This window comes from Cebidichthys violaceus, unplaced genomic scaffold, assembly GCF_023349555.1.
Source record: "Cebidichthys violaceus isolate CVI_PGR_0920_01 unplaced genomic scaffold, fCebVio1.0.p SCAF_46, whole genome shotgun sequence".
Lineage (NCBI taxonomy): Eukaryota > Metazoa > Chordata > Actinopteri > Perciformes > Stichaeidae > Cebidichthys > Cebidichthys violaceus.
In genome coordinates, this window is record NW_027176661.1 from 1,557,225 (window position 1) to 1,628,990 (window position 71,766).

The 71,766-nt window shown below is 40.0% G+C and overlaps 6 protein-coding genes across 7 annotated transcripts; 2 read left to right on the plus strand and 4 right to left on the minus strand.

Annotated features, from left to right (window-relative positions):
- Positions 1-2,863: 2,863 nt before the first annotated feature.
- tmem88a (transmembrane protein 88 a) lies at positions 2,864-6,082 on the plus strand. 2 transcript variants are annotated; one of them, XM_068729539.1, is made up of 4 exons: positions 2,864-3,104; positions 3,258-3,327; positions 4,681-5,007; positions 5,545-6,082. In XM_068729539.1, exons 3-4 carry the CDS (start codon positions 4,699-4,701, stop codon positions 5,830-5,832), a joined length of 597 nt encoding a protein of 198 aa, XP_068585640.1. In that variant the 5' UTR covers positions 2,864-3,104; positions 3,258-3,327; positions 4,681-4,698; the 3' UTR covers positions 5,833-6,082. The 2 variants fall into 2 exon arrangements, with proteins under 2 accessions (XP_068585640.1, XP_068585639.1); XM_068729538.1 differs by having other exon boundaries at positions 2,864-3,327.
- A 9,071-nt stretch (positions 6,083-15,153) lies between these two features.
- LOC137886865 (procollagen C-endopeptidase enhancer 2-like) lies at positions 15,154-20,157 on the minus strand. The gene is given in 10 exon segments (XM_068729528.1): positions 15,154-15,739; positions 15,845-15,947; positions 15,949-16,016; positions 16,095-16,172; positions 16,266-16,594; positions 16,698-16,834; positions 16,961-17,085; positions 17,506-17,764; positions 17,859-17,967; positions 19,952-20,157. Coding segments are annotated over 10 exon segments (1,428 nt in total). The 5' UTR covers positions 20,041-20,157; the 3' UTR covers positions 15,154-15,608.
- Positions 20,158-24,501: 4,344 nt separating this feature from the next.
- On the minus strand, positions 24,502-35,474 carry vamp2 (vesicle-associated membrane protein 2). Its single transcript, XM_068729446.1, has 5 exons — positions 35,119-35,474; positions 30,420-30,519; positions 29,974-30,132; positions 29,688-29,739; positions 24,502-29,500 (listed from the first exon to the last, which is right to left on the minus strand). Coding segments are annotated over exons 1-5 (330 nt in total). The 5' UTR covers positions 35,121-35,474; the 3' UTR covers positions 24,502-29,483.
- A 2,296-nt stretch (positions 35,475-37,770) lies between these two features.
- On the minus strand, positions 37,771-47,230 carry mpp1 (MAGUK p55 scaffold protein 1). Its single transcript, XM_068729459.1, has 12 exons — positions 46,882-47,230; positions 43,187-43,315; positions 43,019-43,097; positions 42,354-42,439; positions 42,173-42,241; positions 40,030-40,226; positions 39,791-39,894; positions 39,603-39,683; positions 39,312-39,392; positions 39,026-39,228; positions 38,656-38,730; positions 37,771-38,562 (listed from the first exon to the last, which is right to left on the minus strand). Exons 1-12 carry the CDS (start codon positions 47,002-47,004, stop codon positions 38,386-38,388), a joined length of 1,404 nt encoding a protein of 467 aa, XP_068585560.1. The 5' UTR covers positions 47,005-47,230; the 3' UTR covers positions 37,771-38,385.
- Positions 47,231-49,841: 2,611 nt separating this feature from the next.
- tmlhe (trimethyllysine hydroxylase, epsilon) lies at positions 49,842-57,542 on the plus strand. Its single transcript, XM_068729493.1, has 7 exons — positions 49,842-50,464; positions 50,553-50,729; positions 51,816-52,095; positions 52,268-52,387; positions 52,513-52,749; positions 53,086-53,224; positions 53,407-57,542. Exons 1-7 carry the CDS (start codon positions 50,302-50,304, stop codon positions 53,536-53,538), a joined length of 1,248 nt encoding a protein of 415 aa, XP_068585594.1. The 5' UTR covers positions 49,842-50,301; the 3' UTR covers positions 53,539-57,542.
- Positions 57,543-60,474: 2,932 nt separating this feature from the next.
- Positions 60,475-65,484, minus strand: LOC137886827 (V-set and immunoglobulin domain-containing protein 1-like). Its single transcript, XM_068729476.1, has 7 exons — positions 65,378-65,484; positions 65,101-65,261; positions 63,937-64,144; positions 61,286-61,441; positions 61,075-61,191; positions 60,837-60,981; positions 60,475-60,753 (listed from the first exon to the last, which is right to left on the minus strand). The coding sequence occupies exons 1-7, from the start codon at positions 65,418-65,420 to the stop codon at positions 60,657-60,659; spliced, it is 927 nt and encodes a 308-aa protein (XP_068585577.1). The 5' UTR covers positions 65,421-65,484; the 3' UTR covers positions 60,475-60,656.
- Positions 65,485-71,766: the final 6,282 nt, after the last annotated feature.

Here is a 71,766-nt window from a genome sequence, read left to right on the forward strand (position 1 = left end):
TGCAAAGGTCCGGAACATTACATACAATAATATCTAACTTGTGCTATTTAGTGCCATATATATATATATATATATATATATATATATATATATATATATATATATATATATATATAAATATATTCAAGACGTCTAGCAGTAGTAACGTCTCTGCGTAGTCAACAACTGTTAAATCAAATAAAGTAAGTACACATCAATTATATTTTAACAATTTTCAAATTAAACTGGATGGATTATAAATAATACATAGAAATACATGAATAAATGTTCTTCTCATTTCAAGTAAGATAAGGGCTGGATTAAAGAATAACTGGCATAACTGAAAACTTTAAAAAAATGTGCATGAGCTAACGTCAAATCACATTCATGAGACAATTTGTCTAATTTCAGATTATATTTTAGAGGAAATGGTGCATAGTTACAAAATCATTTAACCTCAGGTCAATAGCAGACCACCTCAAGGTGTCACTCAGAGAGAACCAGGACATTCTAAAATCGCATGCATGAGCTAACTTCAAATCACATTCATGAGACAAGTTGTGAGTCGACGTTTGCTCATGCATGCGATGCATGAGATTTTTAAGGGCTTTAATTTTGAAATGCTACATCAGAATGTCCTTGATGTGGTCTGCTATTAACCTGAGGTGAAATGATTTCGTAACTATAAAGCATTTCCTCTTAATAATCGTCACGGTCTCTGAACATATGAGACACTGGTTTTAAACTGTCCGTGGGAAGAATTAACCTATAAGAGTCTGTTCATTGTTGGTTAAGGACTCTGGTCTCTCTGGTCTCTCTGACCACTTTTCTCTCTTTGGAGAACATCATGTGAAACAACTTCTCTGACTCACGTAATTATTCACCTGCCCTTCGGTCTCTTTCCTCGTCTCCCCTGTTTGTGTACATCTCACTCGAGTCAGGAAACTTGTCAGAATACCCATATTTGATTGACTGAGCTGCATCACGTGATGTGATTTACAACGCATGTAATTGGTCGGTTTGTTTTCTGGACCACTGACCGAGTGCCGTAAAGGCTAGAAAAGCTGCGCTAGTTAAAATATAGGCGCTCCTTCAAAATGTAATAATTCTCAATTATCCATCGGTTTTAGGTCTAGTGTCCGGATACAACGGCGTCTGGGTCCGGATCCGGACCGCGGTCCGCCTATTAGTGACCCCTGCTTTATACTATACTATTGCAGCTGCCCTGTAATCACAGTCTGCAGCTGATGGCCACTGGGGGGGTTCTGCTGGACCAGTTTGCACATGAAAGGACAAAAGAATGATACTTTTTCATGTTTCCCTCTAATATGTCAGTGACACCATTTAGTCAAAGCTGCAGGCTACAGCTGATCCATTTAGTTAAGAAGCATTGTAAAAAAGTAAGAAAAAGTAATGTGAATAATACTAATATGAAAAAATTAATATAATTTCTTACTAAAACTAATGACTCTTGTTTTTCTTTTTAGGTAATAGTGGTCTAGAGGATATGACCAAGCTGTACCTACAGTTTTTATACTGTCAATGATACACGCCAGTTTGTAAACTAAAATAACATAGCAAGGGACACCCCATTCAACTGTTCGCTTTATATCATTCTCTCTCATCAAATATCATAACAGATGTAGACACAAACACATTCAGCCATTATCAAAACAGCATTACAACAGTATTCAGGGCAGCACATGCAATCAGTCTTACTACCTTTTATACGTGTTAACTGGAGCTTTTTCTTTTTGGTTGCTATTTTTTGCCATTTGTTTCTATCTCAATCTCTCGGGTCATGGGATGGGAAGGACATGAGATTGCCAAAACTGCAAATGCGGAGACATCTCAACCTAGAACATGGACACAGCAGCGGATATCCTGGTCCCAAGGACAGGAAGACTGCTCTTCCTCTACCAACCCCCTCAGACATTGACATACGCACATAAACACTCTGTGGCATTGTTAATGACAAAACCACCCTTTGGATATTTTTACCCACTAATGCCACAAACTCTTTGATCGTTTTTTCTTGTACTAACTGTTAAAATGCCCGTATTCTCTCCAGGGAGTACATATCTACCCCTGTGAAGAAATAGTAAATAAACAAAGTGTGATGAAAAAATGAATCTTCATATCAAAATACTAATGTCACCCTTTGAACTGAGCCTCTCTGGTTTCTTATCAGTCCCATGATAGACTCTTTTCCCCCACCAAATTAGCCAGAGACCCCCCCCCCCCCCCCCCCCCTCCACACACACACACACACACACACACACACACACACACACACACACACACACTCCCCACCCCCCACAATCCTCATTTCCTTATGTTTTCTGAAAGCAGAGCTCTGTTTTTCATCAAAAGTTCAGGGCCAATTTTTACCAACTCTGTCTTGCCCTTTACCTTCTTATTTCAGAGCTCTGTGCTTTTGTAGTAGTTGAGTGGTGCTGTCTCATTGTCCACACCCTCACAATAGTAGCGCAGTATAGTATGATGCAGTGTAGCATGGACTCCATATTATGTAACATGCCAGTCTAAAATCCTAAAAAATTAGGTTACTAACAGTTTGTGAGTTTCTATTTGTGCTTGAACTGCAACATAAAACCATCAGTTGTAAATCAGTTGTTTAGAATTTTGAAACCCACCTTATCAGTATTTGACAGTGGAGTAGAGAAAGTGCTCAGTGAGGGTGTAAAGTGTTGAGGATTGGGCAGCATACCCTGGCTCCTCTAATCTATCCAAATAAACACTCTTCCTCCCTCCCCGTGGTTCCAGGGGTTATCACAGAAACCCCTCCACTGCTCCCCTGCCCAGACACTAACAGCAGCCTATAACACAGCCCAGCCTTCTTTCTGTGCGTTCACATTAGAGGCAACACAGGATATACACACACACACACACACACACACACACACACACACACACACACACACACACACACATGCGTATACTCGTAACCACTCACGCATTCAATCATATCTCAAACTGGAGTCGGAGTGAGGAAGCAGAATGCCAGGGAAGGAAGCGCTGAAGCCAGTGGGAAAGCAGAATTTGCCTCAAGTCTGCAGAGCTCTTTTTTCACAGGAGGTCTCAAGGAGAAGTTTGGATTCATAAAAGTGAGCAAATATCTGTGGATTTTTTTGGAAATAGGCCAGCACAGAAACTAATTTTAGATTTAGTTAAGTAGTAGAAACTTCACTCGGGTCCCACTCTCAAGATCTGGAAATTCTTGAAATTCTCTTTGTCTCTGACCACTCACCGCTATTAAGGTCTTTCAAAGTCTCATCATCTTCTGCCACCATAGAGCTGCAGGAGGACACATCCTCAGGTTACAACAAAGTGAGTACAACAAACAATGTCACCATTTCTTTTTTTAATAATCACATGTTGAAAAAAAACAAAAAAATGCTAATCCTGCACCTAACAAATGGGCTTAGTTTACTTTAATGTTCACAGTACATCATTGTAAAGAAATATCCTGAGTATGTTTCCTCAGTAATTGTATTCCTGTGATTCTGGAGAGTTAGTTTTGATATCTGAAGTTGATCAATCTAAAAATAAGGCCAGTGTTGGAGCTGAAAGGAAGGTAGACTTTGCTATACTCACAAACAGAACGTCTTAAAAATAGAAAGCACTTCAAAAATGTTTTTCATGTTCTTCAGGCTTGTTGGAAAATCATATAAAATTATCTTAAAAGAGCAGGAAACCCTTGAAATAAGATCAAATTATTGTTATTGCTATTTATACAAAAAAACATGACATACATTCTAAAAACAAAAGAGGTTCTAAAATCATACAATGTGCATGAATCCTGTTTTATTGTAGATTTTCCCTTTATGCAGCATGACAAACAAATGAGCTGACAATGGTAGGATCTTATGAATTTAGTGAACTGTAAATATTGCTGAATACTTGAATTTACTTAAATGATGCTGACAGATGATGAAATGAAATATTGCTTGTTAAACCCATGTGTTCCATGGTACTTGTCATAATAACAGTAGCTGCTAACACACTCAAGAACAGAGGGAAATGGAACATGCCCCTGTCATTTTTTCATCACTGAGTTTACAAAATAAAAGTAAAACGAGACGTGGAAATAAAAGCTTACACTTATTGATGTGTTAAAAAAAAAGAAAAAAGAGTTGTACCACATTATTTGTTCTTTGAAAATTAAAGTTATAATGGGTTTTTTTCTGACTCTACCATGAGTGATTAGTGGGATTTTTCAGTTTTCCAGCTGTTCCTGTCTCATTGTTCTGGGTCGTGGTTATCCTGGAGTTTGGAGGTGGGGTCAGTGGAGCCCCATTTCCTCGCACTTAAAGCTGTGCAGTTATGTGTTGACTTTCCACACCTTTCACCACATTATTTAAGGAACCCATTACTACATGGATTGACATTCTTTTGACTCCATGATTTTAGTGGATATACTGAAGAATTTAGGACATACAGGGAAGAGAAGAAACAGAAAAATAGACAATTTTCTAGATATCCTTTTTCAACAAAGTGCTGATGCATAAAAGACTTCACACATCATCCCAATATTGTGATATTGTAATTTTCCCCAATTGTAAACTTTCAGACCTAGCAGCAGGGTTACATTAAAGCCACCAGAATTAAGAACAATAGTAGATTAATAGATTCAATAATTACATCAAGTTACTGACCTAAAACTGTTTTTATTTCCTGCAGCAGAGACCACAAGGAAAGATGAGTCTGTCACGGAACGGAACGCTGGAGAAGAACGTATCTGAGCAGGCCCACTCTGAGCTGGGCTCCCCCTCCAGAGTGGGGTCCGGAAACGTGGTGCCGCCTCCATACTCTCTCGGTGGTAACGAAGCCGCTGACACCCCTCTGGAGTTAAGGGGCTCTTTGGACTGCTGGGCATGCTCTGTGCTGGTCACTGCACAGAATATGATCATAGCACTGATCAATGGCGGGCTGGCCAGCATCATTTTTGGCACCATCCTCACCCCTGCTCTTGCCATGATCATATTTGGCTTCCTCTGCCACTCCTCGGTGACAATCTTTTATGGAAATCTTTATTTTTTTGACTGACAGAAGTGTGAGAGGCTACAGATTGAATGGGTCACACTGTTGCTGTGTCCAAGTCCATACAACATACTATTAGTAAATTAAATGTGTCATAATGGATGGTTTCTAAAGTTATATACAAGAAAATATTTGCACAATAGGAAATTATGTAAAATCAAACGAATCAAACTGCAAAAAGAGAGTTTTTCCAAGCATTTGAACTGTTTTCCATGATCTTACCGGATCTTCCTGAAACTCAACTAAATTGTTTTTGCAGCTCTAATTCCTTAGTGCATTATAGAACAGTAGTGTACCCCAACAGCACACTCAAAAATCCTGCATATGTTGTGCATATTGATTTCTTTTGAGTATACTTAATTACTCACTTTTCGACTTTGAACATATTGAAAAACTAGAGGTAGTTTTGTTTGCATGTTTGTGTTTGTGTGTGTGCCTCCCCCATACTTCTTCATTTTTGCATCCATACCCCATTACTCATCCGTTTCCTCCTCCTCTGTCCAGGTGCAGCCTCATGGCACATCTCTGTATTGCTCAGACATCCTGGATGACCCCGGCTGCGTGGCTCTGCTGGTTGTGGGATTTCTGCTGCTCACTCCTCTGCTGGTCCTGGCACTTGCTGCCTACTGTCGCCTGGCCCGCCACCTCCAGCTAGGAATGTGTTTCATTCCCTACAGTCGTGCTGTCTACAAGAACCTTCCTGCCTCTCGCCACCGGAGGGCTGATGCAGGAGGCTGCTGTGGCCAGCAGGGCACTTCAGAGAGGGAGGGGAAGGGTAGTGTATGGGTGTAGGAGAGGAGAGGAGGATTGTGTATGGTTGTAATTTGTATCTCTTTTTAATGATGAGGGTGGGGTTGTTTGAGTCTGGGTATGTTTTATGCAAATTGCCACATGTTTTCTATTTCTAAAGCCATTGCAAACAGCCAACATATTTCATGATTCATAGTGATTGTTTGGAAGTCAATATTGGTTTTTATATGCAAATTCAATGTTTTGATTGTATTTTATACCTTCTTTTTTACAATAAAGTGTCTCGACCTGCTGCTTTGTGTTTTACGGAGACAACTGCAAACACAGAATGGACTGTAAACTTAATTTAAGGAAAGAAGATGAAGTTTAAAGATGTGCACTGAATAGGGTAAAGAGATCAACACGATTTGTGTCCCACACAAACTTTAATTAGCATGCCGTTTAAATGTAATAGTATAGTATGTCATAAAAAAAGTTAGGTTAATTTATGTCTCTAAATTGTCCATACGTAGGTGAATGTGTGAATTGGGTGTCAGCTCTGTGAGAGACTAGTGACCTGCCTTTGCCTTATGTCAGCTGTCCCCCTGTGACCCTGTTTAAATGTTTACAGATAATGGATGGATAGATGGACAGTAAAATACATCATTAAAAAAAATCATAAAAACTCATAGTATACTTATGAATGACCACAACCATAATAATTGTGGTCATTCAAAGTTGGTCATTAAAATGTCATAGTATAGTCATGTATGTTATAAAAAGTAAATTCAATTAATTTGTATTTGTAAAGCCCAGTCATGGTATAACATGCCATCATGTCATGGCATAGTATGATGAAAAAAGGTTATAGTTATGTCATGAAAAGTTCACACAAAAAGTCATAGTAGAGTATGTCATGAAATGGCATTAAAGAGGTAATAGTATGCTATGTTACCTCTTCGAGCATGTCGAATAAAGTCTTTAAAAAGTCATAGAATAGTATGTAGAACAAAGTTATAAAAAAGTCATAGTTTAGTATGTCCAAAAAAAGTCATAATACAGCAAGTAAAAAAAAAGTCATACTATAGTAAAGCCTTAAACACTTTTTTTTTGGAAGAAGTTTTTGAAATAGGTCAAGCCAGAAAAGTCCACAGTGAAAGAGATATCTGAGATTTTGATTCTTGATTCTTTAATGACATGGTTATTCAGTACATCCGTGCATTTCAGTTCCAGTAAGAAGTCCTTCTCGATACATGGACGCCAGTGATGACAGTCGAGCCTCCCCAGTTGTATTTCATGAATATGTTTTTATCAGTGACGTGCGGTGAGGTTCGTGGCTGGTGAGGCAGTGACACTACATAAGTCAGATTTATAAATATATGAACCCAATAGAGTAGCTTAAATCACCATTCAATTGGCAGCTTGCACATTGACTACAGGTTGTTTTTCACATTTCATATCAGCATTCCTTACACACACATAGGTAAGGTACATATTTGATTCCACGTGTGCGCCGCGATCTGCCCCACCGGGAGCGTTTCAGAAGCGGAGCGCTCGCGGGCGCCACCCGCGAAAATCGACTGCGGTCAAGTGAGCCGGCATCTGCGGAAAGTCGGTCACGTCAGCCGGCGTTTGAAATGTAATGCTCGTCTATTAGTGGTACTACGGTACGGGTGCTTTGATAGCCCCAAAAGACCGGAAATAGACCTATGTTTGATCAATCATTTGCCCAATTTGTTAAAAAACAACCTAATTTTGTACCTTATATGAAATCCAACAATAATAAAATCTGAAGTTACACTACTGTACTGTCTTTAATTGAAAAAGGGTTCGAAAATTATATTACATTGTTGTTATATTGCTATTCATGAGGTCTCCTACTATGTCCATGTCTAATTTCATGAGATTTTACTGTACAGTCTTTGAGAAAATTAAAGGCAAAGTCAGCTGAAATGACATTTTGATAATAATTTCCCCATATTTGACAGGTTATAACATCAAATCCATAAGAGGTTATATTACACTTTCACTGCATTGTTGTTCATGAGGTCCTCTACTATGTCCATGTCTAATTTCATGACATTTTACTGTACAGTCTTTGAGATAATTAAAGGCAAAGTCAGCTGAAATGACATTTTGATATTAATAATGTCCTCATATTTGAACTGTTAAATAAACAGTTCCTAAAGAGGTTATATTACAGTTTCAATAGATTCTTGCTCATGATCACTCCGATTATGTCCATTAATGTAATTTTACTGTAATGTTTTGATTGTCTATATTGAAAATCTAGACATTAAGCTTAGTAAAAGCCTTGGTCTTTTGTATCATTTTGGACATATATAGCTCTACCTCCCTCCTTAGTGTAGTGGTGTTTAAAGGCATTGTTCTAAAACTAATGGATTTGGATTTGGATTCAGTTGGAACACATGCACATTAATTGCTTTCTAATTGTCAAGTTTCAAAGAAAAACTTTTAAAGATAAAAACACAACATGAAATGCAAAACATATCTCACCACCCGCTTCACACAGACAGATATAGCAAGAGGGCATATACAAAGAAAGGACATATAATAAGTGTCTACAGATATTACAGTGGTGACAAACAATGAGAAAGCAAAAGGCACGACAATCAACATTATCTTCCCCATTTACTTAAACTGCAAAAGGGATTCACTTATAAATCTGAAGGCCTGCAGGCAGATTTTTTTTTACTTTTTACGAGGTGAAATCTGATTGGATAAGAGCTCTACTTAAAACATGCTGCACTGGAAACAGAGCTGCAGGCTGGAAGCAGAGCAACTGATGAAGACAGTAGTTGTGCAATGAGAAAATAAGCTAATGGGAAAAATAATTAGAATACATGTAGTGTATTTGTGAAAAATGATTAAATTCTAAAATAGCTATAACTTTGTGATTCTGTCTAGGCCAGCAGAGAAGGCTTTGTTGGCCCTAACGGCCCACGGTCCACTGCTGTGGATTAATACAGAGAGAGGAACAACATTAGCATCATGCTCAGGCCAGAGCTAGTTTTATTCTGAGCTGCGCATGAGCGGAGCCTTTAGCTACGTTCTCTCTAATGGATCCACAGCAGCACCAAAGCGCCATCTACTGACGTGATCGTGTATTACTTCAATATAAAGTCTGAAGAGTGTTAGAATAGTTCAATTATTAACAGAAAAAAAGGGGGGGGGGGGGGGGGGGGGGTCTGTTTTAATCAAAACTAAACATGTAGCATTTCCAACCTACTACATTGGCACAGAATAATTTGCATAAAGTCTGGATGACACACAAGTGCGTTGGCACAGAGAGATTTGGATAAACTCTAGAACACTCGTTTGGAGCCTTTAAACAATAATAAAATACTAACAACTAATCAATACCTCCTACACAGAAACGAGTCTACCTTTCCGTGTCCTTGGTAACAGAAGTGAAGCTCCTCCCTGTTATGTATCCATGGAGATGTAATGTTTGGCTTCAATCAAAGAGCCATTTCTTTACAGCTATCAGTTGAGGATAGTCACGAAAAAGACGTGACAGAAATGTGGACAGGGCTCAATAGCAACATCTTCCTCCCCGCTTCACCCCCCCAATCGCACCGTCGAGCTGCCTTACCTCCGGTGTCGGACCTCGGGTACCACACCGTCGAACTGCCTTACCTCCGGTGTCGGACCTCAAGTACCACACCGTCGAACTGCCTTGCCTCCGGTGTCGGACCTCAAGTACCACACCGTCAAACTGCCTCACCTCCGGTGTCGGACCTCAGGTTCCACACGGTCGAGGTGCCTTACTTCTGGTGTCGGACCTCGGGTACCACACTGTCGAGCTGCCTGACCTCCGGGTCGGACCTCGGGTACCACACCGTCGAGCTGCCTGACCTCCGGTGTCATCCACGGGAATCACACCGTCGAGCTGCCTTACCAGCATCCTGTTCCCTCGATCTGCCTTACCAGCATCCTGTTCCCTCGATCTGCCTGCCCTCCAGTGTCGATCCACGGGACATCTCACCGTCGATCTGCCTGCCCTCCGGTGTCGAGCTGCCGCTTCCGAGCCGCAGCGACCTCCAGTTCCCGCCGCCGGGCCAGCATCCTGTTCCCCGGAGCCCCGACTCCGAGAGTCCGGTCCGTCTGAGCACCTGTGTCCGGAGCAAGTTTGGTCGTCCAGCCATCCTTCTGGCTGACACAGGTGCTCAGAAGGACAGCTGGACGACGTGATGTCCCATGAATCGACACCGGAGGGTAGGCAGATTGACAGGTACTCGAGGCAGAAGACGGTACTCGGGTTAAAGCTGGTTCAGGAATCAAGACGGAACTTCCAGTTCCAGCTGCCTCCGAGTCGCAGCGACTTCCAGTTCCCGCCGCCGGGCCAGCATCCTGTTCTCCTGAGCCCCGACTCTGAGAGTCAGAGTCCGGTCCGCCTGAGCACCTGTGTTCGAAAGCAGGTTCGGTAGACCGGCCATCCGCCGGAGCACCTGTGTCCGGAGCCCTTCTATGTCCCCTGGATCAACACCGGAGGGCAGGCAGATCGACGGTGAGATGTCCCGTGGATCGGCACCAGGGGGCAGAAGGGCTCCGGACACCGGTGCTCCGGCGGACAACTGAACTGCCGAACCTGCTCCGGACACAGGTGCTCCGGCGGACAACTGAACTGCCGAACCTGCTCCGGACATAGGTGCTCAGGCGGACCGGACTCGGGGCTCCGGGGAACAGGATGCTGGCCCGGCGGCGGGAAATGGAGGTCTCTGCGACTCGGAGGCGGCTGGAACTGAAGGTTCTGTCTTGATTCCCGAACCAGCTTTAACCCGAGTACCGTCTTCCGCCTTGAGTACCTGTCAATCTGCCTGCCTCTGGTGTCGATCCACGGGACATCTCACCGTCAAACAAAATCAAATACAAAATCAAATCAATGTTCTATGTTTCTAGATCTCTAATTAAATATGCATAGTATTAATACAATTGTATGACATGATGGTGACTATAAAGAAGTACTGGAATCTGTTCAACCCTCCTGTTAGGTTCGTTTCTCATGTACAGCAATTTTGTTCCCGGGTGAATTTGACCCCGATCCATGTTTAATCATCCAAAAGTGGTCAGAAACCAAAAAATCCTAATAAATATAGTTTGTACCTCATCACCAACACCATTACTAACAATTCAATCAGTATTTAGTGTAATGAAGTTATTCACCCTTCCATAGATCATATTTCAATTTGGATAACTCACTCGTTTTCATGAAAAATACATGTTCAAAAAATGTTTTAGGTACTTTGGAAAAAACCTAGATATAAATTGCATTAGTCTACCAAAACGTATTTTTTTCTACATTTTAAATTTTTTTTCATCGGGTGATGTAGATAGAGATGAGACCCCTCTGCTGTTCAGAGTCATATTGACCCGCTCACTCAAAATCAAGTGAGTCATAAGGATTTGTATTGAAAGTAAACTTGATTTATGTTTATTTATAGTGTTAAGAAACAGACATTTACAAAAATTAACAAGAGATGAGCACAATGAACGAGGTGTGTTTGTGTGCGTTTGTCTGAATAAAAGAGAAATACTCAAGTAAAGTACCTTGAATTTGTACATAAGTACAGTACTTAAACAAATATACTTAGTTACATTCCACCACTGATCATAATATTTACTCTTACCACTCGCAGCTTATCAAAACCAGCGGCGGGGCCGTGCATTGTATACCTGGGCCATCACTCGTAAAAATGAAGCTCAACACCTACAAATACACTAACTGCAGACTGCAGATACTGCACATGAATACCCGCATGACGGGATGCGGCGTCATTAACGAACAATGCATATAGTCAAAATCAATTCAGCTAAAACACACATTCCGCCACACACTCAAGAGCACGGGCCATTCAAATATTATTCATATCAGAGGGAACAATATTACCCATATCATGAAAACTACACGATAGACAAATTAACAGAGTAGTAACGCTATCACTCCCTGCAGGAAATACACGACACCTTAGTTGTTGTTACTGACGGATTTATTCGTCTGTCAACATCGAGAGGGAAAATGAGTCCACTTGAAAACACATGAATCTTCAAAGTAGATCACTTAAAAACTTAAATTTAACTTTAACAGTTTAACTTTAACACTTTACGCGGAGTATATAGACCGTTGCCGCTTCGCGCGTCTTCTTGTTGCTGTGCACCGGCTAAATGTGTCCCCAGCGCAACATAGGACGTAACAATAGTTCCTATCACATATAAAACCAAACGAAAATCCATATTCATAAAAACAAGTTGCACAAATAATAATATATAAACAAGCATATTAAATAAGCTAAATTAAATTAAAGCTACTGCAGTTCACTTACCAAAGCTGTTGTTCACTATTTAAAGACAAAGTCCATCCTGTTTTCTTTGTTAATAAAGAGTTTAATGACACGGTTGTTCAGTACATCCGTGCATTTTAGTTCCAGTAAGAAGTCCTTCTCGATTCATGGACGCCAGTGATGACAGTCGAGCCTCCCCAGTTGTATTTCATGAAGATGTTTTTTTATGCATTTGAGGGCTGAAAATGTCCGTTCGACAGAGGCGGTAGATACTGGGATTGTCACCGTCCAACATGTCACACTAGCCCACTGACCAATCACGTATGGCTTGGCCAGCTAGAATGCTCTGGCATGTCAAAGAATATGCCCAACATGTCAAACTAAAAATCTGATTGGTTGAAGACTATGACAAACAACACTATCGTCCCCATTTACTTAAACTGCAAAGGGATTCACTTGTAAGTCTGAAGGCTTCCAGGCAGATTTCTTTTACTCAGAGACAACATAGAGGTGAAATCTGATTGGATAAGAGCTCTACTTAAAACAAGCTGCACTGGAAACAGAGCTGCAGGCTGGAAGCAGAGCAACTGAGGAAGACAGTAGCTGTGCAGTGAGAAAATAAGCTAATGGGAAAAATAATTAGAATACATGTAGTGTATTTGTGAAAAATTATTAAATAATAAAATAGCTATAACTTTGTGATTCTGTCTAGGTCCAGCAGAGAAGGCTTTTCTGGCCCTGACGGCCCACCACTGGGTAGGACATGCCCAGTATTCTTGTCCACTTACAAACCAGACAAAGCCATCTCTCTTTTGTTCAGTCCCTAGGCCAACTACACAGCAGGTAGTTAAAGAGACAGCCCGTACTGCACCGGTTCTAGTGAATGGTCAAAGAGAAATAGCTCTTTTAGACACAGGGGGGTTTCAGACAGTGGTACTGTCCAGTCTGGTGCCAAGGGACAAGTGGAGTGAGGATAAGACCTGCATGAGTTGTATTCATGGGGATAAGCATGTGTATCCTACTGCTGAGGTATATCTGACAGTGGGCAGGCAGACCTTTCTTTTGCCAGTAGCTTTGGCTCTTAAGTTACCATATGCTGTCATTGTTGGCAATGATGTCCCCACCCTCTTTGATATTGTTCAGCAGGCAGAAAACGGCAAGCCTATCACACTTGATCCAGTAACTACGAAGGTTCAGAGCGCAGGGCAAAACTGCAGGAAAGCCCTATTTGTAGAAGCTGCTGTGGTTCAATTTACTGGGACATCTAAAGCTTGTGTTATGGTGACCACAAGGGCTCAGAGTTCAAAGGAAGTTCTCAAGGAGTTGCCATTATTTGGGGTGGAGTGGGAGACAAGTAAAGTGAGGCATTCTAAGTCTAAAGCAGAAAGGAGGAGAGAGAAACAGAAGGGCAAAGCTAAAGTGATGGAAGAGATTTCTAAACCAAGTCCTCCATTAGATTTAAACCTTTTACCAGATGTAGGTGCACTACAGAAGGAAGGCCCTATTTTAAAGCTTTGGTTTGACAAGGAGACAGGGCTTAAGGGAGCATGGTTACCCACACGGTCTAGAAGAAGTTACAGTACCTACTGTATATAGTAAAAAGGGGGATTCTCTACCAGTGCAACGGTGATGTTGAGGCTTTAGCATTACTATCAGACAAAGGGTGATGGATCTTGGGCACACAGTACCATGGTCAGGACATATGGCATTTCAAAAAACTTAGCGCAGGATTACCAGTCATTTTGTGTGGCCAGGTATGCACTGTATAGTAAGGTTTTGCAGTTCTGTAGTTCTTGTGAGAAGTGTCAGCTGACTTCACAGAGAAGGGGTGCAGGGGCCAGCTACAGCCATGACCAATTATTGAAACACCTTTTGAAAGAATAGGCATGGATGTAGTGACCATTGGAGAGGAGTTCTTCTGGTAACAGGTACATTTTGGTAATCTGTGATTATGCAACCCGCTATCCTGAAACTTTCCCCCTAAAGTCTGTGAAAGCCAGAAATGTTGCTAATTGCCTTTTACAGCTGTTCTCCAGGGTAGGCATACCTAGAGAGGTCCTGACAGACTGTGGAACTAATGTTATGTCTAGGTTGCTACAACAGGTCTATCAGCTGTTAGGAGTAAAAGGAATTAAGACCACCCCTTATCACCCTGTCCAGTGGATGTTTCATCTGTCCACCTCCGAGCAGGCAGATGTGGGTAATAGTATCGTATGAAAAGAAAAAAAAAAAAGTTACAGTACAGTATGTTGAAAAAAGTTATAGACTAGTATTTGATTGGAAAACACACACACACACACACACACACACACACACACACACACACACACACACACACACACACACACACACACACACACACATATATATACCAAATTACTGATGTTTAAAGACAAAGGAGTTGTCTGGTAAAGTTAGGAATTGCATAACAAAAAGTCTTGATTTTGAATCTACTTTTTGGAAAACATCTTCAGTTGAATAATGATTATATTTGGTGAGCAGTACTTTGAAATGTCATTCATTAATGTGATCTTTTTTGTGAGTTATATTTATGTTCAGCTATAAATGTGGATTGAAGTCTGGTATGTGTTTGTTCAGGAGATTTGCTGAAGTGTCGGTGGTATTAGAAGTATTTTGTAATAGTATTTACATGTGAATACAGCTTACAATTTACAGATACATTTGTGACATTTCTGTTCAATTAATTAAATATATTCTCAGTTTTAAAGACATTTGTAAAAGCTTGATATAATTGACAGAGTAATTTACAGTTGGAATAGTATTCATAATCATATGGCACTGCAATAGCATTAAGTATAATGTTGTATCTGTAATCTGTTCACTTTGTGTTTTGGACCAACAAAACCATATAACATCAATACATTTATAAATGTTTCTCATCTGCTTATTTCTTTAAAAAAATGTCTCAGAGCTGTCCCAGAGCATCCTCGACAGGTCACCAGGTCATGAAAGATACCAAATAAAGAGCAGCTTTGGAAGCAAGAGATCGTTTTTGGATTGCGATCTAGTGACACGCTGTCAGAATAGGACATTTTAAACATTTCATTGTTCTCATTTCACCTCTGATGCAAAAAGATTAGTTTATTAAAACTCAAGCAAACATTCTGGGATCATTAATCTCCATGTAAGACTTGACACACTGATGGTAGACTACATGACTAATGGTCAACTCATGTCAAAGGATTTTAAATCAAGAGTGTGCTATTACTCTTTAAATCCACTAGGTGGAAACAGAGATACAGTTGGAGAGAGCTTGAGCTGCAAAGTTATGAATAAGTATGCAGCCAAACCATTTGAAAGAGATATAAAACCTTTATTCATATATAAATTACAAACATTAGGTTTGGCAGATGCTTGAATAAAATAATTTGTATTCCTTTAAAATGGTGGATTAAACTGAAGTTATTTTTTTTACTGCAATTCCGTGCATTAATAGATCTGTAATTCACATTGTAATGTCTGGATTTTGTGTTTGATATATCATCAGAATTTCTCAGCCTTTAAAGACGTGTGAGATTAACAGAGTTGGCTGTTGATATTCATTAATAATCTGTCATGTGGGGCTTTGTATGGAGCTGTGAATGCACCAGGTTCCAGGGTACCATGTCCGTCTTCACCCACTTGACCCATGATAATGTAATTGGCACCTATAGGAAAAGAAGAGGGACCAGAAAAAGTGATAAGTACATATATTTTTGAGTAAATAGAAATGCTAATAATCTGTGGCGTATATGTATGTAAATCCAAGATACCTCTGCGGAGCAGCGGGCACTTCTTGCACTGTGACACCAGCTTAACAGAAATGGTCTCTCCGACTTGCGTGATTGTTAGTCGACCTACTTTGTAGGCCTTAATCGAGGGAGACGCTGATAAGAAGAGTACCTCGGGGTCCGGGGGTAAGAGAGGTCACCTTCCCGGTTACCACTGCAAAAAGGAGAGCTCAGTGAGAACACTGCATCGTGTTAGTTACTTGTTGCATCATGTGAATGGTAGGAAACTCACCAAATTCACTGGCACAGAAACTGGTCTTGATGGTTCCATCTCTTTTACAGGCTTTGGCACACAGAGGATTTTGAGGGACTAAAAACGCAAAGAATGCCACACAAATGAACATTAGATATACATCTTCCACACATTGAAACACAAACGTAGCATGCACATAACTTCACCCACCAGGTCTCTTTCCATTTGGCCTTGTGACAGGCACTCTCCTGTCCTGGCCTGTGGTGCCCTGTCCACGGCCTCTTGTGGGTTTGACTGGTTTGGGTCTCCCAGTGGGCTCAGGTGGCACATATTTGGTAGTGGGAACTGGTGGCTTTATGGTGGCGGCAGGTTTGACTGCAGGTTTTGCAGGGATGGACCTTGTACCGGCTCCTGAGTTGAATGTTGGTATCTGAGAACCACGTGAGACGCTGGTATAGTGCGCGAGGAATCCATCAGATGTCACACTCAGGTCAGACACGAATTGGACTAGTAGCACATTGCCACTGGTAGTAATGGGCCTGGTCAGGAAAACAGGTAGAAGGTGGGGTGGAAAGTTAAAAGTGGTCAATTTAAAATAACTTTGAAGGCCAACTAACACCTTTATGGATCTCTGTCACTTACTGTGGGGCCTGATCGCCACAGTATCTTCCAATCAGCCGTGAATCATCTTTCTCTCCACCGTTAAAGAATGCCACATAGTCAAACCGACAATAAGTGTCAGCCTCCAGGACAAACTTGTCAAACGTCACCTGAATTACCTGGTACCCAAACAGAAACAGAAATATGACTTTAAATGATCACTTAAGCTGTCGTTTTCCATGTTGGATGTGTGGAGACTTTGGAAAATAAAATGTTTTCATGCTGGGAGTGGGTGTGCTGCCGACCATATCAGGCTCCACAGTGATGAGCCAGGAGCAGCTGGTCCCTGCAGGGTATTTCTTGTCAGGCCAGTTGGGCGTCTTGACCTCACCCTGGCTTTTTGTCATCTTCCCCCCACAGAACTGCTGGTCTGAAACAAGTCAGGCACACTCCATGAGAACAATGAATGAAGATAACATAGACCACATACTAAGAAGTATGCAATGTACTGATTTTGTTAGGTAACTTTTTCTCAATAACGTTTTGACTGTTAAGTCAAAGTTCAAAATTAAAGATCTTACACAAATAAGAGCTGGTATTCTTAGTCTAGCTTGGCATGAAACTTGGGGGCCTGTGCATATGCTGCCTAATTGCACCGACCCCCCCCCCCCCCCCCCCCCCCCCCCCCTCATAGCATCAGTTTTTACATGTACAAGTAACCTGGTCTTTTCTCTCTTTATGATTTTGGGGCTTTTATGATTTAATTCCACCAGACATTACAGAGATAACAGTAAATGTTACAGTTCATGGTTCATATAAAATGTAATTTAAAAATAATGTGACAACATACCATCAAGGTACGGTTTGGCTCCACTGAAATACGCCACAAACCCTCTGCCCTGCGTCTCTGCATCGGACGCCATCTCTAGCATCATGGTGTTTGTGGTAGAAATAAGAGTACCGGGCCGGAAAGTTCCGCAAAAACGGCCTAGTTTTTGCACCAAGTTGGAATGGCCGTTGTACACATCCAGATAGTCGTAGCGACATTGTGAGTCAGCTTCCAGGTCAAAAATGCGGAAAGAGAGCATGACCACGTTTCCCTCTGGGACCTGGAAACCAGATAGATTGTAAATGAGTCAGACACTGAGACACTGAGTGAGGAAAGAGTCAGTATTAAGACATGTTACAGGGTCAGTGACTCACGGTGATACGCCAGGTACATTTGCTGTTGGGTTTGTAGAAGCTTGGGAACCCCTCACTGCCAACAAAGCCTGAGTCTATGACCAGGTCACCTCCACAGTAGAACACAGGCCTGTGAAGAAGGAGACAGTAAGACAGTGGGGGAGGAAATATCATGGACAGTACTAATGGTATTGTAGATCTATGAGACAATGGAATTGAATTATTACTAGTTCAAGAAAATAATAGGAAATGCTCTGTACATGTTCAGATGAAGATGCTTTATTAACACAGACCCTTGTTTACTCATACACATCAATCTCAAACATGACATATTACAGCTTTGAAATATATGGGAGAAAAAAAATCTGCATAATGAATTTGTATTTTTTTTGCCAACATTAGATATTTTCACATCTAACAGCCATATTTTGCACTGCGAATATTCGTTAGCTCTGGCATTTCTTAACTGTCTCTGGTTTCGTTAGAGTCTGTGCACTGTGTTTATTTACAGCAGCAGCTGTTTAGTTAGTTATTTCAGAATAACTTTTAGCATTAATGTTGCTATAGCTAACAGGAGCTAACTGGCTAAATGTGGTAGTGGTGGAGAGACAGGGGACAAGTGAGTAGTTGAAAGGTGAGGTGGTGGCGACAACACCACTGTCATGAAAAGTGTCATGAAATAAAACTTGACAAAAATGCCATAATGCAATCAAAACAGACATTGAAATTAAATTAAAAAATAATGAATTTGTAATGAAATAAAAAATGCTATATAATGGTATATAATTAAGGAAATAAATGATTAGATACCATTTTATAATAATGATCTAGTGAGAAACAATGAACTATCAGTGGAAAGCGTTGCCAACTTCAAAACAAACATAACAAAGCTCAATCCATGACCATCTACATACTGAACCTTATTTTGAAATGCACCAAAAACCTTGTTAGCTGGTTACCTATAGTGGTTTCTGAATACTAACACTAAAACTGACTACTCAGAGCATAACTTAACACAATCCAATACTTTAAAGAAATGGTTCCGTTATGGATGGGAAAGATTCCTTCTGGTGCTTAACATTTTTATACCGTTTCACCACATATACTTTGACTATATTTAATCCAACCAATAAACATCAGAATCCACATAGAGTGTTAAATTAAGTTATGCCACAGCTCATAACGTATGCTTGTCGTAGTAATTAACAAGTGTGAGTGAAAAAAATCCCTCTGGATGGGTGCCACGGTTTAAAATGTTAGGGGACCGCTGTTTGAAGTGGTAGAAATGAAGAAGCATGAACAAAAAAGATTTTTAAGTACATTTTACAGCTGACAGACTATTTAACACTATTACTGTGTTACTTTATGTAATAAAGTATGTTGCTTTCCATACACTCAGAGCTCACTGAATGTCAAAACTAAATTCACAGAAGGGGAAATTTCAGGCTGTTGCCAGCTGGGATACCATAGACCCATTTATACTTGTCAGCAAATAGGAATATGCCTGTAATTAATAAGTTGTCGTTTTCGGGCATTTTACAGTTTGTGGTGTGGAGACTTTTTGTTTTTAACTGAGAAAATTATGTTTAAATGATTCACATAGGAAGGGACAAGAACATGAAGGGAGCAAGTAAGAAAAACATTTTTCAGCCATCCCCCATTCTGAAGAAATAAACCTATACTTGAATGCAATGGAAAGAAAAACACAAACTACGATCTCACACAGCAGAACCCCAGCAAAGTCAGACGCTTGCTGATTGAAGCCAAGATGTCCAGAGTCAGAGCCAAGTTGTTCTGATTCAACCCCATAGGCAGAATCAAAAGCATTAACATCTGTGGCGGCTCAGCCACTGCACTCACATCATGAGCCAAAAACCAACGGGACAACTCTGTGCCCAATCAAACAGTGAACTGGAAAGAATTTGCTTAGAGAGACGGAAAAGAATTCAGAGTATTTTAGTCGTCAAGTTAGAGGCTCTTGTGAACTCAATTAGTTGATTTTTGTTCATACCAAGAATAGGCTCACCTAAAAAATCCCCAAAGCCACATAAATGAAGATTAGAATTGATTTCAAGCAGGCACGTTTCTCAAACATACTATAACATTGTCCTCACCTGGTGTAGTTGGTCTCCTGAGCCTTCGTCCATCCTAAACTCAGAGACAGGAACAAGGAGAGACCCCAGATGCAGTCCACATGTGTCATGATGCAGCGTGCACATAAAGCGAAGTAAACTGAAAAATGAGCTAGCAGGAGGTGAAAGACGGGGGAGGCCGCTCGCTCAGGATGGGCGGAGAGAAGGAGTGATTGAATGAGTGGGGAGGAATAGGAGGGGGAGAAAGTTCGAGAATGGATGAAGAGACGGACAGAGATACTGAAAGGACAACGGCGGCGACAAAGACCCATGAGGGGGGATGATGTGCGGTGGGAAGGGAGGGAGGTGAATGCTCTAATTAGAGCCAGATGTTTCACCATAATAACCCTGGTTTCAATATAACGGAGGGGGCATCTAGGAAAGAGGTGCAGAGGGAAGTAGTGTCAGAAGTTGTGACGGAGGCTTTGTGGACATTCAAATGTTTACAGCAGATGTTTCTGGTTCTCTACATGGCTGAAACTGAAGTTAAAGAAGTGTAAATATGGTTAAGATGGCCGTTAAATCCGTTAACGTCCATCCTGAGTGTCTGGCTGATTATTAGGGTGCACAGGTGGGTGCAGAGCCTGAGGCTCTATGGGATGTAACACTCAACTATTAGGGCCATAAATCTTTACATTCCACAACAGCATTGGGAGACCTTTAATTTACAAAACAGATTCTTTCCCTGATAGAATGATTAACTTTAGCCATCTAGCTTAAACAAAAATACATACAGGATACAAAAAGAGCTCCAAAAAGGATTTAGACAAACAAGTATCCTAAAACTAATGATCTCTTTCCTCTTACCGTATTTCCCTAAGCCCCAGGGGCTCCTTTGGCTCCAAAGCATCTGAGCCAGAGATCGTTTGTATGCCCCCGCAATCCACCAAGGCAAGGATAACACTCTAGAGGGGGGAGTATTCTTTCACTGTTAAGATTCACGGAAGAGCAAACCCTCTAGCCTACATTACTGAGGCCTGTGGAGGGGATAGTGTTTCAATAATACTATCAAATCAGCCACTTTGACAGACTACAGAGCAGCAACACCTTGATCAAAGCCTGGAGCAGGCAGGATGGACAGCTCATTAAAACACAAAGCAGAGTTTGTATAGAGAGGTTGTGTCTCAAAGTGCATGTGGCAGCCAGCATATGACTTCTTTTTACTTTGAAAATGAACTGCTCATAGTGAGTAGCAGACTTGAGCAGTCGGTGGTCCTGCTGCGCTGTGTTTGTGTTGACACAGAGTGTAGAAGCAGGAATGCAATGACGTGCTGAGTCTGCTGGGGGGCGGACAGCGTCTGAGTGTGCACAACTGTGCGGCCGCTGCCATTATGTGTGGGAGTAACAGTGACCTTTACACTTAGCGAGAATCCAAGCCTCGGGTGTAGGTTTCTGCAATGACTCCTGACGAACCCTTCGAGTTGGACGTGCATTCCTTTTGGAGTCACAGGGAATAGCAGTGGAGGAGTAGATGAGTAGTTGTGGGGGGGGGGGGGGGGGGGGGGGGGGGGGGGGGGGGGGGGGGGGGGGGGGGGGGGGGGGGGGGGGGGGGGGGGGGGGGGGGGGGGTAACGAGAGGAGGGGTTGGAGAAACCAGAGAAATGGAACAATAAACTTAAAAAGACCAGACAGAGAGATGGTTTAACTGAGTGAAAAGTTGTTTTTGGGTGCACTCTGGAGTTAGGTCATGTTCATGCCTACCAAAACCAACAGACGACTGTATTATTATTATTATTACTCTCCTATTATGTCAAAGATAATCTCTCAGATTCATAAAAAAACACACCATACATTGCACTTGAGAGGTGGAAAAACAGAATGAAAATGAATGCATGCAGTTGTGCAAGTCCATTTGGGAAGGTGGCGGACCGAAACAGCTGATTTCATAACAATCGCAGACCCATCTGTTCTAATTGTAATTGTGGCTCCTCTCAAATTTACTCTCCGCAGTTTAAAAAAAGACCAGTCTTTTCATTTTGCTGTGAAGTGCACTTGGCCAAATTTCATGTGACCTTAGCAATAAAAAGAAACACATGCACGGAGATAAAGATTTGATTAGAAATGATGTCCTTGGTGATAATCTGAGACATCCCTCAAGAGCATTACAGATGGAGCCAAGTACTAGAGGACGACCGACTGTAAGGATGAAACATTTGTCATCAGAGTTGTCTCAAAGAGCTCATGTACTACACTTCATTGTGCACTCTGTGATAAAGTGTAATATTGTGTGCTCAGTGCACAGACAAAGTGCTAAAAAGATCATAGCACCTCATTTGGCATGAACAGGGTGTTGCATTGATGTGATATATTATAATAGGGAACCTGAAACACGCTGTCGATGCATCCGTTTGTGTAATAACAGCTAAAATGAAGCGTACAGTATCACACTTAAAGCTGTGAACCTTCCTTCACTTTTCATGGCAAATGCTCAGGAGACACATCACCATTTGCCAGTAAGTGCATGGATGGTAATGACAATAGCATAGCTAGGAAACTAAAAACCCGTTCACAGTGGAAACAGCAATAGACACAAATATGCAGTGTTTTAAAAAAAAGAGCATAGTGGAAATTTAGCACATCCTCATAGTCATGTGTGACTTGTTAACTATAAGGATGACTAATGGGCCAAAAAAAAAATTAAGAAAAGGAATTGTTGTTGCAGTGATACTTTTACTTGCAAATACATAGAAAAGCAACCTGAGAGGTCTGTGCATAAAGTTGTCCCCGCTCTTTTTTCTGCATACTCAATATAGTATTATATAATTATTGTATAATACCAACAGATCTAATACTAACTAAACTATAATCTCAATTGGGGGGGTATGTGTTGAAACAAAAAGTAAACATTCAGGCTTTCCACACTGCAGCACTTTCTATTCACTTTTCATCTTTAGCACAACCCTACACTGCTTACAATGATGGTTATCATGTGCTATACTGGATAAATACCGTTCCAACACACGATGATTTTGATCCACAAATCAATAATGTTTATATGTAGTGATGTTATGGGATGTAGACGTTAGGTGACATAATATATTTATGGTGAATTAGCAGACATCTTTCCCAGACATGTGTGGAGTGGGTTCACAACATGTACATGGTGTCACCTGGTGGTGAAAACCTGAAACTACAGCTTGGGCGGCGAAGCTGCTGTATCCAGTATCTCGTGGAGTTTTATAATTTAGCATGAATAAACCTAATTCCCCTTCACAAATAGTTAGTCCCACTAATAGCAATGGGATACAACCAGGCCAAACACTAATATGGTTAGTTTCATAGTGATGGGAGCTTATTAGGCTTCGGATAATATCATGTAGTAGCACGGTGTGCAGCTTAGCCTCTTTTTAAAGCTAGCATAAACCAAGTCGGTTAGCCGGGGGCAGGGAGAGAGTATTTTGCGTTGACCAAGCATCTAAAGAAAGCCAGTGAAAACCGAGTGAAATGCCAGCGATGCAATGTGTCAGCTGTCCTCTAAATCCATGTCCTTCACCAAGCACCTTATAACCCGCCAACAGTGCACTAAACGAAGCCCTCCTTACCGTGTTGTTTACTAGCATTTTGAAGAGCTAGCAAAACATGTCCGGGAGTTTAATCGGTTTATATGAAACGTTTTCACTATGAACTAAAGATGTAGGGAAATAAGAGCAGGACATACGATATGTATCAGGCTTCGGATGCAACATATTCTTGAGTTGTGGAGGCGACCATTGCCTGTAGTCTATGGTAGTACTTCAAAATAAAAGTTGCCGCAAGTGACTCTCACTGCTGGATCGTATTTTCAACAGACTAGTAAGCACAGCCAGTAACTGAGGCTTTTTTTCTGCTGCTACTGCACGTGACTTCTCAACCACGGCCTCCATTAGCCCACTAGTAATAGATTAGTGGTGGAATGAACCAGCACTGCTCCAGCGTTCTGCATGAAGGGAAATGTTTGGATGACACCTATCACTGAACTATTTAATGTTAATATAGCCTACAGCATGAGCCATGGCAGAGGTTTAATCATTTTGCAAATCCTGCATGCACATATTGCTGGCATACACCATTACATTGTAGATAATGTGAATGCGTCATATATTGCAATACTTTAGTTTAATTGTTTTAACATCTTCCAACACATATGGTTCTTCATACTCATTGGGAGAGGGGATTAAAGGTTTGTCAGCAGATAGGTGGGACTGAGCACCACTTGTGTGCAGGCATGTGTAGACCTGAAGTGGTAGGCCTGTGAGTGTGTTGGATGGAGGCAGGATGTGAAGGTTAGCCACTGTAGAAACAGGACTGTCTGAAGTGACTGTAAATGCAGAAATATGCAATTGTATGGCTTCAGGTCTCCATGTATTTTTTTAAACACACACGTAATTAGTATAAATTAAAGCAAGAGGTCTATCTTTGTATTGATAATAAATTTATACTTATTGATACAGGTCAGATAAGGTCCCAGAATTGCAGTCAAAATTGCATCTGCCCATTGTTGCACACCCACAAAGCACGTGAAGCACACACAAAAGTACAAGTTGTCATAGGTACTGTTTTTCCAATATACATATATTTCATGATGTTCATCAATATAATAAGACATTGATAGATTTACACTACAATTATTTTATGTACTTCAGTTTTTCATTCAGTCTCCTTTTCTTTTACGTTGAGTCAACCCTCTTTAGTTTCTAATCCCATACCAAATGACAGCACAATAAATCTATCAATAAATAAGAGCAAAGAAAAAGAAGGGAAAAAAGTAAGATAAAACTGAACACATTGCCCATGATCCTCCAGTCTTGTCCCTCCTGTAAGGCCAGATGACCAGGGGCAATATGGGCCTTCATCCCTGAAACCCCAGTCCCAAAGAGAAATCAAAATCAAAATCTTTCCTAAATTTTAATTTAGGAAAGATTTAAACAAAAAATATATCTTGTAGATACAAACGGCAATCTGATGTAAACTGTAGAATCATTCTAAGCATTCTGGACAATTGAAGGTAAAAATACTTTTTTTCCCCATTAACTTCCCATTTTCTTTACCTTTACCCATCAGTGCTTACATATAAACAATTCAGTGACATCTGGAGTTATTACTAAATTGATGCAAAAGAAAAACACATTATTTGGTCCGAAAATAAAACATACATTAAGTAGAATATTGTACTATTATAACCATTCAGTAAACATTCAGAGACTCAAAAGGTTCCCTCCTTTTGCTGCATTCATACCATTTGAGGTTGCCGGTAAGCGTTGGGGAACATTTTTCCTGCTCTGTACATATTACATGACGCTTTGTTGAAAGATTAGATCTTCATTTGGTCTCTTTCTTTCTGCTTATTTCCTTCCAAGTTTGAATCACAAATTCACATGTTATATTTCAAACCTGGAAGAGGGTCTGAACACTTTTTTCTGTGATGGCAACTTGCATTTTGGATCACCCCCAAATGACCTGAACACAGCGTTTAAGTTGAGATCGCTGAACAATTCTTGAGGTTGACATAAGACAATATTCTCCACCGAATCATGTTCCCATCCCACCAAAATGAATGAATCACAAAAGAAAAAGTGCCACGGTGTTAAAATATATACGCACTTCTTTTCATACAGACAGTAAAGCAACAGAAAAAAGAGAGCACTCACTTCACTTTCACCATTGTGATCAAATTGGTTGAGCACTCACAACTGATTTATGGATTACAGATTGATGGATAACACAGAAGTCCTACCCCAATCAGTAGTGTTATTTCACTTCATCCCACTGTGTGGTTAACTCCTGCAGGATGGCTAAAAGGACCACATTTGTAACCCTTTAATGATTTTCTATTGCCAAAAACCCAATTTTATACTTTGCTTATATAGTTTTGTCCTCATATATATTTTGGTAAATTGCTAATATCTTAAACCTGAGGATATAGGACCCCCTACCCCCCAAAACACCCCCATATTACAACACCAAACAATGCAGATTTTTATAACGTTTTTTCACGGTTATTTTTGATAGCATATAGTCTTTTCATTTTAGAACTTGGCAGCACTATGGAGACAAAAAAAGAAGAGTTGTGCTATTATTAGTTATAGGATCATGTGTCTTAAAACTTCTTTTAGATTAAAGAGGCCCTTCGGGCCTAGATGCGCCTAGTGGGGCAGGCTGTATTTGCGATTTGAAGTATGCGGCCCTCATGTTTTGGTTTAACTTGCATATGTTAGAATGGCACACTCACAAGCCGAACTGACACACCATACACTATGAACAGTGTGCAATAGTTAAAAGGTCCCGTCATCTGTGGATAAATAGGGTAAGGGTATTTAAAACAGACTTGGATAGTTTAGATAACCTGTCTCTCTCCGCTTGTTTTTGATGGCAATTGGCAGCGTAAGCATGGAAATCTGGTCTTTGGTAATCTTCTGCAGTTTACTTTTGCTCTGTTTGGAAGAAAACATGGGAAGGGGAGGAGGGGGTTTGTTAAGGTTCGGGTCCTTCCTTATTAGAACTGGCCGGCAGATCTGTAACCTGTCTGCTTGTGTACTTCAGTGGTCAAGGAAACAACGTGCCCTCACTCTGAGATTTAAGTGGCCTAATCTGTCGGGATAAACTGGGGATATTCCCGAGACAGAGCTATTCTAACACATACACACACACACACACACACACACACACACACACACACACACACACACACACACACACACACACACACATTGATGCACCTGCGCTGACACAGAGACACACACACACACACACACACACACACACACACACACACACACTGTAGGATTCTGAATCAGTGGGTTGAGCAAAGGGGGGCAAGTTGGTTTACTCAGCTGGTGGGAGAGATAAAAAGTCATGTTGAAAAGAGACAAGGCTACTAAGGCTTTACACACACTTGTTTTTAAATATTGTTGGTGGCTTCGTGGTCTTTATCTTTCCAGCCTACTATAAGAACATTTTATACATTTTAGTTTAGTTGAGTTAAATTGCTTCCTGTTCAGCATTTATTAATGCAGACTTGCACAAGCAAAAACTCTGTAAATAAAGATCTTCCTTGGGTGAAAGTAAAATAGTCCCAAATCAAGGAAATTTAATTTTAGGTTTATGTCATCTCGTGTTCATATGTACAAGGCCTTAGTTTGACTGAGCACTAAAAAACAAACAAGTGCATCGTATTGCCCTGCTCTTCCTGCTCATAAAGTAGCCAAAAGTAGTACACACAGGAGAAGATGCCAGACACATGTAAAAGAATGTTTTAAGACCAAACCAGCTTGGGCACCAATGAAAGAAATCTGCAATAAGAATAGAAGCCTCTCCCCTGTTGCTTGGCAGTGTATAACGCACAGAGCTGAATTACAAAAAACACACCAGACTGAGGTAAAGAGGAGCTTACTGCTGTTGGCAGCAAATAGTACTGATTGCACACTTCCTCTTTACCTGTCTGTTTCACACAAAAATATACTATAATAAAAATAGAATCTATTATATTTAAAAAAGAAAAAAAGGCCTTAACTATAGGGAGAAACACTGAGACAGAACCACTGCGCTGGCAAAGACACTCTTCTTAGGAGTGCTACTATTTTTGAATAATTGCTTGTCGCTAACCTTTGACAGTACATTTCTGAGCCTACCCCAAAGTTGCTGACCAGAAACTCAACTGTGAATTTGACATTATCCTCATTAGAATCTGTCCCTGTTCCTGGATTTGCAAATAAGGCTGAATTATATCTTTTCTTTATGTGCTCTTCGTGTGGAGAGGTTTTGCTGCATGAGGATCTCCTTTGGCCAGGCTATTGACCAGCCAGACAGCGCCATCAAAAACAAGGTTGTTTGTGCATTTTAAACAGATTCCTTTTCTGCAGTCAGCCACTCCCCCTGACTAAAAGTGTGAGGGTAGGTTTGACTGGAAATATTCTACGGGAACTAATAGAAGTGACTGGAGACTAAGGCTTTTTAGTGTCCATGTAAGTAACAGGCCAGTAAGAATTAACCTTTGCTTTATGGAAATTAATCAATTTATGCAACGGCCCCATTTTATGCATTAGAATTGTTTTTTTAAGCCCCTATCCACAGTTTGACATTAATGACATCTCCACAGTATACTGTAGTCTACGTGTAATGTTAAGATAACATCACCCATATTACAAAAGAAAATTATTTGGACAGATTGAAAGTCTAATCCTGTCTATCCAAAACTTACCCTTACAGCTATTAACTATTTTTTCTCTTATGGTTTGTATGACCGATGTTTTTCGACACAAGTTTCATCGCGTGTATATTTTTTTTTCTTAAAGATACTTACACTTATATGTGCTACGGTAAGACCATTTGCACTAGACTGCAATGAAGGAATGTTTTCGAAATAAGACACTACGTAATATTTAAATAAAAAGAAACATCTACAGACATTGGTCCGACTGTACTATGGCAGTTTTAGAAATTATCAGAAGAAATTGAGGTGTTCAAGCATGCTGACAGACGGAAGTGTTGGGGCGTTAAAGACGAAAGTTATTAGACGAGTGAAATGGAGAAAGAGAAATGAAACGGATACTGGGAGGATTAGATGAAGAGGGCTGGAAAATGATGGTTACTAGGAATTAGTTTAACAATTCATGCATTATTTGTACGTTTGATCAATATGAGTGAGCATTAACTCTTTTTAGAAAGCCAGCAAAGAAGCTAAGACTTGAATTCCTTGATGACATCAAGTTATAGAAATTTGGAGCTGAGGTAAGAGTAACCTGGGGCATTCTCAGGGGCAGTTTTGTTTGTGTAATAGCTCAAATTTTTGTAACTTGATGTTATCTCTTTAGTACAACTTTTAGTTCTCTGGCTTATTTTGGACTTTCTTAATGGACACGAGTAACACAGATGAACCTCAAAAAGTCTTTCCATAGTGAAATGGAGACGAACTCCACTTTGCAAAAATACATCGAAAAGAGAGAGTAAGCAGGGGGACAGACCGATGATGAAAACATGCAAGATACACACTTTGATTAATAGGCAGTAGTTAACGCTGAAGCATACGTAAAATTAATACAAAAAATTAAAAAATACAAAATGCACACACACACACACACACACACACACACACACACACACACACACACACACACACACACACACACACACACACACACACATACACACACACCTACAAAACAGTATATATCAGAATAAAACTCTACAAAGAACTATATATATATCAGTTATGTAACAATTATCGCCAATCGTTGCTTCCTTTTCTGTTGTTGCATCGTCACAAGTGTTTGGTTCTCAGTATGGCAGGTTAGAAAAGCCAAGAGTACCCAGAAAGGAAACAGGGCCACACACTCACAGGACAAATATCGACAGGGGTCCAGAGGCGAGGTGGTGGAAGTGGGGGAGCCATGGGGCCCTGAAGGTTTAGGGGTGTTATATAGCGAGGCTAATCAGGAGATATATATAATAAATGAATTATCATGGTTAATTTTGTAATCAATTGGAGGGTTTTTCTTTTGTAGCAAGGAAGGATTAGACTGGGGTAGGAGCAACTCTTCTTAGGTGCTGAAGTACACTGTAAAAAAGAAATGAAATGAAAGTGTCATTCATAATAATGATCAAGTTATCAAACCGACATTTGCTGACAACCTTATATTATACAGTATATATGTGTAGATTGTGAGAAACTGTTTTAGCGTTGACTAAGTCCATTAAGACAACAATGAGCAATCTATGTGCACAAAAGTGAGAAGGATTCTTACCAATAATGACGATGAGGATAATCACGCATATCACACCCAGGATAATCATCATCTGTAGTCAGTGAATTTTCAGAAAAAAAGTCATCAGAAAAGCAGTCAAATTTGTAATTCTTTTTCATTTGTTAAACCAAATTCTTAAAAGTGCAAAAATCACACCATAATTTCATCTGCTCCTATCTGTATTGTTATTTGTGTTATTTTTCATTTGTCCATAAACAGGGAGGTTTAAGGCTGCCTTCATACACAGGTATTTGCTATTCAAGTCAGCACGTCTGCATGCCCTCACCTTGGCATTCTTCCACCAGTATTTATTCTTCAGTTTTGCAGCGCTGGTCTCAAACTGAGAGGCTCCAGCCTGCAGGGCGTCAGCCCTATCGTCCAGTTCTGACAGCTTCTGATCACGCTCCAGAACCTTATCCACATTTACACGCATGATATCCACCACCTGAGGAAAGACACGCAGAGCCATGTGGTGCAATCAGCTATCAAGACTGAATGGCTGTTGGATAAGGATTATGTTTGAAAGTCGTTTTATTAAGTTTCATGTCAAATCACGGTTTTAAGCTTTATATAAACCCAGCCCTAACAATGATTTGTGCTTTTCCACTTCAAATTTGCAAGCAAAGAAGATTGAGTTACCAGTACGTGACCAATGAATTATGCTAAAATCGTAAATGTCTACATCTGAGCCCGACAGCACGACTCTGGCTTTGCAGAGAAGCTTGTGCTCACCTCATCCACTTGTGCCTGTGTCTGCTGCAGACGACGGTTGCTGGTGAGGTTGGGGGGCTGATTCCCTCCATCTGCTGCAGGGGCTCCAGCTGGGGCAGACCTAACGATTAAAAAAAATACAAATATTCAGTTGTTATGCAAAGCATACTCATTGAGGAAAAGTTAAGAAAGCCTTGAAAATACAATAGTAACAACAACAAAAACTTCATGACAGAACCATTCTATCTAATACAAAATACACATTAAAAACATCACAGGGTTTATATTTCAAGAATGATTAATGTTCTCAATTTGCAAAAGAATTGTACAAAAAGACAGTAGTTTGGCTCGATTATAAATAGTTCAAGAAGTAAAGGAATAAGAATGCTATCAGACATTAAATTACACCATGTGTAATGGTCTAACTGATTATTATAAATTAATCAAAATAGTTGTAATGTTTAAGTAAGTGTTTAACTCTGCCTGTCTCAGTAAAATGTTATGCTCATAAAGTGCTCAAATTGAATACAGATTAAATATGCCATATACAATAATATCCTATGATCAAGATGTGTACCTTGTCCCACTTATGCTCAGGGCTGGGCGATAATTAAAAATTATAAGATACATTGTCTAAAGTGATAGTAACAAGCTCTTACTAACTAAAATTCCCCAGAAAATCTGATCATTTTGCACTAATGTTGAATTAAAAAATACTCTCTTTTCATTTGTCAAGTATTTAATTCATGTTTCTTGTTTTTAACTCACTCAGTATATTTACTCACAGATTGTGGAGTTTTGCTGTGGATTGAACAGTGCTTAGAGCTAACAAATAATGCAATGCCATGGAGACACTACTAGTACTCTTGCTGTGTATCAAAAGAAATTAAAGATGCACCCTTTTATGAAGGGTATTGAGATTTAAGCTGGAATCAGATTTAACTTGTAAAATGTGGAAGATTTACTGTGTTCCAAAAATGGATATTTCCATATGTTAGCGCTGGAGAGTCCAGATAATTATCTTCTATCACAAAGAGAATCATCTACTGAGGTTTTGCAATTGTCAAGTGGATTTGTCATGTCATGTTGTATTGTGAGCTACATGGACCTATTCTTTGGGAGGCAATGACCTCGGTAAGAGACGGGCAGTTTGAGTGAGAGTAACAATTACCACTGGAAAGTGAAAGCTCCACGAAAATATGTCTCGGTCTTCATGTTAACACAAAACATACTTGTACCTCTGCTCTTTGCAGCAGGAGAAACACCCAAAATGGTGAAGGTATATATGGTATTTTACGAATGTTAATTTAATATTTCAACCAAAACAAAATCATGAATCCCATTCCATCTAGTTCCTGCCGTCTTAAATGTTACATGACACAGCTGAGTGACAGCTTTAGGGTACACAGAAATAAACTACAGACTAACTCTATATCTCATGCAGGCACATCATCCGATCAGAAACACAGAGCACTTAATCATGTAACGGCTGAGCCACAACCTACAGAAATAAACATTGGCAGAATTTCCAAATATGTCAGATTCACCAAATATGCATTATTCTCTTTATTCTGAAAGGCTGTTCTTTTATAACATTAAAAAGGAATGTTGAATGCTGTCTAACTGGAAGTATAAAGACTCCTTTTAAGTGAAAATCTAAGCCTGCATGGCCTCATTGAAATGCAGATTAACCATAATTATAAAAGGAACAACAAGCCTGTCTGAAATGATATTAAATGAGATATGATTCTCTCAACCAACTAATATCAGTTTACCTTTCATGGGCCCATATATCTATTAAAAGTCTTAACATAGTCTAGACATTAAATCTTAAACATTCTGCAACTTAATATAGCAGCAGATGAGAAATCCTTCTAGAGGTTTAAAATACTTAAATATTGCATGTAGTGTTGAGTAGCACAGCATGCTTTATTGCTATCTATTAATGCAGAGGATGAATCAATACAATTACACGGAGAAACTCTCTCTAAAATTAGAGCGTGACATTGACTAAGGCTGCCGTATCTTCTGACAAAGTTAGCTTAGTTGTAACTCGGCTGCTCTAGCAGTGTGAGAGAAGACTCTGTATAAAGGTCACCTTTACACGCTCACACATTACTAATCCTCTAACAACAAGAAATCCTTTTGAATAGTTAGCCTGATGGTGCTGGTGGTCCCTGTCAGCTGCCAACCAGCCCTAATAGACACTGACAATATAAACCCTCCGAGGCTACCTGTGATATATATAGTGGTGAATTATTATAACACGTTTCATAAGAATAAAAATCTATTGTTTAATTTCTTGAGACCAGAGTGATTATTATTCTACAGTTGCAGCATGTTTACAAATCAAAAGCTGTGTTGAGTAAATAATTGTCAACATGCCTAATATTAAAAACTATAACTAACTAATATAATATATCTATGTAATCACTGTATGCTCCTTTTTCACTTGAAAGCATGAGTATCACCACAGAGGTGAAATGTGTGCTGAGGTTCACACCATCATCACCAACCAGGAAGAGTTGCTAGTGCAGCCACACGATTTCTCATCAGCCTCCACATCCTGTTTGAGGGGCAAACTGGAAGCTTCGCACACCAGTGGGGTAGCTGTTTCTAATGGGCCCCTTTGGTGCACAATCTTCATTTTTAATTCAAAATGGCAAACTGAATTTGCACCACTGATTATGCCACATGGGGGAGTAATATCACCACCTGTCTACTCATAGATTTATTAGTTTCAGTGATACAGTCAAGAGATATTTGTGGTGAATGTAACACAGCATCTCACTTGTCTCAACAATGTGCTCACTGTTAAAGAGAGCACATACTTCAGCTTTACCCTATTTCAAGACAATAATGAGGGGGGGGGGGGGGGGGGGAGACAGAACTAAACAGGAATTCTCTTTTTAATCAAACATCACAAATAAAAAAAATAAAAAAGCCCTTTCATCTGTTAAAGGCAACTAACCTAACATGCTGGATTTACAGTGCACTGAAAATGTCAGATTTGCCATGAAAGCGCAATATATTCAACCCACAGATAATAAAAAAATAGTCATGTGGTTTCCAAAGAGGGCTCCTGCGACATTGAGTCGTGCAAGGTTTTCAGGGGTCCCAGATGAAATGAGGAATCATATAAACACTTATATTATCTCACACCCTATGTATCCTAAAAGTATAGATATGATTCCATTACCATTTTACATTTGATTTAAACTAACTAGGCTACTAATTCATTTAGCTTTTTTTTTAAACTAATGGATTTCTGGGGTTTTTTGGGTCACTGTCATGAAAAAGCACACTGTCTGACTTTGAGCACTGGAGAGCGACATTTCAGCACTGGACAGCGCCACGGCAGCCCAGACCGGAAAAAAACGGTCAGATCCCATTCTCACTATCCCATTCTGTTTGAACTGGAGCCCGACCCACAGCGCTCACTGGTTTCCGTTTTTTTTTTTTTTTTTTACCGTATACACAGACACACCAGGTCTACATAACGTCCTGTAGGACATCACGTTTCACGACGAGCACGACCGGGGGCCTGGAAGCCTACCACACATCGAGGGCGGGGAGGTTCCTTGTGGGGGGGTGGATTCCAAGCACTTGTATGAACAATTGTAACCAAATGTTGGTGACAAATGTAACTCACAGCGCACAGAAGGAGTGTTAACGAACGCGTCGCCACGGTTCAATGACATGTCGTGCGTCGGCACCAACGTTTAAACTGCCTGCTATGCAAAAAAACCCCGATGTTTCTAACATGAGCGGTCGAAAACAGAGAGGGGACAAATGAGGCATAGGAAGGGAGACACGTTCAGGTTGATGTGTCTGCTGAGTCCCAAAACAGTCTGAAATACGGTGAGATATATGACTGTCCGCCCTCGCACGACAATCGACGACATACAGTAGGAGGCTAGGCTACCACCCCCCCTCCCCACCACCCCCCGCTGTGGGTTGCAAATATCACGTCAACTAGGCCTAAGCCTACTTCAGAGCTAATAATACCATCGTCTATATAAAGGTCCGTGGAGTATTTGTCGAATAATGTCGACGCGTTACATGTTCAACATTGTGTCCTTGCTGTTGCTTGAACAAGCTTCACCGTCACCTGTGGTTCAGCGACACACACAATGAATGTTCACAAAGGACAACAACAAAAAAGGGCTTTATTGTACGTGATGTTTTCCTTCGTGTGGTTTTAATTAGCCTGTGGGGTTATCGCACACAGACGGTGTCCTTTTCAAAAAAAAAATCCAAACCAGTCCAAACTGGAAAAAGATGCGTGCGTACTGGCTCCAGTGAAAAAAAAGAAGCTCCAGACAACTAAATAAAAGAAGGCACGCGACAAACACGGGGCTAGTTTACCGTGTAAACGCAAAAAAATAAATAAATAATAAGGTTAATAATGTGTTTAAAGCCGATACACCCTCCATCTGCTCCAAGGTTAGGCCGATGCGTTAGCCTCTACACACACGATCGGATGGTATAAAATGAATAAAAGCTGTCAAATCAAATTCAACAGTAGAATATATTAATGATATACCGACCAACGTGACTCCAGTGAAATAACCTGAGTATTTGATGGCAAAGACACACAAGAGACCATTCAGACACCATTAATCCCGGGTAGCCTGCCAACACCAGTCGTAAGGACGAAATTGGAATTCATAAATAAATCAGGGTTTAAAATAAGAGCTTTAAACGATGGTGTACTCACATTTTCCTGGTTGTGTTGGCTGGACAGCTGTGCTGAAATCCGGACTGGAAATGTTAGCGCGGACTAAGTGGCTGGCAGATGGATGTGGATTTGCCTTCTGCGCTCCTCTCTACCCTCTGGCACCCTTTGGTTGGATATTGTGGCGTTTCCCTGCCTATATAGACGAGGAGGAGCACTGGCTTTGTATCTGCCACAGAGATATGTGTCCCCTTCGCTGCTAAAAAAACCTCTTCCCTCTCTTCCTATTTCTACGGAGATGCGGCACCTGCAGGCTGAACTGGAGCCCGGCGCTGTCAGGGTCCGTGTAGTAATGAAGGTGTAATAAACAGCCGCCCGGATTAAGGTGGACAAAGATGGCTCGGTGACGTCAATCGAGGCGAGTTTCATGTTGAAATGGGTGACCGGAGACTTCAAAACACTGCGTTTTATCGGCCGGGACAGCGCTGATTTGAATGTATGGGCGCTGTTATTGGGACTCTGCGCATATTTTCTTTACACACATTACATGTCATGATCGCGCTTTGGGTTTAAAGCTTTAGTACAGGAGCTTATTTTGACTGAAAGTATGTGTGTCAACAAAATGGCGTTCCTCGAAAGGGGGTGTGGCGAGTTTCGCAGTCGGTGTCTGATTATCTGTCATCGTAAATATGGAGAGGGATTTAGTGGGAACGAAACCCACCTGACAGCATTTTTACTTTTGTTTGAAGAACAAGGTTTCATTATTATTTCAGGCGGCATTGCATTCAGTATGCTGCTGTAAATTGTATTAGTGTGATGTATATCATTTGAGGGTAGAGTCTCTTAAGGTCATGGGGACTCTTTCTGCTCCATGCAACCCAAGAATAAATATGTTTTTCCCCCAATTAGATGAATAACAGCCTATTTACTAACTTTTTGGTTTAAAAATGTTTGATCATTTTAAAAATGTATACATATGATGGCCCATAATATCCTTTTAGACAATATGGCTTATAAACAGGTGTCCATAAGCCAATAAGGAAATACATTCAAATGTGTATTCATGTTTCTAAATTTGTTAGTGTGAATTAAATCTAATTTATTTATTTTTTTCTGTGATGTTGACGATATCAATTTAAAGAGGAACAATTTGTAGAATTACTGTAAAATAAACCAAAAGCAACCGTCATTGAGTACAGGATCAAGTCAATACTGCTTGGACAGATTTTTGGATGCAAAATACAGTGTCTCTCATGAATGTATATAATAATCCCAGTCGGAGAGATACTTCATATCGTTGATATTTGTTTTGTGCCTCCACGTGTTTAGTGTTGTGGTGACAACTAACAAATCCAATCAGTCAAACATCCAGTTACATATTTAACCTACTGAACCTGGCTTGACTTCACTTGGCTCATTAATTGGCTTTTTCTGTGTGAAGCATTTGTGCCATAGTGAATTATGCAGCTGAAATCACACGTGAGTTTGTAAATCCACTCTCAATCTGAACTCTTGCTAGACCAAATACACTTTAGATTTAGTTTACTGGAATTGTTTCTTCTTTCTTGTTTAGTGTAAAGTCGAGTCTCTTGTTTGGTTTTATTCTTTGCATTATTAAACTCTCCTCCTATCCATGAGGATGTTCCTGTAATACTTGTTAATTATTCATATGATAAAGTAAGTAAGTTGAATCACATTAACTCACATAGTCACAGATCGGGCTTTTATAAAGAAGCAGCACTGAATTGAAGAATTTGATAGAAGCATTTAGTGGCAATTACTGTGGCTAAAGATTAGGTAACAAGACCTTTTCTGTGGTGGCAGCTACATTGCATATTTAATATATATGTACAATGGTCCCAAAAAAGGATGTATAGGTTCAATGTATTATAGGGTGATGGTAACTCAGTAGAGACCACATGGTGGTGCTATAGGACAGCTTGTCTTATTGCTAACGTCTCTAAAAAATAGATTTAGAAATAGCTACCATACATTATGGAGGTCATATCAATATTTTTCCCTAGTAGATAGTGTTCCTCGTGATTCCCTTTTTTCCCTGAACTTCAGTGTGGAAGATATGTAGAAAAATCGAATGATAATAATGATCAAATTTGAGGATTTGAGAAGAATTACAAACATACACATCTGTAAGCAGACAGTCCATGGTTTCAACACGCAAATATAGAAAATCCATACGTATGTGTACTTGAAATTAGACAGAATGAACCGAAAACGAAACAATATTTTTCACATGATATCTTTTGCTTTCATTAAGGTAGACAATTCTGACAATGCAACCAGGAAACAATGAAAATATGTTCTGGGTAGAAGCCATAAACAAATTAATTGTCATGTATAACCTGCAACTATTTCCCCCACACTGTGGATGAGCAAAGAATTGTAATGTGTGGGAGACATTTTGTACAGCTCTGATACGCAAGTCTTGATCTATAATTAATCAAAGCTTTGAGCCGTGACGTCTTTCAAACCCCAAATTATAAAACAGAATAAATATCAACCATTATATTGCTCATGATCGACACTGCCATGTGTTCTCGTGTTTTATGTGGATCTAGTTGAAAGAATTTTTGTGCCCTTTGGAGATTTCCCGCTGACATAAAACTGCTTTTGTTTTCCCTAAGGGCTCTGGCCAACAGGTTTCCACATGAATAACAGTCAAGGAAGCAGTTCCAATAAAGCTGGGAAATTTATTTTTTGTTTAAAAGTGCCTTTACAGTACCCCATGAGATATACAATTTGGACGAGATGAGACATGTGATGTTGTCAATGACTATTAGAAGACATTATGGTTGTATAGAGTTACACTCACTGTATGAACAGTTTTACAATCTCAATTTCATGGCACAATCTAATGAGAACAGGAAGAAGAAAAAAAAGGACAATGAATTCAGAAATAATGTTTTACATGATAAAATCCTGTCATTTAAAAAGGGAGGATTTCATTCACAGTTGTGGTCCTATTTTGCATTTGCTCACATTCCAACAATCACAAAGGCATTCGGCACTGAAACTATCCATAAGCCACTCAAGATCCTGAAGCACAAGCGTCACAACAACCAAACAAAACCTCCCTGGTGAGGTCCTCCACTTTCTAAAATAAACCTTTCTAAATATTGCTGTTTTTTTTTTTGGGATGCATTTGTGCAAAAAATCTCAGTGACAATTAACATGAACCGAAAGTAAACCCATACACACCTGGGACATTACTAACTCGTTCTCGTGTAAGGAGTGATATTGCACTGCTTTTTTTAACAAACAGAAAAGTATTATACTGGGGCCAGACATCTGTCAGTACACCCATGATACAGGCACCCACTGTGGGGTAGAGGTGGCACGCTCCATGGCCTCCTCCACACCTTTCACGCTTTCATTCACGTCGTTGTTGACAAGGACCACATCAAAGATATGTCTGTACGTGGTGAAAATGGCATCCGACTCTTTCTGGATCATCTGCAGGTTTTCCGTCTAGGAGACAAGACACGGAGGGTTAAGCAGTTGCTAGATGATCGAGTTTGGTGTTTCAAAGCACTCGAGTGTAATTGGAGAAAGATTTAGCACCTGGGCAGCTGTGTTGGTCGGAGCGATGAACACCACGAGAGGTGCAAAGTCAGCAGTCCGCAAGACTTTCAGGGTCTGCATTAAAATGTTACAGAAAAGAAAAGAAGAATTTTGTTAAACTGATTAACTACACGGAAACCGCTTGCAAAGGCCACCTCCACCAACATTTTTTATTTAAATGTGTTTCTATTCAACACATTTACGTGTTTGCAGCTCAATGTAGGTGACTTTTTACTTCACCTCAGACAGATAGTAGGTCTAACTTCAGACTTAAACTATATTTGACTCTGGGTAATGTTTAATTAATGGTAAAATTTCCCTCAACTATCCCTTTCATGTCATGTCTCTGAAAGAACCTGTGAATGCAAACCTGTGGTTCTATATCCAGTAAAGCGATTTTTTCTTGCTCGTGGATCTTGTGGATGGTCTCAGTTTTGGTACCGAACATATTTCCCTGGAAGCTGCCATACTCCAGCAGCTCATTTCCAGAGATGCACTTGGTCATGGCCTCATTGGAGATGAAATAATATTCCTGTCCATTCTCCTCCTCCTTCCGTTGGGGTCTGCTGGTGTCTGTGTAGAAGGTTAAAGACTTAGCCAAAGGACAAGTCAGCAAAATTGTTTATTGTCGTGAAAGAATGTGGCGGTCTACTCACGAGGTGCAGGGTAGGAAAACTTCTCAGGGTATTTGGTCAATAGTGCATTTTTGATATGGCTTCTTCCTACCCCAGGTGCACCTAAAGAAATGCAGATTTTTTTTATTTCTCAGGATATTTTAATCAAACAATAACCTTCATATCTGAATCTTTGGTTGCAGAGAAACTATCTTTACATTGTCTGAGGTTTTAATAGAGGGCTGTAGATTTGCCAGATGTGGAACATGCATATCAGAAATGATTGACAGAAATGAATTTGATATCTCTATTGAGTAATGTAACCCAGCTTACCAATAAGCACCAGTGTTTTCCTTTTAAAAGCAGGGAGCCGAACAACCTCCTCATAAGAAATCACATCCAGCTGGTCAAAAACTGCAACAGAAGAACAGAAGGGATTTTGTTTTAGACAAACCCACACCACACTAAAACTGAGGGAAAAGAAAAGTGTTCAAGAAGCATGATTCTAGAGATACACTCACTCGAGCTGTGTTTAGCCAGGTACTTGTCTTTGCACTTCTTTTTCTTCCCAAATGGGCTGCAGGACTGACTGCCCTCTCTGGCCTTGCTTTTACTTGCCACCCTCCTGCAGAGTGAAAAGAGATGTAGGTTAAGATTGGAAACATTTTTGCTCAGTTTTATGCTGACGTGGTTCATAATATCCTGTTCAATCTTTGGCATCGTCATGGCATGTGTGACTTCATACGGCAGAGCTGTTTACCATTCCTGGAGCTCAGGGGAGGGAATCAGTCCAGCGAAGTCAGCAACGCCGCTTTCCACTCTGCCCTGCCACCAGTTTGGATCCTGCTTGTTGATAATCTGAATGATGTCACCAGTTTGAAACTTAAGACCTGCCTCTTTGCATGGGATGAGGTCATCCTTGGTGGGGTCATAGTCAAACTGGGCCCTCATGTACATCTATAGATGAAGAGTACATATGGCTTATTGACTTTTTGAGGGTAAAGAAGGAGCTTATGAACACTTGCAGTGTGTATTTGGTGCTACTGGACATTAATGATAAATCTGCAGACCTTACTAATGTGTTCAATCTCCCATCATCTAGGTCAGCTGTCCCTGGTGTCTGAGTAGTTATTGTTGCTGAACTCAAACTAAAAGTGTCTTTCAACTAACCTTTTGAAAAAAAGTTTCTCTATGAAGACAGTTTCTCCAGATTTCATTTAATCTGTTGTGAGATATTTGTTACAAATTATATACTGCTGTACCAGTTCCTTTTTTTTTTTTATATTTATGAATAGTTGCTATAAAAGAATAAGGTATTTTGCAGTTCAGTGATACAATGAAAACATATTTTAGCCAGTCACATGTTGGACAGTCACTAGTTACACTGTGGGTTTTAAGTGAGCTCATGCAAAGTATGAAATTAAATATTGAACGTTTTGTTGTTCTTCAATGGTAGAGCCATAAAGTAGAGGGACAACTCAAGTGTATGCTTAAAATCTCTTGTGTTTATTTCTCTATGTAACAGAAGCCTTTAACAGCCTGCTGACAGCGTGCATAATACACTCATATTGTTGTAATGAGGGCCTAACATCATGAGCATGTGTGAATCAGCAAATGTTGGACTTCAAAGACCTACAGCACTTATACATAGGTCTAAATAAATATTCATATTGGGACTTTCTAAAACATTTAGATTATGAAAAGGTTAAGTAGGAAATCCACCCTTTAACAAAATGTACATGTTCATGATATGATCTTGGACAGCTCAATTGATGTTGTGAAAATTAATTATTTACTCCCGGTTCCAGACGTGAGGTCTAATTTATCAAATCATCAATTATATACATGCAGCTGATCTGCAGAAAACATACATTAGAGTAAGCTGAAGGTACATTTCTTCAGAACTTTGTCTGGAAAATCCCCACTGATCACAGATTTGGTGTCCTAACTGAAAAGCTGCCCACAAAAGACTAGTTGCATACAGCTCCAGACTAGAACACTAACTCCTGCTTAAATTTGTAATCTCATTTTTGAGAGAGAGATAAGTTTATCTACAAACCTCTCCTACACTGTTAAAGATCACAACAGGAACACATGTGAATTCTTCTCAGGGTAAAATATTACTGTTGTTAGTAGAGTTCATGAACATTTGTGGTTTCCCCAAGTTACTCCAGTGATAGTTGTACACAGAAAGTGTGAATACACCTATTATGTACAAAGAGTGGGTGTACTGGAGTGGTTTGGGTCACCAAAAATGATGCTCTTTGAGCATTAACAATTTGAAAGCGTATTAACTACACCTACATATTAATTGACTATAAACTTTTAAGTAGACTGCCATCACTGACCACAGCAAAGTTGGAACTTAATGCAGCGATAAACTGCATTAAGACAAGAGTAACATCACTGAATGCAATGTATTCTTTGTGGTCATTCAATTTAAGCCATTTACAATTATTTGATTATGCAACATACTATTATTATATGTTGTTAAATCAAACCAGCAGCAATTCTTTTGTGCATAGGAAGCACATAAATGGCCGCTGGGGGAAATGTGATGTGGCCAGTAGATGGTAGAATGAAACACCAAAGTGGTTCAAGCCAAACTAGCAAAACTAATGTGAGTGATGTTCTTTAAGTTTAAACTTATTTTATAGTCACCTGGGTTGCTCATTGACTAACAGGAGATTCACCTAACAAAGAACAAAATCCTTTTAAGAAGTAAATTGTAGAAGTGGGAAAAACCGAAAGAAATGCAATCAAACTCGTCTTTGTAGATTACGCCACCAGAAGTTACCATTGGATTTGACTGTCAAGCTAATTTTCTTGGTTAACTCATGCAAAACACAAAATCAACCACAAGACCAAAAGGTAAATGTAAATTCTACAGGTCATGTTATTACCTCACAGGCTCGGGATCGACTCGGCACGTTGGGAACAATCTTCAATGTGACTACTCCACTGGTTTCTTTCTGCGTGTGAACTCATATGGGTTAACTCATATGTAGCTGTATAAGTGCAATAATTACATACAAATTTGCATTGACTTTAGTGCCAAAATGAAATGATGAGAAATTAACTTACCAGAATCTTTTGTAGCTGATCTACAGTTTGGTTTGACACACTTTTCCCATTGATTTCCGCTATTTCGTCCCCTTCATGTAAAGACCCTGGAGAGAGGCAGAAACCAGGAGAAGTGCAGTAACTTTGAATATGATCTTCTGTGTTCCAGCTCAGTTTTCTGTTTACTGCATTACGGTCCTAATATGTGTTAGCATCTCCTTAAGTAATATCTATTCTCCTGAGAGATAAACTGAAGATGAGGAAGGCCTTGTATAATGACCGTGATTGCTGTAGAAATTACTTTTTTTTAAATAGATTATTACTGACATCTAAAAAACTGAGAGGCAGTCAGAATCTTAAATCATACCAGCATAAAGTAAACAAAAACAAAGAAAATATGTTGAACCTGAATAGTTTAAGTATTATTTCACAGCTTGGCTTGTGTATGGCCTGAGATATAATGTATAAATTATCATACAGATGCTAATGCTAAGACAGATTTGCATGAGACAAACTATTGACCTTTTGGGAAGAAAACTTTCTAGCACACACACACACACACACACACACACACACACACACACACACACACACACACACACACACACACACACACACACACACACACACACACACACACACACACACACACCAACTGACACTCAAATAAATATGTGATTAATTACCTTGCCTGTGGATCATGCCCCCGTGCAATATTCTGGCCACAGTGCACCTTTGTTTGTCATTCAGCTTCAGAGTGACCCCCTGCAGACAAAGACCACAGTCAATGAGGAGGAGTCAGCAACACTAATATAAAAACAAAAAAATGTGTGTGTAGAGGGCAGATAGTATACCATTGGCTCTGAAGGATTCTTTTCAAATTCTACTTCTTTCATCCTGGTCAGTTCTGTGCCATTCATGTGTCCAGTGCTACCGTTGGTGTAAACTTCAGCTCCCTTATTCTCATAGGTTTGCATTGCAGCCTGTTGAAAAAAAGAAAAAAGATCAAACATGTATTGTCTTAGGTCACACAGAATGAAATCAACTTGCTTTTTAATTGTTTAAAATGTTTAAACCTTCCCTTTCATAAATAATTCAACTCAAGATTTAGAGTCAGATCAGATCATTATCACGCTGCTATTTCCAATAACTGCCGTGGAAGTTTTCTTTTCTTTTTTTTTTGCTAATGTGTGCCAACAGCCGTGTTTCATTTGCAGTTTCAACATATGTTCGAGGTTGAAAATTAACCCGGTGTAATCACACCTCATTAGCCACGTCCAGTGATCTGGTCCACCTGGTTCATGTGGTCATGGATACCACCAGTGTCATCAGGTGATCACATCGAAGAGTAGCATTAATGTAAGGACGCTAATTCTTATCGCGTTGGAATGAACTTTCTAAGTTTAGTATAGAAATCAAAAGGATGGACCCAGGGCTGACTTTGTGGAGTCACACTACGCTTTTACACTTACATGAACCCAAAGATGAGTTCAGAAGCAGGAAATCCCAATCCCCGGAAAATTTCCACCCTACTTCCATAGTGTCAACAAAGATGGTCTCTAGTCCAGATCACCGTCAGAGAAGAGACATTTTCTGCATTGAATTGACACATCAGCACTGCTTCAGCAAAAAACCCCTCTATTATCTATCTTGCAGCATCAGCACTACAATAAACCAATAAATATCATTATCGCATTCCTCCTCCACGCCTGTAAGCTCAGCCCTAAACATACTGCACACTGTGAGAGCAGTTTGGTGCGTTACACAGGCAGAAATGTCTACTGTATGTTTATTTCTCTTATGAGTTTCATTTATCTTAATAAAACTTGGTATTCATTCAGTGAACGGCGCTGTTCAAGCAAGTAGGAGTCATGAGAGCCACGCAGTTGTTTTTTTCTTGTGCAACAAGATATTTATTTACCAGCCCCGTGCTGTTATGTGTCAGGATTGTGCCGTACCAAGAGCGAGCATTTGGATGGTGTCCAATGGTGAACCGATGAAATTACATCCTCTGAGGAAAGGAGCCTGTACAGCAATCTTGCTACAGTTACAATCCCCACAAACAAATCCATCGTGAAACAACACACACTGAATTCTATCTCTGAACTCCAAATGTGTCTCACTTGTTATTCCTATTCCGGATATTAAAACTTAATTTGCAGTTCAAAGCTGCTCCAAAGTTAATGGGATAGTAATTTTGAAGAACCACATGTTTGTGATTTTGTGACCAATTTTGTGTAAATTCACTTAAAAAGTATCAGAATTTGTGTGTATACAAACATTTATTGTTTTTCCCAATTTAGAGAGACTACTTTGTGTGTGCCCATTACAGGAAGGGATAAATGCTAAACTTATGTTCACAATTATCAGGTAGTTCTCCACAAAGGCACAGAGCAGGAGACTTTATTTCCTCCCAACAAAGTGCTGACCCTCAGGACTGAGCAGGAAGGAAACTGACAAAAGGTCAAATCTAAAGGCTTTATCACAAACCAACCAAGCCTAAAAACAGATTTATTACATACAGCAGGCAATGGATACATGTCTTTACCACTGAATGCTAACATACCCACGTGATGAGTTTTGGATTGGTTTGGCACTAAAAGGCATTTTTAATTAAATGTGTCTCATGAGGATTTTCGACAATGAGCTCCGTCAGCACTATCGGAGTGTAAAGAGATAAAATGATTAAAAGGTATTAGTCTGCTTTGTCACAGTGTGATGCAATCACAGTCAACATATGTTAATCTAACCAGGGTCAGGCAGCCCTTACAGAAACATGAATGCTGGTCTTGGGTGTGGAGAAGCAACAGGATAAACAAACAAGTCGAGTGAAAGCCAAAAATGCATTGAAGAAAGAGCAGAGTGCCCCCCTGATCTGCTCACCTCACCTAAAAGGTAAATTTGGCTTCATATGAAGTAGATCAAAGAGAGAGAGCATTTCAGAAAGCCAATCTCTGGATAAGATAATACACTATGAAGATCTAAACCTTATTGTTCTGCCTGCTTTCCTCCACAAGGTACCGTGATCTAATACGACTGATTGCATTATGAAACAGTCCATCTCTTTCTGGCCTCTTCTTTCTCGTGAGACGACTTGTCTTTTCTAGCCAAGAAATAGTATTTATTCATTTATGACCCCCCCTTGTGGGATTTAGGGCGGGTCTGTTGCCAAAGAAGTATTGATCTCTCGAAGGAACACAGTAGGAGATCAATGTTTGACCTATATGGGGCCGGAAGAATTTGGATAGATTGTGCAGAAATAGCTGGGAGGGACAGCCAAGACATGAAGTCCTCCGTCCCATGCTAGGTCACACCTGTCTGAAGCCTGACCTGCGTAAACTTGTTTTGGTCTTAACATGACAGCGAGAAGTGTGGCTAAAATAACAAGTTTTGTTGTTGCCCTGGAGTTGAAACGCCTGAAAGACTTGGCTATGAAGGGCCCGTGTAGTCAGTCTTTAAGTATCTCCAGAGGACAACAACTCCATGTAAGGCATAAGAACACTACTGAGCTGGAAACACGTGCAGAACAGAACAGACCGCCTCACTTTATCAGTTTTTATTACCAAACTCAAGGTAAAGAATCCATTCGGTTTAGTAAATCAGTCGGATGTTCCCTCACGTACCACAATATGAGCAGCATTGCACACTGCAGTGTCTGCACTGTGAGATAAATGGAGCGCGTGACCTTGCTTTAAAAAACCACTGATTCCCCATATCGGCATTGAGCAGAAGAACACGTCGCCAAGATTGCAAACTCAAGGCTGTCAAACTGCAGATGTCAGGGAAAGGAGTTTCCTCCCTTCTCCATTCCCCCTCAGTAACTCACTGCTGACTTTTCAAATTCAGAGAAGAGGTTTAGGACAAAGAGTTCCCTCTGTGTCACTGGCGGACAAAAAAAAAAAAAAAAAAAGTTGCAACAGTCTTAACTGCTTTGTGGTCACACATGTTGTCCAGGTTTAAGGCAAAGTGGTTTTGCAACACAATCTGGCCTTAACTTGAAAACAAGTTTATGTCTTAATTGCCAACCCTTGTTACAGTGTGAACAACCTGCCCTCAGATCACAGTGATTCAGCAGCAGCACTTGTAGCTGCAGGCAAAATTCACAGGCTCATTTTAATATGATCACAGTCAAACGTATGGACCGTCTGACATGTGATGTAGCCTCGTTTCCCCAAATCGTTAGATGAATCCCATATGTATTTTTTAGGTGGAACCCAGAAGTGAAACTGCCAATGTAATGTCTACTTGGATCCAACTAAAGCTGACTGAGCACCGCTGAGCAATGCAGTGGTTCACTACTGATGTGGTTCACTGCTGATGTTTTTAAAAGAAAGACCTTCATGTATAGTTCATTGTTTCAAACACTACACTCAGTTGATGTACGTTCTGCTACGAAAACACGACGGGGTCTATTTTTAGAGATCTTGTCGAGGAACAAACAACGGTCATGCGCCTCATCTCTGCTTCCCGGAAGCAAACATGTACACCAAGATCTTGGGGTCAAAAAAAAGGGGAAAAAAAGAAAAAGACAGTAAAAACGAGACCTTACCTTGTCAGACTTTGGTTTGTTTTGAAGGAGCTGCTCCAGGTACAGATCGGAGAGGGCTGTCCGCACGCTGTTCACCGACTCCAGTATGACAGCGGGTTCGTTTTTATTGGATTTTAACGTCATATTTCCGTTAGCTAGAAGAAAAAAAAAACTGTGAACCCGATGTGCCCCCCGCTCAAAGTCCGCAAGAGGCCGGCCTCGCGACGAAGCGCTGAGAGGAATCTGCCGATAAGGAGCCCTGGCGATGCGAATAAGATTATCTTATCTGAGATAAAAGTCCAAGGTTTTGATCAGCAGCAGGTGAGGTGCACGAGATATCTGCTGCGGGGACACCGCTGACAAAGCAAGTAAACATGCAACTGACTGCTGCTCAGAGGGGCAGGCTTATGCTGCCTTCAGGTGCGCCCTATAAACTCCTAAATCCTACCACTCAAGTTGTTTCTATTCTTGAATGCATATTCTATACATTTAAGTGAAATTAGAGCACAATAGAGCATATAACATGATTTTTTTGTAAGGCCCATATTAAGGGCTACTATGCTGCTGTGTTTAGATTATACTTCAGCAGCATATGTTGCTTATTTAATACTTTAAATCTATTCATACATTAATTAAGACTAAGTTAACTGTAACCTAAGAAATATTGGAAGCACATGTATAATAGTCTACTGTTTGGTTGCTTTGCTCTGTTTTACTCTATTGTTTCACGTTTTACAATTTTAAATTTTACAATCTGCTGAAATTTGGTTAACTTTGAAGTTATCGAATGTAATACAAGTGTGAGAGCCGATCGGAACGATAGACACATACAATAATAATTATAGATGATAACGGTCGCTACCATCTCGTATGGCCCCGTAACGTCACATTCTGATAAACAATTCACCTTCATGTAGCTCATTCTAAACAGTTCGTGGACACCTAACAGAAATTTAAAATTTCCGACAGTACATGAATGCGGCATTACCGCAGCGTTCTCAGCAGGGCTGCACTCTCAGGCTACAAGGAATGTAGCTACTGAGAGTGCTACTGACGGTCATCCCCTCCCAGCAGCTGACTTGAAGGGATGTCCATTACAAAACAAAGCGTGACTATGTTTGTCTGGGTGCAAATTTTAACAATCATCAACGGGAAATCAGCCTACACCGATCACGTGATTTATTAATGCACGGGCGTTTCGGTCAGACACTAACGTGTGCAGATGCAAAATTATATAATAATAAAAAAAAACACGTTTACACTTTATTTTGACAACAGGGCCTGAGTGTTAGTCTATGATTACATATTTAAATATAACAAATATTTTTATGTCCCCTGATGGTTCCAGTCCCCTTTCCTGTACAGCCTACCTCAGATTTCAATTTTACATTTACACAAACTTCACTTTAGGCTCCTGAAACAAACTCAATGACATGTTCAACTTACATACAAAGAATGTCAAACCATGCATTACCAGAGAAGAGTGAATAGACCTGGTTTATGTCTGGCATATGCAAAAGGGCATTCTTATGCACAAATCACTCTCGTCTGCAGTTTCATACAGAGGATTACTTAACTAAGTAGTAACAAATCGTCACGGTAAAATGGTCACACTTCTGTTTGGGTGCTCAATCATGATTTATGCATCCGGAATCTTCTTCTATTAAACTTCCCAATTTATATGGATACCAAAGTGTGCAGCGGGCCCGAAGCCATTCTGCATAGACGGCTGTGTACCACTGCTCTTCGCTGTGAAGCACAACAAAACAGATAATTGGTATTTGGGGGAAAAGGAAAGCCGTATTCAGCCAGGTGATTTGTGTAATAAAAGCAGCCAATTTCCAGAGAGGACTCCAGAGGGAGCCAGCATGCAGGTTTGTAGCAGCCATCCGCCACTAACATGGCCTCATCTGTGAATATGGGGTTAGCGAGCTTTTAACTTCACCTCTCATTCAAATAGCTGTCAGGTTTCCATAGTAGAAAAGGCCTCTCATGCTGTCAGGTGAGCAGCACACAGTAATTCTGCCACAGACTCACCTCATTGACCCTCTAATTACTCTGTCAGTGTCCTGCTGCGTCCCTATAACGTGTCCTGTCATGTCACATCCAGTTACTCGCCTTCTGCCCAATAGTTTCCCTCAGAGGTTTTCCACCTTTCCTGTAGTGTTTCCAAGGTGAGGTGCCCCACCTCATCTAAAACAAAGACTCCCGCTGACATCATAAAACATGCACATACACGCAGCCATCAGGGGAAAAGCATTTATTTCTTTCACAGGAGACATTTTGATTTGTCACAGTAAGAAAAACACGGGTAAATAATAAAACAACGACTGAATTCAATTTAACTGTTTCAGTTTCAGGGTCCTGGTATTGTGAATGCTGGCTCACTGTCGTGGCTTACTGGGACACTTGACGAGAACAGAGCCATTGTTGGTGTTAACAACATCTGTGCTTTTGCTGCTATGACAAGATGTCTGCTGTGAAAAAGGCCATTTGTTTTAGGCCGTTGTCGGTGGGTTCAATGTATGCTTCTCTGGATTAATTAGTTGAAATCAACCACAGTTGAGAGCCTACTAATGTAATAGTCATTGAAACCTACGCCCTCATATATGTGGGTAAGACGGTTTCCTTGACTTTGGACATTGATATCTCCACAGTAGCTGCACACATTTTTACCATTCCAACTGCATTTGAAAACGTCCATCTCCCTTTGCTCTTTTTGCAATTTGAATGGCGATGACAGCCCCTACCAATTTCTAACAATGTGTAAGAGATACACTTGCCTGCTGGGAACACAGGATCCTGTGAACATATTTAGAGATAAGCCCCTTCCACCCCACATCCAGTTTGTGTGGGGTACCTGCGTGTTCTCCCTTCTTTGTTGCTTGACTATAAACTAGATTTTAGTCCAAGAAAAGACTGGGTTATCCTTTACACTTCTGTTTGTTGAGTCTACCTGTGTGAGTCGTCTGGGCCCAAAACAGACAATAAACCTGTTATAATAATATATTATATTATAATAACATGTTGTGCACACATGGGTCTTCACTTATTTTCGCACCCACCTCACTGGATTGTGTGGGCGAGGACCCTAACACAGGAATTGTATCGCGTTGTACCCGATACCCTCGGACGGTGTTCCTCTATTTAGAAGTTGAGTCAACTCAATGGACACATCAGCGTTGTGCATCCGGGTATTGAGGTCGAGGGGACCACGCATGCGCCGAATTTACCCACTTTTCCAGAGGCTTCATCATGATTTCACTCGAGGTTTATACCAGTTGTGAACCAACATTGCAATAGAGCCACTTAGCCGTGTTTAATAATTAATCTCGGTTTATGAAAAAGGGAGGGAGATCATGCGTGGCTTCTCGGCAAAGAAGAACGTTATCATTTTAAGTTTGGGGTTAATTCTACTTTTTACATCGATCAGTGCTCACGATGTTGGGCACGTTCAATAGGATACTGCGACCCGCGCTTAGACAGGCTCAGCCTCAGCTGCTGTCTGGCTTCAGAAGCTCGCAGCTACCATGGAGACACATGGTGCAGATCCGCGCGTGTGCTGCGGGTTCAGCGACATTTCAGTCTCTGGAAGACTGTCTCGGTGAGTTTGATAACATTGTAACCTATGCTTGCACGTATGTGTGTGGCAAAACTCACTGTTGACCTTGTGCATTTGATGAATTCGCCAGTGCTCAACTATGGAGGGACGCCTATGCGTTTTAACTACTTGTGGCTGCGGGATCACTGCCGCTCCCCCTCTTCATACAATTCCGCGACTTACCAGAGAAACCTGGACACTGGGAGCATAGACCTCAACATCCGTCCTGACAATACAACTGTGCAAGATGGCCATCTCGTCCTCACGTGTAAGTCAGTTTAAAGTACACTTCTACCCACCTGAACATCTGGGAAATACTTGGCAGGTCAGGCCAAAGCGTTTTTGTCTAAATATATAGTCCGCTGTGCACCTCAGAACAAATAGTTAATCCGAAACTGGACACATGTCCCATTGGGTCAAATGTTCAATGTTGTGTTCAACCAAATTGCCCCAAATCTCACACAGAAAACCTGGGGGTAGGTTTGTATCACACTGTGGTTTGTGAGTCTCTGAATATACAACAAATCTGTCATATTCCGCCATATTGGGCAAACACATTTTAAACACTTAATCTGACCACGCATTTAAAACATTGTTATGTTCCATTGCACCTTGCCCGGGCCATCGCTAAAAGTATTAACACAAGCACCAAGAAAAAAAACTATAAAATATGAAATAAGGCATTTATAACATGCAACCTTGGGCCAGATTCAATCACTTATTTTCAATGAACAAATCAATTGCATCTATTGTCACTAGGGCTATTCAGTCAGATACAACACAGTGTGGATACAGCTGTGAATGAGTCAATCATGAGAGCAAATTGTCATTGTCCACTGACTTGAGAAGTTCTTTTCTCATGCAGAGGTCACTTTTCACTCTGTGATGGGTGTGTTTTGTGCAGATTCACTCTGTTGTCAGTTAATCCTGAGGGTGTGGTCAGGTCATGAAAGAAAGGGGGTTGGCTTTGTTAGATCTGTAAGCATGTATAACCTCATGTGCTGCAGTACAAAGGTTATTTTACCATTTACGTTTGTTCATGCACATGACACACACATAACACACATGACACAAGGCCCCTTAACAGGAAAGGGCTTTAAAATAAGATTATAATAAATAGATTTAAGATTAGATTAGAATGCTCTAATCATTTCAGGATATTGTGTACTTAAGTACCAAACAAATAGTTCTCATAGACACACACGCACACACTGTGATCTTCCCCAAATACGCTTTTTGTAAATAATTTCATAAATAATTGATGAAGACGACTCATTATCATGTCAAGCATAGCATTTCATGCAATTTCCATTAACTGTACCTAATAACAACATATTCAATTTCTGTATCCCAGGGCCTGGAGGTCACGTGTCAAAGTACAGCCTTAGCTGGCTAGCTGAGAACAGCTATGAAGCAAAGAAGCAGAGCATCGTCCAGCCACGCAACCTTTGGAATTCAGACATCTATAAAAATGCAAACACACCCTCCGCCAAATGGGACACGTTTATGAGCAGTGATGAGGAAGTGAAGAAGTTTCTTCAAAACTATCTTCTGTATGGGATCGCTTTTGTAGATGATGTCCCAGCTACAGTTGAGGCCACAGAGGCAGTGACCCAGAGGGTCAGTCTTATTAGGTATTAAGTGCTGACTGTGAAACTGTAACTTACAAATTACATTCTTATGCAACCATATTCAGCATTAGCAATTTGCTTTCAGTGGCAAAATCCATGGGCAGCCCAGAAGATGTTCGGCCCTCTTCACTTCTTCCTAATCCACTTGTGTTTTTTTGTGTTACTGATCCACAAGGGAGACTACATACGGAAGAATGTGGTCTTTTACTTCAGATCTTTCCAGAGGAGACAGTGCCTACAGCCAGCTGGCCCTGGACCGTCACACTGACACCTCCTACTTTCAGGAACCATGTGGGTAGGTGCAGCAGAGATGAGCTGAGATTTCAACACAGCCCCAATAGAAAGGAATTTTGTTACATCTTAAACAAAGCCCAAGAAAAGTGGCATTTTCTGACTCAATAACGTGGATTGCTGTTGCAGAATCCAGGTATTCCACTGCCTCAGGCATGAGGGAACAGGGGGAAGGACACTACTTGTAGATGGGTTCTACGCCGCTGAAAAGGTGCGCCAGCAGTCTCCTGAAAACTTTGAGCTGCTTGCACGTGTGCCGATCAGGCATGAGTACATTGAAACCTCTGACAACCACCGAAACCACATGAGAGGCATCGGCCCTGTGCTTAATGTCTATCCTTGGAACAATGAATTGTCTCTGATCCGGTATGTCAACTCTTTAGTTTGATGTGATTTTACTCATGTTTGTGCAGGAGTGAATTATAAGATATTCAAATGTTCGGATTTTAATGTAGAGGTAAAGCTTTATATGTCTTATTAAGTTATTCAAGGCTTCCCTTGAGTACATTTATTAATAAGGCAAATTTTTCCTCACTAAAAGTTTGTTGAGAAACTTTATAGTTCCTCTGTAGTTTGGATAGTACATTTCTTGTTATTTTTATATTTGTTTTTTAAAGAAATATTAAGTAGTTTTAAAAGGCATTAAGACATATTTTTGAATTTTGAATCGAAAGCAAGAATGCTGTATCTTTTTATCAACAGATACAACAACTATGACCGATCAGTGATAAACACAATACCCCATGACGTTGTTCAGCGATGGTACGTGGCACATCGAGAGTTGACTACAGAACTGAGGCGGCCAAAGAATGAGCTGTGGGTGAAACTGACTCCAGGGAAAGTAAGACAGTTACACTTCTTGAAGGGGGGTGCATTCAGAAACGCCCAAGCCAGAAATCAAAAATGTATAAAAGCTCTCCAAATTCAGCCAATTAATTTACAGCTTTAGGAAACTTGAAAAGATACAGATGTAAGTGTATTTCAGTATGATCTAAGAATTGTACCCTTTCTTTTCTTCATGAGGTGATTTTCATAGACAACTGGCGTGTCATGCATGGGAGGGAGTCTTTCACTGGCCTGAGGCAGCTCTGTGGATGCTATCTGACCAGAGACGACGTCCTCAGCTCCGCACGCTGCTTTGGTCTGCAGGCCTGATCCTGGACATGAAGGTTCCTTCACCTTTGTGCTTAATCACTTAGCCTATTGGTGAAAGGTTCATATCATGCCCTTATGCAAAAACAACAACATTCTAGTTGCACAACTAAATGCAAGTTGTAGTCCCTTTATGCTTCTCAGGAAAAAAAGCAAAAGAGAACAACACTTTTTTTATGTGGAGGATGAGTTGAGGAGTCTCACGGCCTGAGGAAAGACGCAGCTCTCCAGTCAGGAGGATACTTCTGTAACGCTTGTCAGACGGCAGCAGGGCGAACACTCTGTTACTGGGCTTGGTATTGCCTTTTAATATCCTTTGGGCTCTGTGTAGGCACCTCACCTCACTGATATCAATTCCTGCCTTTAGATGGGTAACAAAAAGGTTCTGGGCGGTTTTAATCACCTGCTGTAGAGCACTGGCTGTGCACATGCCATGCCAGTTTGTAATGTTTCGAGTCAGGAGGTTTTCTATTAGTACTATTGGTCCTCTGTAAAAGTTAACAAGAACTTGGCACAGGAATTTTGCCTTCTTAAAGCTAAATAATGTATTCTAAAAACGTGTTTTTAATATTTGTTGAAAATCAAATGGTCTAACAAAAAAACGTGCGCTGGCCACACCTCCCTCCCTTCATTCACGTTTCATAGCAACATGTTGTAAAACACAGAGAAAGGCCCCTTTACACACAACGAGATTAACAAAAGAATAAAGTTCCCCTTTTGTGAACAATGCCTAGTGACGAGGTAAGTACACTAGGCCAGCAAGAGGATGTACACACTGCTATTATTTCGTTGGTTGGAATATTGAGTTTTTCAGTATAGAGTTATTTTAGTAAAACATTCAGCTTGGTAATGCTATCTAAAACACGAGTAGACTATGCTTTTTAGTATCCTTCTGAACGCTTTGAGCTGCACTCTGCCATCTTGCTTTTACAATGCTGTGTGGGAGGTCACTCTCATACTCACATGCAGTAACATGGACGAATGCCCGGCCCAGAAACCAAAACAAAGAGAGAAGCTGTGATTACAACACACACAGAGGGAGTGTGACTTTATTCTCTGCTTAGGTCCTTGTTGTTAATTGTTTTGTAAATACAATTTTTTAATTTATTTATTTATTTATAATTTTAAAGTATTGAATGCCTCCGAATTACCCCTGTAACAATTAAATGTATAAGTACTGAAATGGTTTGATATTATTGAGCTCATACAATCATCACATTAAAAGGTGTAATAGAGGATGGGACTGGGTCTGTAATATTACCCGTATTACAGTAAGTTATAGCTTATTAGCACTAAAAAGTAATTATAGCTGTAATGGTAATTTTTTATGTAGTATATATTTCTACTCAGTATATTGTATTCATGCATAAGTAATTTTGCTCTGGACTTTGTTCAACTTTACCCTGTCTCTTGTGCAAAAGAAGGATTCTCCCTTGCCTATTCACATAGATAACTAACTGTGTTGTATGAGAATGTTCCATGCCAAGGCCTTTGGGCCACTTGTTTTGGTTGCTGGCCATTTGTTCTTGAATGTTGTTCCCATCAGTCAGAGAGTACATCCACATTACTCCGTTTTCGTTTGGAAACGCATATGTTTTGCTATGGTTACACTGAGCGTCCACACTACGCCGGCGTTTTAGAAACGATCCCGAAGCCGGATAACTTTGAAAACTCCGGGTAGCGTATTCGTGTGGACGGACGGAAACGCATAAGTTTGGAAACGATGACGTAACACCCGCGATCGACTACCAGGTTAACTGACAACTGATTACAGGCATTGCTGACCTTGTTGTCTTTACTAGCAGCTGTTTTCCAGTTAAAGTCTGCATGTCTGCGGAGGAAACAGCTGTTATTGTGGTGAGCGGCGAGAGAGAGAGAGAGATCAGTGAGGAGAGAGAGAGAGAGAGAGACAGACCCGCAGCGCTGTAACTAACATTAAGTCTGAAAAATAAAACGTATTAAACTTTCCACGAACTGTATCTGTTTGAGTTTATAGAGGAAGATTTGAGAGAAGATCTTAAGTATCAAACACATACTTACGATCATTAAAGACTACTTTATTACTCTGGTTGCTTAGTTACAAAATACGACAATCTACTTCCTGTTTACACCGCGTTCCAAATTATTATGCAAATTATATTTTTTTCAAATTTTCCTAAATAGTCGATGCAAATTAAAGTCAGAATAATTTTCAAGTCATCAACTGTTAGAGTATAATTCAAATTTTATTGAACAAACCTCCCAATGATAACAGTATTTTTTTTTTAAATAAAAAACTCAAGATGCACTGTTCCAAATTATTATGCACAACAGTTTAAAAACATTTTATAGATTCTAAAGAACTAAAAATGCTAATTTGTTGAATTTGCAGCATTAGGGGGTCATATTTACTGAAATCAAAAGCTATTTCAATCAAAAACATCTTAACAGGCCAAGTTACATGTTAACATAGGACCCCTTCTTTGAAATCACCTTCACAATTCTTGCATCCATTGAACTTGTGAGTTTTTGGAGAGTTTCTGATTGAATTTCTTTGCAGGATGTCAGAATAGCCTCCCAGAGTTGCTGTTTTGATGTGAACTGCCTCCCACTCTCATAGATCTTCTGCTTGAGGATGCTCCAAAGGTTCTCAATAGGGTTGAGGTCAGGGGAAGATGGGGCCACACCATGAGATTCTCTCCTTTTATGCCCATAGCAGCCAATGATTCAGAGGTATTCTTTGCAGCATGAGATGGTGCATTGTCATGCATGAAGATGATTTTGCTACGGAAGGCACGGTTCTTCTTTTTGTACCATGGAAGAAAGTGGTCAGTCAGAAACTCTACATACTTTGCCGAGGTCATTTTCACACCGTCAGGGACCCTAAAGGGGCCTACCAGCTCTCTCCCCATGATTCCGGCCCAAAGCATGACTCCGCCACCTCCTTGCTGACGTCGCAGCCTTGTCGGGACATGGTGGCCATCCACCAACCATCCACTACTCCATCCATCTGGACCATCCAGGGTTGCACGGCACTCATCATTAAACAAGACTGTTTGAAAATTTGTCCACTGCAACCGTTTCTGCTTGTGAGCATTGTTTAGGGGTGGCCGAATAATAGCTTTATGCACAACTGCAAACCTCTGGAGGATCCTACACCTTGAGGTTCGTGGGACTCCAGAGGCACCAGCGGCTTCAAATACCTGTTTGCTGCTTTGTAATGGCATTTTAGCAGCTGCTCTCCGAATCCGATGAATTTGTTTGGCAGAAACCTTCCTCATTGTGCCTTTATCTGCACGAACCCGTCTGTGCTCTGAATCAGCCACAAATCTCTTCACAGTACGATGATCACGCTTAAGTTTTTGTGAAATATCTAATGTTTTCATACCTTGGCCAAGGTATTGCACTATTTCACGCTTTTCGGCAGCAGAGAGATCCTTTTTCTTTCCCATATTGCTTGAAACCTGTGGCCTGCTTAATAATGTGGAACATCCTTCTTAAGCAGTTTTCCTTTGATTGGGCTCATCTGGCAAACTAATTATCACAGGTGTCTGAGATTGATTTCAATGATCTAAAGAGCCCTGAGACACAATATCATCCATGAGTTTAATTGAAAAACAAAAAATGTAATGTTTATGACACTTAAATCCAATTTGCATAATAATTTGGAACGCGGTGTACATCAGCGCATGCCCAATGAACGTGAAGAGTCACGTGATATTCGTTTCCAGGCGTGTAATATGGACGGAGATCACTTCGGAAATGATGGCTGAAACGCCGTGTGGATGGAGATCGTTTTCGTTTGAAAACTCTGTTTCCAAACGAAAACGGAGTAATGTAGATGTAGCCTGAGACCAAAAGTCTGAGACCGAGATGTCTGTAACATTGGCCATCGGCCCCCACCTTTGCTCATTCTGTATAAAGAAAGCTTGTTAATTTTTTTCTTGGTTCTTCCTCACTGAGACTGTACGCATTCTTTTGTGATGATTGAACCTTCTCTGCGCAGAGAATAAATACTTAAAAGACAACCTGGTTTTTGGTATTATGTATTTCAGCATGAAAAGACTCACGCAAAGCGGGTATAGGAATATTTTCCACCACATAGCCGAGGCTATTGTTGGGGTGTCAACTCTCGCGCAGACACAGGGAAGGCCGCATGTGTCCTACTGCTGCGTCTTTTATCAGCAGAGCAGGGCCAAAAAATAAGATGGTCCAAGTTAAAATCAAATCAAAAGTTATTTAATAACAAACAGAAGCTAAATAATTACAAACTGAAGTATACTATTAATAACAAAACAAACATAAATTTCATGAAAGTGAGGCCCCGTCCGGGCCACGAGACATATCTGCATCATGGTCAGGAGGAGGTCTGATTCTCTCCTGGGATTTACAGTTCTTTGTCTCCCAAGGGTCACAATCGATCAGCTCCACGATTGGCTGAAGTCCAATGAGTTCCTCCTTGGCTCTTGACCCATTGTCCTGAGCAGACACCTCAGTCAACTACGTATACTTCCCCTGCAGATTCACACCTTCTGACATTCCTCAAACACTGAATATACATTCATGCATGAAATGACCACACTCCCTGGTTCAAAACTTCTACAAGCAAACATTATATAATAATTATACCTTTGGTTTAAACCCTAAGTAAACATTGACATAAAATATCCGCCACTAGGAGTGCTTTAAAACATACTAGGAATGCTTCTAAACTTTAAATTCCTCACACTAAAAGCCTCTGAATGTCTGGATAGAACATCATGGTAATCCATTATGTTGTTGTTGAGATATTTAGGTCTGGACCAACATGGTGGACCGATCCAAAGTTCAAGTAACACTAGGGTTATTGTTCTCAGTCTAAATGCAAACAAATCTGAACACAATGCTTTTTAGAATCACTGTCAACCTATCTGCAGATCTGATGTAGTCATTAGATAAGAATTTGTTTGCTGACATGCTTGTTTTTTGACAAATCAATTTTTTTTTTTCAATTGGCAAAGTAAAATTCATTGTTCTTTATTGAAAAAGAATGTGCCCTACTTAAACGGGTAAAGCCGGCTGACTTATCGTATTTGAGTTCCACTGCGGTTGTGGTACTGGATGGCTGCGTTGTTTACCGTACAGCACACTGAGAGCTGACTGTGAATTAATCATGCAAATTAGATTGGCCAAACTAGTCTTAGGCTACATCCACATTACTCCGTTTTCGTTTGGAAACGGAGTTTTCAAACGAAAACAATCTCCGTCCATACAGCGTTTCAGCCATTGTTTCCGAAATGATCTCCGTCTACACCACACGCCTGGAAACGAATATCACGTGACTCTTCACGTACACTGGAAAATGCGCCGATGTAAACAGGAAGTATATTGTTGTATTTTGTAACTAAGCAACCAGAGTAATAAAGTAGTCTTTAATGATCGTAAGTACGTGTTTGTTACTTAAGATCTTCTCTCAAATCTTCCTCTATAAACTCAAACAGATACAGTTCGTGGTAAGTTGTATAAGTTTTATTTTTCAGACTTAACGTTAGTTACAGTGCTGCGGGTCTCTCTCTTCTCTCTCTCTCTCTCTCTCTCTCTCTCTCTCTCTCTCTCTCCCCCCCTCTCTCCGCTCACTGATCTCTCTCTCTCACGCCGCTCACTGATCTCTACATTAACAGCTGTTTCCTCCGCAGACATGCAGACTTTAACTGGACAACAGCTGCTAGTAAAGACAACAAGGTCAGCAATGCCTGTAATCAGTTGTCAGTTAACCTGGTAGTCGATCGCGGGTGTTACGTCATCGTTTCCAAACTTATGCGTTTCCGTCCGTCCACACGAATACGCTACCCGGAGTTTTCAAAGTTATCCGGCTTCGGGATCGTTTCTAAACTCCTCCGTTTACGGTGCTCGAAAACGCCAGCGTAGTGTGGACGCTCAGTGTAAATGTAGCAAAACATATGCGTTTCCAAATGAAAACGGAATAGTGTGGATGTAGCCTTAAAGTGTAACCTGTGTAATTCTAATTCATAGTTGGTTTCATGAAGACGCCAAGCAGCTCAGTCAAAGGACACATATTGAAGGTCTCTGTGCTGCCTTCACACTTGCCAAATGATTATAAATCTGTGGATACTGGCTTTGCATTGGCAGAGGCCAGAGAGGTAGCCAATTTATGGATTGGAGGAGGACTCTAACCTGACCGAGCGGTAATTATAAGCTACATGACTCAATGACTCAGGAAACACAATATTTTATTTAATCAGGATCTCTGGATGTCATTACATAAAGTAGTCGTATTTCATCCATAGCTGCTTGACAGTTTGTTTTAAAAAAGATGAACTAAAGATAGATTTGATCAGTTAACCATTTAACTGTAAAATTGTATGTGGAAATTGTGATTTTTAAAGGTGCTACATACAAAACTGGGAGCATTTATTTTACCTCTCAACGGCTGAGCTGGCGGCTCTCAGTTAACATTATCACCTTTAACTGCCGTATGAGCCAGGGGGGCACAGTCACTTGCAAAAACATGCAGTAATAGCACCGGACCGTCTATGTAAACAAAGCACAGAGGAGCTCTGATTACAGCACACACAGAGGGAGAGTGACTTGATTTTCTGCTCAGCTAGACATTACTCCACTATATCTTTACATTGCAAATAGTAGTTCTGTTGAACCGTTAAGATATCATATAAAAGACTGCATTTGAATGTAGGACTATCATTTGTTTTCTTAACATATAAAAAGGTAATCATACTGATCATTTGCATAATGCATGTTCAACCTTTAAGTTTAACTTTTTAATGTCTTATTTCATACAATACATGTAAGTATTTGTTGTAATATTATGTAGCTTGTATGACTAATGCAGGGCTCTTCAACATGGTTTGATTGGCACACTAACTATAACATGGTAAAGCAAACAATAGAACTACAAAAGTACATTTTAAGTAAAAAACACATGAAGACATGTTAAAGATTGAATTGATGGAGAGCATCTTAACTTCATGATTCAGCAAACATATAACAAAATGCAAGTTTGAACACGAACGTGAGCTTTGCCATTTTGATTAAATTTGAGAATGACGTATGTCAAAGACATCCTGGACACCCTGTTGTTCAGAAGAGTGACGTTGCTCCAGTTGTTTTCAACAGGCCTTTTTTTAGGCTTGTTGCTCCTCTCCCTCAGTGTGGAGATTGCTGGCTGGGGTTGCCACAGTAACGCTATCTGAGGCTTGCTGGGCCTGAGGAGCGCTCCTCCTGGTGGCAGAGAGTTGGTGTCACACACTTAAATTAGGAATGACATGGTGAAATGCAACTTCATCAAGAACCTAAAATCTTACTTCATCTCATTGGCCTCTGATTGTTTGACCCTGTTGTACTTGCGTTTCTTCAGAGTATGAGCAATGAACCACACAGCCAGAAGGATCAGGACACACCCGAGCATCGCGCCGATCACGGCACCAGCAATCACTCCATCTCCCACTTCTGTACAAACACATGTGAATATAGCCATTTTAGTAGTTGTGTTGATTTAAATATTTTAGTTCATATTCTCAAAAAACAAAACTGTAAACATACCAGGACTAAGCTCTATAGTGCATGTTGAAAATCCCACCGCATTTGTAGCATTGCACTGGTACTCCCCAAACTCAAACTGGGATATGTTTCTGATTTCCAGTATTCCAGTTTCGGTTGCTGAAGAAACAAGTGCACACTTGTGAATAAAAAATGACGACTGTGCACCCGTCCACAAGTATATCACAAATACACACACACACAAAGTACTGACCTCTTCCCAGTACAGGCCTCCTTGTCTTAGTCTGATCCAGTCTGATCCAGGTGTATTTTGGGTTAGGGCTCCCATGCTCACTGTGGCAGGTCAGAGTGACCAGGTGACCCGATTCCACATCACCGTGGACGGAGCAATAAGGAGCAGAGGGCTTCTCTGACAGGGGACAAGGAGGACGCATCAGTGTAGTAGGTGACTTTATATTTAGTAACTCTACCTGGGATTATTACGAAGCACATGTTTAATCAGTAGAATATATATATATCTATATATATCTATCTATATATAGATATATATATCTATATATATATATCTATATATATATAGATATATATATATATATATTATACCATTATACTATCATACTATTCCAGAAAGAGCTTCGGACTGAATTGATCCTGAGGTGTTTGGTAGAACAATTTGTGTCACACTAAGTGTAATATGATTATGCATTAAGCATTTTCCATTTGTCAGTCAACTACTGCCAGCTTCATCTAAACATGATATTTACACTTTAAGACAGTGGTGGAAGAATTACTCAGACCTTTTACATGAATAAAAGCACCAATACATCATTTGAAAGAATACTCCAGCACAAGTGTCATTCAAAATCCTAATTAAGTAAAAGTCAAAAGTCAAATCTGGGGATGTTGAGATAATTAATGAGGGTTGGAAATAAGACAATAAAACAATGTTCTGCGACCCAAATTTGTATTCACTTTTTGGACTTTTCTCTTTCTTTCTCTTTTTATGATATATTTTGATCATTTTACCTCTTCCAGCCTCCAAGAATTATTTAAATAAAACCAATCAGTTCAAAGAGGAAATCAGTCTTGCTAACAAGTCTTAGACATCTGAAAAGGCCACAAGCCAAATTGGTCTTTAACTATGCATTGTACCTTGTAAGCACATTATTTAAAGTAACTAGTAACTTTATCTATCAATTAAATGTAGTGGGAAAAAAATGCAATATATTTAGGTATGTAGTGGAGTTGAAGTATAAAGTAGCATGAAATATTCAAGTGACTTTGCACCACTGCTTTAAAATTGTCTCATGCTATCCTGTATATTTATTACAATCCAACAGTTTCTGCTAACTCATTTGATTGGTCAATTAATAAATCAATAGGGTTGTTTAATGCTGCCAACAGCTCTTTATTTCTGTTTATTTGTGCAGAATTGTTGGATTCTGAAGAAAAGATGAAATGTATAAATCTGTGTGTCTTGTGGCAAAGACAATTTACAGATTTGAGTTTGTTAAAATGACAAATCCTTTGCTTATTGTTAATCAAACAGTGTGTCCGTCCATTAGTCATCCCGAGGCAGGAAGTGTGTTGGGAGTGGCTTTACAACTCCTGAGCTGATCGCCACGGTGCCTACTAATCATTAGGTTATCAGTGTATTGATTGGACATAACTTTATTTTTTACATCTACTGTTTTCACAATAAGGGTAAAGCTCACAGACTTATTTGTAATCCATGATAGAATACTCCCTCTCTTTTCAGTATCACCATAATTCTATGTAACAGGTAAGTGATGATGGGAATCTTTCATCCCGTGATAATCAGCATGAGAACATTCATACGTATTCACACAGCACTTAAGTAAGCATCAAATCCAGAAACTGCCCTGCAAACATTTTAATAAAGGTTATGAAATCACAAGACGTGTGTTTTGCATGCAGCGGATACTGATATATGTTCTGTATGCAGTACAAGGGTGCAGTCACAGTCCTACTCTAATTTACAACGCTGACAATGAGGAGACTGCTGCAGTAACCATAGAAACTACTGAGGATACTGAGGCCTGCGAGGTTGTCCCTGGTAACTCAGTGAATGAGAGGATTCAAACTGAATATAATTCCCTAATCACACTATTCAGGGCCACTGTTTTAATACATGTGTTAATGTCACAACACTGATAATAGATACAGCAATCTCAGCCAGCACTAAAATATTTCAAAGTACTCTTGCTTCCTACAGTAATTCACACTCCTGTGTTGGAAAATACTTTGAAAGAGAAGCTCACTCAGACATTTACATGAAAAATATTGAGAAAGTCAAAAAAGACAAATGAGGAAGCAGAATTATTACTATGGAATTACAAAATGTACAGATATATTTAAATCAAAAACAAAACTCAAGTGTCAGTTACGAAACCGATGGTGTGCTTTGGCTCACCCATTTCAGGCAGCCACACCCTTAAGAGCAACAGAATAATGGCAGAAACACCAGCCTGAGGACCAGATTAGGGTTGGGTAGGTTTTTTTCTCTTTTTTCTCTCTGTTTTAACAGCACCAGCAGCTCATGCTGTCAGGTAACACTCAGGTCCAGGTGTGAACACTGGTATGAAAGCAGAACATCACACCATGCGGACACAAAAATGATCAGCCACTTCTGCATTCTGTCATAGTGTAAATATTAAGCTGATACTGCTAACGGATGTGGTCCACTAGTATGAAATCCCCATTGTACACTTCTCTGGGCTGGATGGATGTGTACAGCTCAGTACTGGTACTTAGTTATTTGACTACTTTTCATTCTACTTGAAGTAACGAACAATGGGTGAAAAAACTCACAGTCTTCGAGGGTACCTTGATTATTGTAAAGAAAGTTTTTTTTTTAACCCCTCTGGAGTTGATCAAACTTACCAAGAACATTCACAATGATATTGGCCTCAGACTGTCCGTCCACATCAGGAAAGTTGTGAACCTGACAAGTGTAGACTCCGGCATCTGATGGTTGCATGTTGCTTATTGATATTGAGGCGTTTCTGGTCTTGCTGGGAGAATAGGGAGGCTGAATCCTGCCTTTATAAGAGTTTGTGATGACATCCTGTCCTGCCTGGTAGTAATACACCTGAAAGCCAATTGCAACACGTTAGACACGATAAAGACACAAATGTTTCCATATACTGTCCCTGTGTGAAACTCAGATACATTTTATTCAGTCTCTGCTTCCTAAGTTGCAAGGGACCATGTGCACTACTTTAAGAATATTTTCTTTTAGTTGTATGAAACTGAACATTAGTAAGGCAGTTGGTTAAATTAGTATTGCCAGAAAAGAGATTTTTGTCACTTATCATAAAAAAAAAAAGAGTCTGAAAAAGTAGAAATGAGGTCCACAGGGCCTAAATGAATGACCTTTAGGGTAATTACGTCCAGTGGATGGTACCTTTTTATTAAAAAAAGTAACTGCAGCTAATTAGAAATCAGTTGTCCTGTTAAGTCAATTTAAAACTCTAGTCTAAATAATAATCACACTCCTGCAATCATCCGAAATCCGCTGTGGCAGTCACAGGCTTTGTTGGCTCATTGAGGTGTGTCTCCTGGCGGTTAGTCAAAAACGCGGGATACCAAAAAAAAAGGCGCTAACCTGTGCACAAGATGTGAATGTTCAATCAAGTTCATTTAAAGCTCAAAACAACTAAAAGTTTGCATATCTCCCAAAATGTTGAGTTCTTTCATTAGACCCTACAGCAGTGTGCCTCCAACAGGCCACGTTTTGGTGACGAGTGGTGATTTTTGTCTTGCATTTGCAAATGTGTAAGAAAAGTGACTGATGTCTTCACAATATCGCTCAAATCTTTGTGCAGTCATTAAACAAACACTGGGAGCTACTGGATTTAAACTCAATATAGAATGGAGAATGTTGCTTTTATGTTCAATTTATGTCTTTTGAAATATTCTGATACTAATTATTTTTTTTAAGTCACTAATCCTGATGTTACAGTATAGAGCATCCCATTGGGTAATGCGGCATATTTCAAGCACATTTGGTGCAAAGCTGTGATCTGAGCAGCAGTGTGTCTCTACCTGCTGTGGCGTCATGGTGGATGGTGAAACAAAGTCCCACTGGATAGTGAGGGCCGTGGTCTCCTCGGTAGACACAAACATACATTGGAGCAGGGCGCTCTCACCCATTGTAACGTTGACATGTTTCTGCGGAGTCCTGACTGAGATCAGTTCAACACATCCTACAAAACAACAAGTTTAATCCAAAATCAAACATCACTCAAAGCACCGTGTAATTCAGACCCACACATACAACAAACACAGAATTACAAGAGGAAGAAGCAGTAAATGTACTTACCTGTTATGCTAATAAGCACCAACAAGCGCAGCGTGGGGCACATCTTCACACAATGTTGGAATACACTCACAGAACTGAAATTCCTGCACTCTCCACCACCGACTTGGTTTTAGTGAGCATGTTGATAACACAATGTTTGCATATCAATGTTTGCCAGACTGGGTGTGTGCACTCTGTTGTATTTCAAAAAGCGACAATTTAGCCGTTAATGATTTTGGGTGGGGGCAGATGGAAATAACTCCCCCTGTTCATACATTTATGAGTAACTCAGTGGGAATTGTAAATCACAGCAAATAAAGTTACAGTGTATTCTTAGTTAGTGCAGCCTATTGTTTGTGTTTGAGGTTGTTGACTCCATAAGGCAGGTTAGGACCACAGTATGTTGTGACACCGATGGTTAATTCATTTTTCAGTACTTTGGCAGTAGTTTCACTCCAGCGCATCACTCCATCCTCCTTGTCTTGTAAGTCATTCTGGGTCAGGGCTTCTGGCGAAGGAATTAATGTAATTTAATCTCCACCTGGCCTTTATCGCTGGCCTCCAGGAAGTGTAAGCCAGTACACTGCAACATGCTGCTTATCATTGGGGAGTTCACTCCCTGGTGCTGCCTACTTAATAAAGGCAGTTTCACCTTTGTCGTTTTCGCTCAACACAGCGTGGAGCACAATGCTGACGGAGAGAGACAGTGAATCACACATGATTAATTGTCTATAATTACCAGAAGCTGACATAAGCGATTAACAATGTGAAAAATGTTGATCAGGGGTGACTGCAGGGGTGAGGTGGGGGGGGGGGGGGGGGGGGGGGGGGGGGGGCGATGGATAGGGCTGGATAGTGGATGGAGGCGTGTGGAGCTTATTATCTAAGAGACACTAACGCGATAGGATGGGAAATGAGACGAGCTTGGTGTCTCAAGACTTTGTCTGAAGAAAACAACATGTGTTGGCAGCTGTGTGTTTGGGCAGAACTGTACTGTGTAACAGCAAGGGGCACTCTTTAAATAAATGACATCAACAGGATGACTCATGAGCAACTCCTAGACGAATTCATGAACAGTTGCCAGCATGAGTAAATAAGTGATAAGAGGGGGAGAGGGTGAATGAAAGTCAAGTGGGGAAACCAAAAAGATTAAATAAAGTAAGAAATATTGCAAACTTGGGGTTACATTTTGGAAATGCCGATTATCCATTCTGACATAAGTTTAATAAATGCTCCACGGTTGTATGGTTCCATTTTTTATTTCAGTGCAGTTCACACTGACAGTGTATTGATATCTATCTATGGCAAGCCTACCACAGCATACATATCAGATTGTTTAAATCCTGTATGTCATGCTTGCATGGTTTGGGTATGTACTACTATCTCCCCTTTGTTGTGTATATATTTGCTTGTGGATGACATTACAAAATGTCACCGAAACAGAAAGTTATCATATCAAAACTACAGTTTTGCAGGTAATCTGTCATAAACACAATAAGACAAATTGAAAAAGGAAAAGTCAGGGTATCACCCGTTATTCAAATTATTTACTACCAGAATTATTGAATATATCTATATATGGATTCTATCTATCTATCTATCTATCTATCTATCTATCTATCTATCTATCTATCTATCTATCTATCTATCTATCTATCTATCTATTTATCTATCTATCTATCTATCTATCTATCTATTTATCTATCTATCTATCTTAATAACAGTCACGATAATAGTTACTAATGCAGTTACTTATTTGAATGTGAGTGGAGGACCGATGACACACAGACCTAGAGAGCTCTCTCACACACTGATATTAAGGTTTCTGGGCCTGGAACTGTGTCCTACACAAACCTCCAGCAGGATTTGGTGCAATACCTCCACACACACGTATTCATCCACCCACTACAACCAGTGTTTCCCCATCAGCAGACTGTGAGGAGGTGTGAATCAGAGCTTTGGCTCAGAAGGAGCGAGTGTTTTCTTTTCCTTTATGACAGACCTGTCTGAAGGTAGCTTTTACGTTACAACAACATACAATCAAATATATATGAGCTCATTATTGTAGCAATGTTTTTACATAAAGTGGATTTGGTAGCAGTATTGTTTGGTTGCGATACTGTTACTATGGTTGCGATAAGAAACACTGGGATGCAGTTCAGAAGTTGGCCAGCAGATGACAGGCCAGGCTGTTGGATGTGAGTGCATGTGTGCGTGTGTGCGTGTGTGCCTGTGTGTGTTTGTGTTGTAGGGTGCCAGAAGCTTTGATGCTGATGGCAACAGAGCCAAGAGCGCCACGCACTGGCCTTACTCCTTCGCTTCTGCTCTCCTGCTCTCAACAGCCTTGGGGGGGGGAAATATATACATATCTATATATATATATATATATATATATATATATATATATATATATATATATATATATATATCTATATATATATGCCAGACATATAGCATGATTTCACTTACTGTCCCTACAGGCACAAAGCAACCATACTATTTTAAAGAATTATAATGGTACAAAACCAAATCATATGCGAGAACAAGACCACACAACCATAAACAGTCGTGTGCAACATCATCTGACTCGCACAGAAGAAAAGGTCTCCTTTGTATTGCTTTTTTTTCCTCTTCTTGGCACAAAAAGCAAAATGCAGTGAAACTGAAATATCATCTCACATTGGAATCAAATGCAAGCATGAAACACTGCTTTCACAAAGATAGACACAACGGTACAAATAAACCTATATATATATATATATATATATAAAGTGGTGCACAGGCTTCAGAGGCAACATCTCCTGATTGTTTTGTCATCTCTGCAATACAGTCTGTTATTGGTGAAGGTGACCTGTCACAAACGTGTCAGAGGAAGAGAGCATGAAACAAAGGGCAGAGGAAGGGAGAAAGTTTACATCAGCAAACAGTCAAATTGACAGCTCGTCAGTGTTGCCTCACGCTATAACTTTCATAAAGTGCTGGCAGTAAAAAAGGAGCGAGCACATAGTTGACCCTTATTGGCAAAAAGAAGAATTACACTTCCCTAAGACACATTATGTTCCCATATCCACACTGTCTAATGTCCTTTTTGATCATTTAAAAACTGTCCTTCGGTGACTGCCTTCAATCCAGGGAAAATGCCAAAATAAATTGAAAAGCAGATTTGCCAGGAAAGTAGAATTTTATGTGTTTGACTTGTGATCTTATCACAATTTAAGTGAAATATTTCACTTGGCAAAAGGCAGTTTGTGTTTTCCACGCAGCATACCAAACTAATGTTTCAAGTGATTCTCACATGCTTTCTAAATGTCTAATATGAAACACCGGAGAGAGATTTCAGTGTCTTAAAATGAGATCTTGTGTGCTGATTGATATTCATGGGATAATGCAAATGTGGGAGAGCAATGACGAGCTCAAACAAAACCACGCAGTGTCAATTAATTGTGAAAATTGAATTTGACACCAATGGCATGTGCACCTCCTCAGTTACATTCATCGCACAATGTGCAGTGTTTGCATTTTCTTTGCCACATATATATGTAACCATAATCTCACCTTTTTTTCCTCCACCATCACCACCACCCTTTTCGTTATACCCTCGGATGTTCTAAATGATGCCCCCTGGGGAGGGGGGTTTGGATTTAGTGGTTCAGCCGTGGCCACAATGCATAAAAGAGATGTGTCTTAATATTTTATTAGACACATTATGTTTCTACCCTTCTTCATCTCTTCAATCTCTTTTCAACCCCTAAACAAGAACTCCATGGCAACCCAGATGAACATCTTGTAAAAAGAAAATAGATAGACACGCCGCGCTACAGGAGAGGCATGCTTGACATTTTATCATGTCAAAGATGATGCTTAAAGAATGTGTAATTTATTTTTTTTTTGGGGGGGGGGGGGTAAAACACTAACAGATTTAACTATTTACTGACTAAATAATGATGATTTTGGTGGACGTTATCTATCCAGCCAATCCAAGAAAAAAGTAGTGACAGTAATCCCTTGGAAACGGTACATCCTGTCCCTGAATGAGTAGCACCACTGTGTCTACAGTCTACATTAATGTTTAAGATGAGCTTTGTTAGAAATACTGGATTGATGGTAAATATTGCACGGTTCTAGCAATCATGGCTGTAACACCAACAGCTCAGCATCATTGACCATTTTTTATAACCTCTAAATACTCCAAATATTCCATAAAGACTGCAGATCGATCTTAATGCATCGGTTTGAATCAGTTAAGACTATTTATTTAAAGCACATATGTGGCAGAAAGCACCCACTGCTTTTTGGCCACTTTCCTTTCCTTTCCGTTTTTTTTTTTTTTTTTTTACCCCCACAGTGGAACAGCCATCAATTCCTGACCCATGTTAATGCACCCTTTCAATATTTTATGTTTTTATATGGAGTGCTGACAATAGACCACAGAAATGGAAGGTGCATTTTGCCAGGCTACTTCCATCTTCTCAACAGAGCTATGCACTCCGATGCAGAGAGAGAAAGATAGCAGCAAATTCAGCGAGACTGTACGTGTTATCTTTAATCCACGCTAAACATAAGTGTTGAAATGAAGCAGCATTATTGTTCGCACATATTCTTGTTTTGTTGTTGTTTTCCAAAGGTGATTTACTGCACTTTGTACTGAGATGTACAGGGTATAATTTGATCTTGATTTAATATAGGTTGATCTCTGTACATCCTTTCATGTTGGACATATAATTTATATATCTTAGCTCCTCTCAAGGTGAACTCACTTAGTGGTGTAATCAACTGTCAAAGTGCTCGGTAGAGGCAACTGAGAAGAAATTAAAAGAAATCAATTAGGTGAGACAAACCTGTGCATTAAATCTGTCTTGTATCTGAAGGAGGGCATGCCAGGAGAGGATCATTATACAGGTCACAGTTAGAGGAGGCTAAGCTTGATGAAATACACCGCACAACAACAAAAGAGCTTAGTAACGTAATACTGTGTACCCCGTAATAGTTCAAGCCAATAGATCTTCAGTCACTTTGGCATAAGCAAAACTCACAAACCACAGAAGTCCATTTACCTCATCTCTGTTTTAAAGATACATTCAAGCATTGTGATCAGATCCCATTTAAAGCAGGCACACTGTAGGTTTCAGATGGTCCAAATGATTCATCAGCAGCTCCATTACTGTATCTCTATTGGGGGTGTTGTTGCAGTAAACTCATATTCCCAAACAAGATGCTTTGCCATACATTTTTATTACCTACTCACATATTAGTGGCATTGATTCTGTTTTAACGCCCCTAGTTATCTATTATGGAGTTAATTCATTTTTTGGAATCAATATTTGACCTCTGAACTCAAATCATTCTTGTTTAAGTTCTGGTATTAACAGAGCTATCCAAAGAGTAATTGTAGTTACTGATCAAATGTTTGACAATGGAGATACTTAGAAAACAAACCTCTTTTCATTAGATTAGAAAAAAAAGAAAGACTTGACGTGCAAAACACTAAATACATACATTATGTAAAATCAAACTGTATGCTGTAAATTTCATGAAATAATATTGTTCAATATTGCTTAAAAAAAGTATTACATTTGAGAAAGAATTCTAAAATGCATTACATTTTATGAAGAATGTATCCATTTTTTAAACATTTTGTGTTAAGTACATTGGTACATACTTTGTACTGAACAGAATAGAAATTTAGAGAATAATTCACTCCTCTCTTGACTGTGCTGCCGCATGCCTTTTTTTTGCCCCTATGCATTATTTATAGTAAAACAACTATGTCTCAAAAAAGAACTGATATGGAGCAGAAAAAGCAGAACTGGAGAAAAACAAGAGCGAGGTAGGCTATAGCTTTTATCTTAATGGCTATTTTGCATGTTTAAGGTTAGGCCTACAGCTGCTATCCAGCTTGGTATCTTAACCAAAACATTGTCCTTTTTTTTCTCTCTCTTTTCTTTTTTTACCAAGGCAACATATATATGTTAGCATTTTAGTGTTTGAAAATAAAAAGAGTGGACCATTGTGCCTGTGAATGAGCTTAACATTGACAGCTTGCTGTTTTTAATGTCTTAAAAGATTTTTAAATGCACAATTAGATTTTTCATTAAAGTCTGACTTGGCACAAAATTACAACAAATATTACAGTTAAGTAGTAACAATATTATTTGGCATTTTGAATTAAATCAGTATTTAGTAGTGCTATTTGGGAATCCCAACGAACATCAGCAACCCATCTTTTCTTTTGTCACTTAAGGTTATTCACTTGTACCAAAAAGTTGTTTGGTGTCCATTCCTTGCCCAAATTGAATAAAACAGACAGAACAGCATAATCCACCACGAATCATGTCACAGTAGGAAAAGCACAGAGCACATTGGGGAACAGGGGACATTGTGGTTATGCGATATGCATGTTAACCGCTAAG

Bases quoted from the DNA above. Each gene is read 5' to 3' on its own strand.
- tmem88a (XM_068729538.1), top strand. From the start codon at position 4,699: ATGAGTCTGTCACGGAACGGAACGCTGGAGAAGAACGTATCTGAGCAG. The intron at 5,008-5,544 runs GTGACAATCTTT...TCCTCTGTCCAG, and splicing joins GCTTCCTCTGCCACTCCTCG to GTGCAGCCTCATGGCACATC.
- mpp1 (XM_068729459.1), bottom strand. From the start codon at position 47,004: ATGACGTTAAAATCCAATAAAAACGAACCCGCTGTCATACTGGAGTCG. The intron at 43,098-43,186 runs GTATACTATCTG...CTTTGTCTGCAG, and splicing joins AGAATCCTTCAGAGCCAATG to GGGGTCACTCTGAAGCTGAA. The intron at 40,227-42,172 runs GTAATAACATGA...CTTCATCTATAG, and splicing joins GTCGATCCCGAGCCTGTGAG to ATGTACATGAGGGCCCAGTT.
- LOC137886827 (XM_068729476.1), bottom strand. From the start codon at position 65,420: ATGTGCCCCACGCTGCGCTTGTTGGTGCTTATTAGCATAACAG. The intron at 64,145-65,100 runs GTAGAGACACAC...ATTGGCTTTCAG, and splicing joins CCACCATGACGCCACAGCAG to GTGTATTACTACCAGGCAGG. The intron at 61,192-61,285 runs GTCAGTACTTTG...TTGTTTCTTCAG, and splicing joins GAGGCCTGTACTGGGAAGAG to CAACCGAAACTGGAATACTG.
- vamp2 (XM_068729446.1), bottom strand. The intron at 30,133-30,419 runs GTGAGCACAAGC...GTCTTTCCTCAG, and splicing joins CACAGGCACAAGTGGATGAG to GTGGTGGATATCATGCGTGT. The intron at 29,740-29,973 runs GTGAGGGCATGC...CACTGACTACAG, and splicing joins ACTGGTGGAAGAATGCCAAG to ATGATGATTATCCTGGGTGT.
- tmlhe (XM_068729493.1), top strand. From the start codon at position 50,302: ATGTTGGGCACGTTCAATAGGATACTGCGACCCGCGCTTAGACAGGCT. The intron at 50,730-51,815 runs GTAAGTCAGTTT...TCTGTATCCCAG, and splicing joins TGGCCATCTCGTCCTCACGT to GGCCTGGAGGTCACGTGTCA. The intron at 52,750-53,085 runs GTATGTCAACTC...TTTTATCAACAG, and splicing joins AATGAATTGTCTCTGATCCG to ATACAACAACTATGACCGAT.